Below are 71,593 nucleotides of genomic sequence, written 5' to 3' on the forward strand. Positions count from 1 at the left end.
TTATTCTATATATTTATTTGATTGATTTATGTGCTCTTCAGGGTGGTTGACAGAATAATATGCTTTTCCTTACCTGCACAAGCAGAGAGATCTCCTCAAAGACCTCCTCCTGGGAGCTGGACGGAGGGAAGACCTGGTCAAAGTTGAACTCATAGACAATGTCCTCTTTTCGCTCCCGACCAACGTGGGACTGGCAGAGAATCAAAGAATTGCAGAGTTGGAAGACCCACGAGGCTCATCTAGTCCACCCCCAAGCAAGACTTGAACCCACAACTCTGAGATTATGAGCCTCTACCGACTAAGTGGTGACAGGGGCCGCGTTCCCCCTTGGCCAGCTCTCCCGGGGCCACAATGCTCTCTCTCGCACACACACACATATCCTCCAGCTGGCATTGGGTCTGTTGGCCTTGGGCCGGCCATCAACATTTGGGTTTCTCCTGCTCCTGCAAAGGTCATTGCAGGAACAACACTGGCTTATTTGAAGAAGAAGAAGAGTTTGGATTTGATATCCCGCTTTATCATTACCCAAAGGAGTCTCAAAGTGGCTAACGTTCTCCTTTCCCTTCCTCCCCCACAACAAACACTCTATGAGGTGAGTGGGGCTGAGAGACTTCAAGAAGTGCGACTGGCCCAAGGTCACCCAGCAGCTGCATGTGGAGGAGCGGAGATGCGAACCCGGTTCCCCAGATTACGAGGCCACCGCTCTTAAGCACTACCCCACACTGGCTCTCGGCAGGCTTTGCGGCAGGTGGAGACTTCCTGACGTCCCCTGGCAACTGTGACAGCCCAAGATGCCACCAAGACTTCGACAACCGCCTTGTCCCCCCACCCCCAGACTGACCTCCTCCGCCTTGGATAAGACCAGGCTCTTGCTGTTGTCTGGCGGGAAGCGGAGGTGGCTCACCCCCTGTTTCTGGGCCTCCTTCTCGCTGCTCAGCAGGGGGCGCACGCGGCAGAAGACACGGATGTTGCCCTGGAGGGAGCGGGGAGTCGTCAGCACCCAGCCCCACAAAGGGTCCCCCAGTGCCAGCCCCCCACCACCACCGGCCCACCTTCAGCTCCTGGACGGCGTTGTGCAGGGAGCGCCGCTCCATCTCCGACTCGTGCTGCTTCTGCTCCAGCTGGGCCTTGTGTGCTGCCAGCGCCTCATTCTCCTGCGCCCGCCGGGCCAGGCTCTCCTGCGCCAGGCGCAGTTCCGCCTGCGTCAGAGAAACCCCAGGGCCAGTGAGGGACGGGCCACCTCAAACCCAGAGCCGCCCACCCGCCCTCTCAGCCAGGCAACAATTCAGGGAGGAGGCGGCAAATGCAGGCTTCCTCAGCTGGGAAAGGAAAAGCACCAGCAGGAACAGACACAGCAGAGGTTAGCACTTCCCCCAGACAGATATCTAGGGCCCTCTTGCGATGGATAGAAAAGGGACTTGTGTGAGAAACAGGGTGTGAGGCTGAGGAGAAGGGAAGCGCTTCCAGCGAGAGCCGAGAGGGATACACTTCTCTGTATGGGGGGGATTGAAGATTAAGATATAATTATGATAGAGGGCTAGACACATAAAATTTTGTGTTTTATTGCGATTATTACTATTACTGTTGTGATTTTTATTTATTTTCTTGCTTTTTCTCCTTATCTTCCCACCTTTTATTGCTTTTTTCTGTATTTCTTATTATCTTTTATTAAAAAATTCTTGTTTTCCAAGAGTGTTTGCAACATCTTTCTCTCATCTTATTATCTTTTTTAAAACTAGTTTGGTTTGTATTATATGTTGAAAATATTTAATAATTTTTTTAAAAAAACATTTTTTAAGGTATCTAGCTCTCTTTTCTGGGGCTGAGGACCCTTAACTGTGATCTTGAGTCTGGCATTGTGGAATCAGAAGGGTACCTACGGGACATCTAGTCCAACCCGCTGGAATGCAGGCGTCACAAGCGGATGTTGGCTAGTCCCAAGGATTCCTCGCCTCACCTTGGGATTCCAATCACCATTCAAGGGCGGGTGGAAGGGTCCCCAGCCCCCCCCCTCACCTCTCTGGCCTCCAGCTGGGCAGCCAAATCCTCCTTGGCCTCCCTGGCTTTGCGGCCAGCGGTTTCCAGCTCCTGGATCGTCTGGCTCTGGCTCTTGACGGTCTCCTCCAGCTGCTGCTCCTGCTTCACCAGCTGCTCCACCCTCTGCCGGCTCTCTGTGGCCTGCGCTTGGCAGGTCTGCAGCTCCAAGGCCAGGGCACTGCCAAGAGAGGGTAGGGCAGAGGTCAGGTCCTGCTGCAGGAGGAGCAGACGGAGCCCGCCATGCCCTTCTCAGGCTGCTGCTCGCTCACCTGTTCTGCCCCTCCAGCTGCTGGTTGCGGGCCGTCGCCTGCTTCAGCTCCCCCTCCAGCTGGCTCAGCTGATGCCTCAGGGCCTCATTCTCCCCGGCCAGCCCCTGGGCCTTCTCCTTGTAGGTCCCCCCTTTGGCCCGCAAGTCGCTCACTTGCCCCTTCAAGTCCCAGGGGGCCCGCTTCTTCTCACCCCCGCCAGCAGCGGCAGGAGCAGCGGCTGCCAAGGGGAGAGGGAGAGAGAGAGGACAGTGTGAGGGACCCGGTGGCGGCTCAAGGATGGCACGGGGGGGGGGCACCTCCCTCCCTTCTCTAGGCCTTACCTGGCTTAGGGGCTGCCGCAGCCACCGTCCGACGGGATCCTGCTGGGAAACAAGGAACGAGACATGAAGCAGTGAAAGGATTCCCAAGGGGACCCTGTCTCCCCTCCGTTGCTTCATGAAACATCTCCAAACAATAGTAATACTTCAAAACATAAAATCAGCAAGGAACTCAAGACAGATTAAAGCAACATATGTGGGGGTTCCCTTCCACGGATTGCGCCTAAAGTCAAAATCACGTATAGCTGAAATATGCTGGATTTAATGGTGGGCAGGATTGCCAGAGCATTTTCCCCAGCCCCTCTCCAAACTTTTAATATTGTTTCCTACACTGAATGCACACAAGTTAAAGGGGCACCAGATGCAGGATTACGGGGAACCCACATTCTACACATCTGAATCAGCTTGGAAAAACTAAAATGGCTTCAGCAGGTGCCAAAAAGAGTCCAGCAAAGATAGCTGCCTGGTGTTGTAAGAACATAACTGGATCAGGCCCAAGGGGGCCTGTCTAGCCCAGCATCCTGTTCTCAGTGGCCAAACAGTTTCCTGTGGGAAACCAGAGAGCAGGATTCAAGTCCAAGAGCCCTCTCCCCCTTTGTGGCTTCCAGCAACAGGTATCCAGAAGAATTTCTGCCTCCAGCCATAGAAGCAGAGCACAGACATCACAGCTAGTAGCCACTGATTGCCCTCTCGGATGTGCATCTGTTTAATCCTCTTGTAAAGCCATCCAAGTTAGTAGCTATCACTACCTCCTGTGGGAGGAAGTTCCATAGGTTAGCTATGCAATGCCATTGTTTTTTATACAGAGGTGGCTTGGTTCTCAAACTTCATCCGTTCCTGGAGTCCAAGACTCCAGAAACCATTCGCAAACCAAGGGACGGCTTCCGACTGGCTGCAGGAGCATCCTGCACTCATTCGGAAGCTGTGTCGGATGTTCAGCTTCTAAAAAACGTTCGCAAACTGGAAAGCTTACTTCCAAGTTTCCAGCGTTCAGGAGCCAATTTGTTCAACAACTAAGCCGTTTGAGAAGCAAGGTACCACTGTAATGGAAATCAATACAACAATATTTATAATATTTTTGAAAAATAACACGATGGGTGCTGCTCCTCTAAATGATCAATTCCTTACAGGTACGATATGGCACCCTTAACAGGGACGCTTCTGCAGCCCGCTGCCTACCTGTGGTGGACGGCCCTGCCACACCCGCAGTCGCCTGGGTCCGAGTGCTCGAGCGGCGGCGCCCCCCTGCCAAGAAAGCGGTGTTACAGCAAAGTCCAGAAGGGCTCCCCAGGTTCTGCCCCGCCCCCCCCCCCGACCTGAGCTTACCGGCCTGGCGGTGGCCTCGGAGCGCAGGGGCCGCTGGCGGAGGCTTCGGAACGGAGGGGGCTGCTGTCACAGGTCCTCCCTGCTTGGTAGGCTCCAGGGGAGCCCGAGCCCGTTTCTGGGAGGAAGGAAAGGGCAGCCGCTTGTTATTCTCCAGGGCCAGGCTGGATGCCCCCTCACCGGTCCTATTCCACGTCCCTCTCTGCTGGAAATGGCAACGCCCCATTCGCACCCCCCCCCCATGCTGCAGAAGGGAGGGGCTTGGGAACTCACCCTGGGGGGCTCATTCTCATCGCTGGCCGGGCGCTTGAGGTGCAGCGCAGACACAGGGAGCCGGGAGGGGCCTTTCGGCAGCAGAAAACTTTTCCCCTCAGAGTTCATCGTGGGGAGAGAAAGAGAAGGCCGCTGAGTTCATTTAATGAAGCATCTCAGAAGCAGGGTGGAGGGGGGGGGGAGTCGAAGGCCGAGGCAGGCAAGAGAGAGGCGCCCCCCCCCGGCCCCCGAAAGGGACTCACGGGAGGTGGACCATCCATCAGCTCCAGGCAAGGCCTTCGGGGAGAAGCCAGTGGGAGGCCAGTAAGGAAATGAAGCCCAGCCTGCAAGGTCAAAGGAGGCCCGGCTAGTCCAAATGGCCCCCAGCACCGAGATAGGCTGCCTCTGGGCCGGGAGGCAGCAACCCTTTCCCGCAGGCCCTGGGGGGGCCGGACTACACGGGGAGGGGGGGGAAGAGAGCGAATTCCTCTGCCCCGCAAAGAAGCCAGAGATGCCTTTTCAAGGAAAGGACACCTTCTGCGCATGTCCAAGGGCGCCGATTGCCGGGCCCTCCGCGGGCCGGAGGGAGAAGGCGACGGGGGCCGGATCCGCCCGCGGGCCTCAGGCCGCCTCCCCCCGATCTGCTGGGGCTTGGCTGGTCCCCCCTCCCTCCCGCCCGAGGAAGGGGCCCCTCTGCCCTCTGCCCGCGCCCCGAGGCCTCACCGGCGCCCCTCCGGCTCCTCCGCCTCGCCCTCCGTCTCCCTCTCCGACCCAAACGCCGTCGATTTAAACGGACAGCTCCCGTCCTCCTCCGCGGCGCCGCCCGGCAGCCAATGGCCAGGCGGCGAGAGGAGGAGACCAATCCGCGCCGCCCGTCGCGCGGGCCGGACCCGCCCTCTTCGTCTTACGCCCACGGCTCCGCCCCCAAGTCCCTCCTTGGCGCACGGCCCGAGCGGAGGACGCACTGCGCACGCGCGCCGCGAGCCCGCCTCCGCCGGAAGGAGCGTCGGCGGGAGGGCGAGCGTGAGTGCGCGCGCGCGCGTGCCGCAGGCGGCCCCGCCCCTCCCTGGCAACGGCCGCGGCGCGCAGGGAGCGGGCGGGGGGGCGGGCGGGGGCGGGGCCTGCGCCGGAGGGGCGGGGCCAGGGAGATCTAGGGGGAGAGAGATCAATGTCTAGGGAGATCAATAAACAAACGGGAGGGGCCCCCCCGGGGGAGGCCGGCGGAGCGCGCCTTGGCCACCGGGGCAGCAGCTTCCCCCGTTGAACACCCGCCTGCCCCTCTGCGCAGGTGGGGCGGGGCCTGGAGGGGGGGGACCCCGAGTGACCCTGGCCCCTTTCCCCTCCCCCCCATGAAGGGGGATCGGGGGGGGGCCTGAGGCAGGGGGGGGCACACAGGGACGCTGCAGCGGGGCGATCCCCTTGGAGGGGGGCCGGGGGGTCCTGGCATTGGGGGGACCCCCGGGCGCTGCCACGGTCTTTCCCCCGCTGCCCCCCCCAGCCCGGCGGGGGCGTGGCGGGCCCGGGTGGGGGCGCTGGGGGGGGCTGGGCCGCCCGGCCCTCGGCATCCCCCCTGGCGGCCCCCCGCTCCGGCTGCTGCGTCACTGGCGCTCGGCGGGAGGCTGGAGCCGCCGAGGGTCCCGCTCCGCCGCCCCTGAGACCCCCCCGCCCCCCCCGCGGCGAGAGGGACCCCCAGAGCGGAGCCGGCAAGGGGGCGCCCCCCGCCCCTCCCCCGCCTCGGCCCGCCTGACCCGGACCAGCGCCCGCCTGACCTCGGGGCCCTGGAAGCGGCCGGCGGCCGGCAGCGGAGGGGCGCCCCCCTCGCCCGGCTGGCCCCGCTTCTGGGAGGGCCAGGATGTCCTGGCGCGCTGGACCGACGGCCTCCTCTACCTGGGCACCATCAAGAAGGTCAGTGGCTGCCCCTCCCCTCGGGGGGGGCAGGGGGGTCCGCCCCCGTCCCCCCCCCCGGCTGGGGGTCTCTGCTCACCCCCTCCGCCCCCCCCCCGCAGGTGGACCCCCTCCGGCAGGTGTGCCTGGTGCAGTTTGAGGACGACTCCCAGTTCCTCATGCTCTGGAAGGACATCAACCCAGGTCAGTGGGCAGTGAAGCCCCCCACCCCCACCCCCCCACTTTGGGGTCCCCCCCCAGTCTCCGCCCCCTGCAGGCCTGGCTGCTCCCCACCCCCCCACCCCCCGCCTTGTTCTGTAGGGATGACCCCAGTGCAGAGTTCACCTGTGGAACTCCCTCCCACTGCCGAGATATCAGTGGTTCTGAAGGGCCGGTTCCTGGAAGCCGCTTTTTTGGGGGGGGGGCATTCCCTGGCTCCCCAGGGTGAGGCGGGGGGGCTGGATCAGAGGATCCCATCCAGAAGACACTTCTTATCTCCCGATGGAGCCTCCACCTCCAGAGGCAGTCTATCTTGCTCCTGAGGCTCTTGGGGCAGGAACCCAGCTGCCCTGGGGGGGGGACTGGCCCCTCACGCCCCCCCTGCCTTTTCTCCTAGCGGCTGTGCCTGGGGAGGAGCAGTCCTGCTGCGTGTGCCACTCGGAGGCCGTGAGCCCAGACAACCGGCTGGTGCGGTGTGAGAAATGCAGCCACGGTGAGTCCGCCAAAGGAGCCCCACAAGCTGCCCCTGGTTCCCCGTTCTCCCCCCCACTGCCCCACTGATGACCCTCCTTCCTCTCCCCCCCCCCGCAGCCTACCACCAGGAATGCCACCTGCCCCGGGTGCAGAGCGATGGGGCCTGGACGTGCCGGCAGTGTGTCTTTGCTGTGGCCACCAAGGTAAGTGTGGTCTCCTCTGCCCCCCCCCCCGAGGTCCTCTGTCCCAGCCCCGCGCACTGACTCTGCCCCACGGCTTTCCTCCTTCTGCAGCGGGGCGGCGCCCTCAAGAAGGGGCCCTACGCCAAGGCCATGCTGGGCATGAAACTGGTCCTGCCCTACCAGCTGAAGACCCTGGAGTGGGACGCTGAGCACCTCGCCAACCGCCAGCAGTGCTACTGCTACTGCGGGGGCCCCGGAGAGTGAGTCTGCCCCCCCCCCCGGAAGAGGGGGGCTTGTGGGGAGGAGGGAGGGCGCCTCTGGAACCGGAGGGGGGCGCTCAGCTGACCGGCCCCCTCTCTCCCTCTGCCTCAGGTGGAACCTGAAGATGCTGCAGTGCCGCGGCTGCGCCCAGTGGTTCCACGAGGCCTGCACCCAGTGCCTCAGCAAGCCGCTGCTCTACGGGGACAGGTGAGGGGCAGCCCTGGGTGGGGGGGGGAGGGTGGGGGTCAGAGGGCGAGGGCATCTTGTGACTGACCCCACACACACCCGGCTCCACCCGGCAGGTTCTACGTCTTTGAGTGCTGCGTCTGCACGGGAGGCCCAGAGAGCGTCCGGCGTCTCCCCCTGAGATGGTGAGGGGGCGCTTTGGGGCGGCAGGGGGGCATGAGCACAAGAAAGCAATGCAGCGGCCTGGCCCCAGACTCGGTCACGGGATCGGGGCCCCCGTTGGGCAGGACGTCCCTGCATCTTGGGGGGCTGGACTGGATGACCCTCGGGGTACCTGCCAACTGTGATTCCATATAAAAGCAGCTTAAAGAGAGCCAAAGGAAGGTGGGTCCTTAAAAAAACAACAACCCCACATCTGGAGTGTATCCGGATCCACTTGGGCCCTTTAATTAACAGCTTCCTGCTTCTCACTTGATTTCCTAATACTCCGCTTGGGATAATTGGGACACTTAGAATAAGTCGGTCAGAATTCAGCAGCTGATCTGGAAAGCGAAGAGAGAGCAGAAGGGGGAAGGAGGTTTTGGCGCCAGAGCGAAGGAAGCCGCCACCTCAAGGGCCAGGAGGCACCGGGCGGGAGTGGGGGGCCGGGAGGGTGGGGGGCTGCGCTGGCTGCGCTGAGGGATTCCCGCCTGCCCCCCCCGCAGGGTGGACGTGTCACGGCTGGTCCTGACAGGACGTAGCCCACCTGGTCCTCTACCACCTCAGCATCTGCTGCAAGAAGAAGTACTTTGACTTTGAGCGCGAGATCCTGCCCTTCGCCAGCGAGAACTGGGACAGCCTCCTGCTGGGCGAGGTGAGAGGCCGGTGGGTGGGGGGAGGGATCCTGGGGGCAGGAGGAGAAGAGGGGGGGGGGCGAGACTCCGAATCTCAGGGTTGTGGGTTCGAGTCCCAGGCGGGGCAAAACATTCTTGAATTGCAGGGGATGGGACCCGATAAAAGTCTAGGATCCCTTTAGTGTTGGGGATTGGCCGTGTGTTTTAAAATTCATCTTGTTTGTTTTTGCCCAGTTCTCTAATCTGTCAAGGTCGTTTTGAAGTGTGATCCTGTCCTCTGGGGTGTTAGCCACCCCTCCCAGTTTGGGGTCATCTGCAAATTTGATCAGGATGCCCTTGAGTCCATCATCCAAGTCGTCGATAAAGATGTTGAATAAGACCGGGCCCAAGACAGAACCCTGTGGCACCCCACTAGTCACTCTTCTCCAGGATGAAGAGGAACCATTGATGAGCACCCTTTGGGTTCGGTCAGTCAGCCAGTTACAAATCCACTGAGTGGTAGCATAGTCAAGACCGCATTTTACCAGCTTCTTTACAAGATCATGGGGCACCTTGTCAAATGCCTTGCTGAAATCAAGGTAGGCTACATCCACTGCATTCCCTTCATCTACCAGGCTTGTAATTCTGTCAAAAAACGAGATCAGGTTAGTCTAACATGACTTATTTTTCAGAAATCCATGCTGACTATTGGTGATCACAGCATTCCTTTCTAGGTGCGCACAGACTGTTTGCTTAATGATCTGCTCCAGAATCTTCCCTGGTATTGATGTCAGACTGACTGGGCGATAATTATTTGGGTCCTCTCTTTTCCCCTTTTTGAAAATAGGGACAACATTTGCCCTCCTCCAGTCTGCCGGGACTTCGCCTGTTCTCCAGGAATTCTCAAAGATGACTGCCAGTGGTTCTGAGATCACATCTGCCAGTTCTTTTAATACTCTTGGATGCAGTTCATCTGACCCTGGAGACTTGAATACATCTCGTTTCTCTCTGATCGGGGACAGAGGGTGGCGCTTGGGGGGGAATTGTCATCGCGTCACTCCTTGGTGTGTGGAGTGCCTCAGGGTGCGATTCTCTCCCCGATGCTTTTTAACATCTTTATGCGCCCCCTCGCCCAGCTTGTCCGGAGTTTTGGGCTGGGCTGCCATCAGTATGCTGATGACACCCAACTCTATCTGTCAGGGCTGCCACTCAGTCCCAGCTCACATAGGACCACGTTAGCCAGCGTTCCGGTTAAAAGAGTCTTTATTGGATTACAGGTTCCATTTCCAAACTGCAATGTGCAGCCCTACTTCTTCTAGGTCAGACCGGCGAAGACCCGTCTGAGTCTCCGCCTCTAGCACACCAGCTTAATACCCTAGCCTTGCTCCACCTCCTGCGCCTTTCCTTCCGTCTCTGGGTCCTTCTGCCCCCCGGGGTCTCTTCTTTCCTACTCTCTTCTGACGCGGATCCCCCTGACCCTTCCGCCTCCTTGCGGCGGGCTTTGGGACCTGGCTCACTCTCTGGGCTGCTTACTGCGCCAGCTTCCGCTACATTTGAACTTGGCGCGCGCGCCCAACTCTCTACCTTCCTCTTGATCGTTTCGTCGCTCCCCGAGGTGGGCGTGACTACTCCTGACTCATGCCCTCCCTCCTTCTGAAAGCCTCCGGAACCCGATATCTGGTCCCCTTTCTCCCCGCTGCTCCCGGCTGGGCACGTGGGTCCCGATCTCCAACTGCTGCTCTCTGATCCCTCTCTGGACCCTTCTTCCTGGGGTGTCCCCCTGCTTTCCCCCCTTGCTCTGACCGCTGGCGCTCCCTTCTGGGAATCCTCGGACTCACTGGACAGGCTCGGTGATCTCGGGTCGTCATCCCCACTCATCTTTCCTTCGTATTCCTCCCCCTCGCTCTCTGTCTCCTCCCTTCTCTGCGTCTCTGCTCCTGAACCCCTGACATCCATCCCCCCCTCGAAGCCCCCCCTTCCCCCCCTCCCCGCTTTCAAGGGTGGTTGCTGGGTGCTCCATCATCACAGGAGTGAATGCCGGATACAGTTCGCTCCTCGTCGCTGGCCGCCAACTGAAGACCTCCGAGTCTTCCTCCTCGCGTTCGTCAACGGTGAGCTGCTCCGCCTCCATTTCAGTGCCGCCGTGCTCGAAACCGAGATCCTCCCCGCACACGTCCATGTCAGTCTCTGCGTCGGTCGCTTGACCTGGCATCTCCAGCCACCTCCGGCGCCACTGCTCCTCTGGCCGATCGTCCCACCAATACGAGGTGTCGGACGCCGAACCCTCCGGTGACCCCTCTGGGGAACGTGTGCCCTGTGCGGGCTCCCCGTCCGAGTCGAAGCCATGGAACGTGCTGGAGGAAAGTGTGGGCGTGAACAACCAGTCGTCGAAGAAGCCTGCTGGCATGGGTCTGTGTGGGAAAAGGGCATGAAACTCGTCCTTGAGCAGGGGTTCCTCCAAAGCGTAGTCTGGCACCCAGCTATTAGCACTGGCCCGGGTGCCCTCTCTGGCTAGGAGGTATTCTACTCCGTCTTCCCCCCATCTGGAGTCCAAAATCTCCGTGACTTCGTTGATGGGGTCCTGCTGTGGCAATCTCCCCGCCTCCGTCCGCTCCTGAGACGGACTCGGTGCCGTTCCTGGTTCCTGGAACCTGTGAGGTGTCCTGTAGGGAGTGAGCACCGACCTGTGGAACACCGGATGCATCCTGGAACCCTCCGGTAGCACCAGCCTGAAAGCTACTGGGTTGATCTGCGCTTCGACTTGGTATGGACCGAGTTGCTTGTGCCCCAACTTCTTCTTGGCTAACGATCTGGTCGGCACTGCGTGGGCTGCCAACCAGACCCAGTCTCCCACTCGTATCTCTTCGCCAACCCGCCTGTGCTTGTCAGCTTGCACCTTGTATGCGTGCTTCGCTAGCTCCAGCTGCCGTCGGAGTTGATCGTGGACCTCCTGCAACTCAGACGCGAAAGCGTCCGCCGTCTGCGGTTCCCCTTCCCCCACTCTGTCCAGTCCCGGGAAGGTTCTGGGATTCCTCCCATTGTTGGCGAAGAACGGCGTCACCCCTGTGGACACGTGCTTCGTGTTGTTGTAGGCGAACTCGGCGAGCGGCAGGTAATCCACCCACGTCGCAGGCTGTTGATTGGCATAGCATCTCAGGTACTGCTGCATGATGGCATTGACCCTCTCCGCTTGCCCGTTGGTCTGCGGGTGTCTCGCTGATGTCAGGTTGATCTTGACGTTCAGGAAGCCCATCAGCTTCTGCCAGAAATTCGAGATGAACTGGCGGCCGCGGTCGGACAGTATAGACCGCGGCAGCCCGTGCACTTTGAACACGTGATCTATGAACAGTTTGGCTGTTTGTTCTGCTGTGGCCACCTTCGCACACGGTATGAAATGTGCCATCTTGGTGAACAAGTCCACCACCACTAGTACAGCTGTCTTGCCTCTCGAGCTGGGTAGATCCGTGACAAAGTCCAGGGCCACCCTCTCCCACGGTTCAAACGGCGTTTGCAGCGGTTCCAGCAGTCCCGCCGGTGGTTTGTGCACCGGTTTGGCCCTCTGGCAGGTGTCGCACCTCGCGACGTAGTCCGCGACTTCCCCTCTCAGTCTGGGCCACCAAAAGTCCCTTGCGACTAATTCCACCGTTTTTTCTGTGCCAAAGTGCCCGGCCGTGGGTGCGTCGTGCAACTGCTGCAGTACCTTGGCGCGAAGTTCGTCTCCCGGCACGTAGATGGCCCCTTTACGTAAGAGCAAGCCGTCTCGTATCTGGAACTCGTCGCTCTTCGCCGTGCCCTTGTGCACCTCGGCCATCTTCGCCTGCGCGAATGAGTCGTCCTGCAACGCCCGCCGCACCGCATCCAGGTCTACTGTGGCTGAAGCGCACGCCCACGCTGTTGGCGCGAAGATGTGCATGGCTGCCGCTGGCGTCGCCTCTTCGAGGTATTGCGGTTTTCGGGACAGTGCATCCGCCATGATGTTGGTGTCGCCTGGGACGTACTCTATTCGGAAATCGAAGTCAGCAAAGAACTCCGCCCAACGTATCTGCCTCTGGTTCAGGAACTTCGCCGTGCGCCAGTGCTCCAGATTCTTGTGGTCCGTGCAGACCTGCACCGTGTGCTTGGCGCTGATCAGGAAGTGTCTCCACGCCTTGAAAGCTGCATGAATGGCAAGCAACTCCCTGTCCCAGATGGTGTAGTTCTGCTCCGACTTGCTGAGCTTTCTGGAGTAGAACGCTCCCGGCCTCCAGACCCCCTGTGGGTCCCTCTGCAGCAGGACAGCTCCCGCTGCTCTATCGGACGCGTCTGTCTCTACCCGCATCGGTCTGCTGGGGTCGATATGCAGCAGTTGCTCTTCCGACGCGAAGAGACGCTTGAGTGCCTGAAAGGACTGCTCCGCCTGCTCCGTCCAGATGAATTTCTTTTTCTTGGAGCTTAGCGTGTCCGTAATAGCTGCCGTCTGCATCGCGAACCCCTTGATAAACTTGCGATAGAAGTTGGCGAAGCCGACAAACCGCTGGACCTCCTTCCGGTTGCGCGGGCTCTTCCAATCCAACACCGCGCGAACCTTGGCGCTGTCCATGGCTAGCCCCTTGTCCGACAACTTGTAACCCAAGAAATCCACCTCCTTCGTGTCGAACTGGCACTTCTCCAGTTTGGCGTACAGTCTATGCTGCTGCAACCTCTCCAGCACCTCCCAAACGTCTTGGTCATGCGCTTGCTGCGATTCGGAGAATATCAGGATGTCATCCAGAAAGCAGACGCACTTCTTGTAGAGGAGTCCCGCCAACACATGATGCATGAAAGCTTGAAAACAGTGAGAACCGTTTTGCAATCCAAACGGCATCACTCTGTATTCGTAGGTGCCCAGAGGCGTGAACATGGCTGTCTTCCACTCATCGCCCTCCCTCATGCGGATGAGATTGTACGCCCCTCGCAGGTCCAACTTGGTGAACACGCGTCCCTTGCGCACCGTCGCCAGTAGGTCGTCAATCCTGGGCATGGGGAAATCAGAGGGCTTGGTCATCTTGTTCAAGAGGCGAAAATCCACCACCAGTCTTTTTTGGGGCGTGTCCTTCTTCTTCACGAAGAAAACAGGACTGCCCCCTACTGCCCTGGACTCCCGGATGAAACCGCGCTCCAAATTGTGATCTATGAACTGTTTGAGTTCCTGTAGTTCGTCCTCAGACATGGAATACAGCTTCCCTTTCGGTAGCGTCGCCCCTGGTAGGAGGTCAATCTTGCAGTCATATTGCCTGTGTGGTGGTAGCTTGTCTGCCTCCTTCTCGCAGAAGACCTCCAGAAAGTCTGCGTATTTGTGGGGGACTGCTTGCAACGTTCCCAACTGCAGTTGTGATTCCTCCTCCTCTCCCTCCTGTCTGGGCAGGATGCAGTGTTCTGCGCAGTAAGAGGAGCCGAAGATCAGCTGTCGCTGGTACCAAGCCAGTGTCGGACTGTGCCTGTCCAGCCAACTCATGCCCAACACAATGGGTGTGTCCGACAGTCGGGTGACATTAAAACTGATGACTTCCATGTGGTTACCAAGGCGCATCACCATTGGCGGCGTCTGCTTCACCACCTGCCCCCCCAGCAACTCTCTGCCATCCACTGTGACGACTTGCAGGGGCAGAGTGGCAGGTAATAGCTGTATAGCGTGCTGCTCCACAAAATCCTGCGCTATAAAGTCTGCGTTGCTTCCAGAATCCACAGAAAGCGGCACTTCGATAGTGACGCCATCGGGTAGCTGGAGAGATGCTGTGAGCTGCACTACTGGTTTGGGTGGGAGGGGGTCCGTGGGTTGCAAGATCGCTGGGGACTGCTTCAGTGATGCGTCTGGCTGGGCCCCAGTGCCTCTGTCTCCAGCCAGACATCGTCGTTTCCCTGCTGGGGTTCGCTGTGTTGCGTGGCCGCTTTCACCGTTGCGGAGGCTGCAGTGTGCTTGGAGCTCCTCTGGGGACACTCTTTCGCCAAGTGTTGAGAGCTGTCGCATATGTAACACTTCCGGGTCCCTCTAGGAGGTTTAGTCTTGACTGCCGCCGGTGCAGGGGCTCTGGTAGCTGACTGAGCCCTGGCGCCTCCCACCTCCATAGGTTCCACTCCCCCTCCTGGCGGAGGTGTGGATTGCGCACGCGCAGCTTCCCTGGGAACGAAAGAGAAACTTCTCGCTGCTTCGCGCCCTCCACGTCCTTCGTCTCTGCACCATGGACGTTCTTCCAGCCTCACCCCCACAGTCAGCGCCCTTTGGACCACCTCCTGCGTGCTCCGGGGCCTCTCCCCCCTCGCAATTTCGTCTTTAACAGCACTGCTCAGACCCTCCCAGAATAGGTCTCTGACTGGGGGCGAATCCCGGTCCCATTCCAAGGCACTGACCAGCGCAAAAAAGCGGGCGTGGTACTGCCGTACGCTCGCCCTCCCTTGTTCCAGTCCATGAATCTCCCGTCGGGCAAGATCCACGTCAATGGTAGATAAAAAGCACGCATCCATCGCTTTGATAAAGGCATCTGCACTCTGAAGCGCCGGATCTTTATCCCTCCACAAATTGCGTAGCCACGCTTTAGCATCCCCATGCAAATGGGATAGTATAAACCCCACTTTCTCTTCCTCATCTCTAAAGTCTTTTGCCAGCAGTTGCAGTGCGCACATTACGTCTGCTCGAAAATTGGGGTACTGTTGTAAATTCCCATCGAAGTGAGCCACAAGCCCTCCTGCTCTCCGTGCCAACCCAACCCCCTCCGGTCTGGGTCCTGGCTGCCCATGCTTAACCAATGCTTCAAACCTGGCGTGGAGATCTCTGTAGGCGGCTGCCGCATCCTCCTCCCTTTTCTTGGATGCCTGTACCTCCGCGTTCAATTGGGTCACTGCCTGTTGCAGCGCTGAAATTTTCTCTGCTTCCGTCATCTCTGCCAACCGTTGTGAGCTTGCTCCCAAACACCAATTTCCTCCTCTCGCTACTTCTGCCTCCGCTGCGAGGTATCAGGTGTCCGAAGCTAATGGAGACGGGTCTTACTGTCAGGGCTGCCACTCAGTCCCAGCTCACATAGGACCACGTTAGCCAGCGTTCCGGTTAAAAGAGTCTTTATTGGATTACAGGTTCCATTTCCAAACTGCAATGTGCAGCCCTACTTCTTCTAGGTCAGACCGGCGAAGACCCGTCTGAGTCTCCGCCTCTAGCACACCAGCTTAATACCCTAGCCTTGCTCCACCTCCTGCGCCTTTCCTTCCGTCTCTGGGTCCTTCTGCCCCCCGGGGTCTCTTCTTTCCTACTCTCTTCTGACGCGGATCCCCCTGACCCTTCCGCCTCCTTGCGGCGGGCTTTGGGACCTGGCTCACTCTCTGGGCTGCTTACTGCGCCAGCTTCCGCTACATTTGAACTTGGCGCGCGCGCCCAACTCTCTACCTTCCTCTTGATCGTTTCGTCGCTCCCCGAGGTGGGCGTGACTACTCCTGACTCATGCCCTCCCTCCTTCTGAAAGCCTCCGGAACCCGATATCTGGTCCCCTTTCTCCCCGCTGCTCCCGGCTGGGCACGTGGGTCCCGATCTCCAACTGCTGCTCTCTGATCCCTCTCTGGACCCTTCTTCCTGGGGTGTCCCCCTGCTTTCCCCCCTTGCTCTGTCCGCTGGCGCTCCCTTCTGGGAATCCTCGGACTCACTGGACAGGCTCGGTGATCTCGGGTCGTCATCCCCACTCATCTTTCCTTCGTATTCCTCCCCCTCGCTCTCTGTCTCCTCCCTTCTCTGCGTCTCTGCTCCTGAACCCCTGACACTATCTGTTGATGGATGGCCATCCTGACTCGGCCCCAGACACACTGACCAGATGTCTGGAAGCTGTGGCTGGATGGCTACGTGGGAGCCGGTTGAAGTTAAATCCTTCGAAGACAGAGGTCCTCTGGCTGGGGCGGGACGATATGGGATCGAGGGGGCAACTCCCATCTCTTGCGAGGGTGCAATTAGTGCCAGCACCGTCCGTTAAGAGTTTGGGTGTAATCTTCGATACCTCCCTCTCTATGGAGGCGCAGATTACAGCTATAACAAAGGCGGCATTTTTCCATCTCCGCCAAGCTAAGCAGTTGGCCCCTTATCTCTCTCGCCCTGACCTAGCCACTGTGATCCATGCGACGGTCACCTCCAGACTGGATTATTGTAACTCGCTCTACGTGGGGCTGCCCTTGAGACTGACCCAGAAACTCCAGCGGGTGCAGAATGCCGCGGCGAGACTCCTTATGGGGTCTTCGCTGCGAGATCACATTCATCCGGTACTATACCAGCTGCACTGGCTCCCGGTGGAGTACAGGATCAGGTTTAAGGTGCTGGTTTTAACCTTCAAAGCCCTACACGGCCTAGGACCCTCGTACCTACGGGACCGCCTCTCCCGGTATGCCCCACAGAGGAACCTACGGTCTGCAAATAATAACATCCTCAAGGTCCCAGGCCTCAGAGAGGTTAGGCTGGCTCAACTAGAGCCAGGGCCTTCTCGGCTGCGGCTCCAATCTGGTGGAATGCTCTGCCTCATGAGACCAGGGCCCTGCGGGACCTGACATCTTTCCGCAGGGCCTGCAAGACAGAGTTGTTCCGCCAGGCCTTTGGTCAGGGCGCAGCCTGACTCCCTCCTCTGGCAACCTGCACAGAATTTTGTTTAATCGGTTGCCATCAATTTGATTTTAACTAATTTTTATAATGAAATATTTTTAGAATGTGTTATTATTTGATTGTTTATTTGATTGTTGTTAGCCGCCCTGAGCCCGGCTTGGCTGGGGAGGGCAGGATATAAATAAAATTTTTTATTATTATTATTATTATTATTATTATTATTATTATTATTATTATTATTATTATCTAAACTAGCCAAGTATTCTTGTACTATCTCCTTAGTTATTCTGGGCTGTGTTTCCTTTGCTGAATCATTTGCTCCAAATTCTTCAGGTTGGGCATTCTTTTCTTTATCGGAGAAGACTGAGGCAAAGAAGGCATTGAGGAGTTCAGCCCTTTCTGTGTCCCCTGTTTGCATTTCACCATCTTCTCCTCTGAGTGACCCCACTGTTTCTTTGTTCTTCCTTTTGCTACGAACATACCCTACAAACATACCCATAGTCCTAGTATGCTTGGCTGCTCCTTTCCGCTGTATAGTAAACTTCAGAAGAGCATGATCACTCGCGCCTAATGATCCTTCCACTTCTACCCCACTAACCAGGTCATCAACATTGGTTAGGACCAGATCTAAAATGGCTGTTCCTCTTGTTGTTCCTCCCACTTTCTGGACAATGAAGTTGTCTGCAAGGCCAGTGAGGAATCTGTTTGACCTTATGCTCTTGGCTGAGTTTGACATCCAACAAATATCCGGGTAATTGAAGTCCCCCATTACTACTATCTCCCTTCCTTTTGCATGCTTGGCCATCTGTCCCAGGAAGGCATCATCTATGTCCTCCGTTTGGCTTGGGGATCTATAGTAAACTCCCACAATGAGGTCTCTGTTATTCTTCTCTCCCTTAATTTTGACCCAAATGCTCTCACTTTGGCTTTGAGGTTCTAAATCTTGGATCTCTTCACAGGTATACAGATCCCTGACATATAACGCCACTCCTCCTCCTTTCTTGTCTGGTCTGTTTCTCTGAAATAGATTGTATCCCCCCATTATTACATTCCAATCGTGGGACTTATCCCACCAGGTTTCAGTGATGCCTATTATGTCATATTTAGTTTGCTGTACCAAGAGCTCAAGCTCATCTTGTTTATTTCCCATGCTTTGCACATTAGTGTACAGACATTGAAGTCCATTAATCATTCCCCCGTGTCTCTTATTTAAGGATTTTTTCCTCCCACCACTAGGTCTGCGTGCTGTTTGCTCCATTTGGTCTATGACATTTGGATGATCATCTTCATTAATTGATAGACTCCTACCTTCAGGAGCACTGTCTCCCTCCCCCACATTAGTCAGTTTAAAGCCCTCCTGATGAGGTTTCTGAGATTTTTGGCAAAAACATTTCTCCCAACCATTGTGAGGTGCAGCCCATCGCTTGCCAGAAGTCCATCTTCAAGAAACTGCAGTCCGTGATCTAAGAATCCAAACCGTTCCTGTTTACACCATTTGCGAAGCCAGCTGTTCACTTCCACTATTTTTCCCTCTCTCCCTGGGCCACGTCGTTCAACTGGGAGGACAGATGAGATGACTACTGTGGGCAAGAAACCCATAAAAGAAATGGAGTGGCCCTCATAGTCAAAAAAAGAGTGGCGAAAGCTGTACTGGGATGCAATCTCAAAAATGATAGAATGATCTCGATACGAATCCAAGGCAGACCTTTTAACATCACAGTAATCCAAGTTTATGCACCAACCACTGAACTGAAATTGACCAATTCTATGAAGACTTACAACACCTTATAGAAATGACACCAAAGAAGGATGTTCTTCTCATTATAGGGGATTGGAATGCTAAAGTAGGGAGTCAAGAGATAAAAGGAACAACTGGCAAGTTTGGCCTTGGAGTTCAAAACAAAGCAGGGCAAAGGCTAATAGAGTTCTGCCAAGAGAACAAGCTGGTCACCACAAACACTCTTTCCCAACACACAAGAGACGACTCTACACATGGACATCACCAGATGGGCAGCATCGAAATCAGATTGATTATATTCTCTGCAGCCAAAGATGGAGAAGCTCTATACAGTCAGCAAAAACAAGACCTGGAGCTGACTGTGGCTCAGATCATCAGCTTCTTATAGCAAAATTCAAGCTTAAACTGAAGAAAGTAGGAAAAACCACTGGGCCGGTAAGATGCAATCTAAATCAAATCCCTTATGAATACACAGTGGAAGTGAGGAACAGGTTTAAGGATTTAGATTTGGTGGACAGAGTGCCTGAAGAACTATGGATGGAGGCTCGTAACATTATACAGGAGGCAGCAACGAAAACCATCCCAATGAAAAGGAAATGCAAGAAAGCAAAGTGGCTGTCCAACAAGGCCTTACAAATAGCGGGGGAGAGAAGGCAAGCAAAATGTGAGGGAGATAGTGAAAGATACAGGAAATTGAATGCAGATTTCAAAAAAAAATAGCAAGGAGAGACAAGAAGGCCTTCTTAAACGAGCAATGCAAAGAAATACAGTGGTGCCCCACAAGACGAATGCCTCGCAAGACGGAAAACTCGCTAGACGAAAGAGTTTTCCGTTTTGGAGGTGCTTCGCAAAACGAATCTCTTATGGGCTTGCTTCGCAAGACGACAATGTCTTGCGAGTTCCTGCTGGTTTTTTTCTCCCCCCCCCCCTTTTTCTAAGCCGCTAAGCCGCTTATCAGCTGATCCGATCACCAGATAAGCCGCTAAAAGCCTCTAAAAGCCTCTAATAGCGCTAATAGCGCTAATCCGCTAATCCTTCAATGGGCTTGTTTCGCAAGACGAAAAAAACTGCTAGATGAAGAGAATCACAGAACGGATTCTTTTCATCTTGCGAGGCACCACTGTATAGGAAAACGACAGAATGGGAAGAACCAGAGATCTGTTCAAGAAAACTGGAGATATGAAAGGAACATTTTGTACAAAGATTACCATAATAAAAGACAAAAGTGGAAAGGACCTAACAGAAGCAGAAGACATCAAGAAGAGGTGGCAAGAATACACAGAGGAATTATACCAGAAAGATATGGATGTCTTGTACACCCCAGGTAGTGTGGTTGCTGACCTTGAGCCAGACAGCCTATGGCAAGTTCTTAAAGAACTGGGAGTGCCTCATCTGTCTCCTGAGAAATCTCTATGTGGGACAAGAAGCTACAGTTAGAACTGGATATGGAACAACTGATTGGTTCAAAATTGGGAAAGGAGTACGACAAGGCTATACATGGTCTCCCTGCTTATTTAACTTATATCCATAATTCATCATGCGAAAGGCTGGGCTGGATGAGATTGCCAGAAGAAATATAGAATCATAGAATCATAGAGTTGGAAGAGACCACAAGGGCCATCGAGTCCAACCCCCTGCCAAGCAGGAAACACCATCAGAGCACTCCTGACATATGGTTGTCAAGCCTCTGCTTAAAGACCTCCAAAGTAGGAGACTCCACCACACTCCTTGGCAGCAAATTCCACTGTCAAACAGCTCTTACTGTCAGGAAGTTCTTCCTAATGTTTAGGTGGAATCTTCTTTCTTGTAGTTTGGATCCATTGCTCCGTGTCCGCTTCTCTGGAGCAGCAGAAAACAACCTTTCTCCCTCCTCTATGTGACATCCTTTTATATATTTGAACATGGCTATCATATCACCCCTTAACCTCCTCTTCTCCAGGCTAAACATGCCCAGCTCCCTTAGCCGTTCCTCATAAGGCATCGTTTCCAGGCCTTTGACCATTTTGGTTGCCCTCCTCTGGACACGTTCCAGTTTGTCAGTGTCCTTCTTGAACTGTGGTCCCAGAACTGGACACAGTACTCCAGGTGAGGTCTGACCAGAGCAGAATACAGTGGCACTATTACTTCCCTTGATCTAGATGCTATACTCCTATTGATGCAGCCCAGAATTGCATTGGCTTTTTTAGCTGCCGCGTCACACTGTTAGCTCATGTCAAGTTTGTGGTCCACCAAGACTCCTAGATCCTTTTCACATGTACTGCTCTCAAGCCAGGTGTCACCCATCTTGTATTTGTGCCTCTCATTTTTTTTGCCCAAGTGCAATACTTTACATTTCTCCCTGTTAAAATTCATCTTGTTTGTTTTTGCCCAGTTCTCTAATCTGACAAGGTTGTTTTGAAGTGTGATCCTGTCCTCTGGGGTGTTAGCCACCCCTCCCAGTTTGGTGTCATCTGCAAATTTGATCAGGATGCCCTTGAGTCCATCATCCAAGTCGTTGATAAAGATGTTGAATAAGACCGGGCCCAAGACAGAACCCTGTGGCACCCCACTAGTCACTCTTCTCCAGGATGAAGAGGAACTATTGATGAGCACCCTTTGGGTTCGGTCAGTCAGCCAGTTACAAATCCACTGAGTGGTAGCATAGTCAAGACCACATTTTACCAGCTTCTTTACAAGAATATCATGGGCACCTTGTCAAATGCCTTGCTGAAATCAAGGTAGGCTACATCCACTGCATTCCCTTCATCTACCAGGCTTGTAATTCTGTCAAAAAACGAGATCAGGTTAGTCTGACATGACTTATTTTTCAGAAATCCATGCTGACTATTGGTGATCACAGCAATTGAAGTCCACCATTACTACTATCTCCCTTCCTTTTGCATGCTTGGCCATCTGTTCCAGGAAGGCATCATCTATGTCCTCCATTTGGCTTGGGGAGCTATAGTAAACTCCCACAATGAGGTGACTGTTATTCTTCTCTCCCTTAATTTTGACCCAAATGCTCTCACTTTGGCTTTGAGGTTCTAAATCTTGGATCTCTTCACAGGTATACACATCCCTGACATATAACGCTACTCCTCCTCCTTTCTTGTCTGCTCTGTTTCTCTGAAATAGATTGTATCCCTCCATTATTACATTCCAATCGTGGGACTTATCCCACCAGGTTTCAGTGATGCCTATTATGTCATATTTAGTTTGCTGTACCAAGAGCTCAAGCTCATCTTGTTTATTTCCCATGCTTTGCGCATTAGTGTACAGACATTGAAGTCCATTAATCATTCCCCCGTGTCTCTTATTTAAGGATTTTTTCCTCCCACCACTAGGTCTGCGTGCTGTTTGCTCCATTTGGTCTATGACATTTGGATGATCATCTTCATCAATTGATAGACTCCTACCTTCAGGAGCACTGTCTCCCTCCCCCACATTAGTCAGTTTAAAGCCCTCCTGATGAGGTTTCTGAGATTTTTGGCAAAAACATTTCTCCCAACCGTTGTGAGGTGTAGCCCATCGCTTGCCAGAAGTCCATCTTCAAGAAACTGCAGTCCGTGATCTAAGAATCCAAACCGTTCCTGTTTACACCATTTGCGAAGCCAGCTGTTCACTTCCACTATTTTTCCAGCACGCTTCCCGAGACATCTTGTCAGGCCCACAGATCACTGCTTCTGTTCCCCTCAGTAGGGAATCCCCTATCACCACTACACGCCTCCTCTTAGGTTTGGTCGGGGTTCTTCCGTGAGCTGTCCGTTCCAAGGTCGCCTGCACATTCCCTGAGGACTGACTTTGCTGCTCGTCTTCATATACCTGATTGACTGTAATGAGGGAGAGATCCTCAAATGGAGTCTGCTCTTTGTCTTCCATGCTAGGGGAGAGGACCTCAAAGCGATTGTGTATTTCTAAACAATCAGAGCGAACCCTGGTCCTCCTACTTCTTTGAGTCACGTTTCTCCATATATCTGGCTCCTGTGTTGGTGAACTAGCCTCCTTCTCAGGGGAGTCCCATGTCTCCTCCTTGGTGGAGACGGTGTGCTCTGTTGCTTCCAAGAAGAGCTCCAGCTCTCTAATTCTTTGGAGCGTAGCTACATGTTCCTCCAGTTGCTGGACTTTGTCTTTTAAGAGGGCAATCAACATGCAATTGCTGCAGGTAAAGCTGCCTGCAACCTTTGGCAAGATGGCAAACATTGCGCAGAAACCGCAGGCGACTGCAGCTGTTCCCTCCCCCTCCATCTTGAGAACGTGTCTTTGGGGGTGGCTACAGCGGTCCTCCATCATAAAAAGCGTGAAGACAGGACAAATAACTCCCCCCACAAAAAAACCTAGGTCTCCTCCAACAAACGTTTGAGACTAGCTCCCCTAAATCTAAAAGATGGATCAAACTACCCTGCAAGCTCTGATAAGCTCCTCCAACAGCTAATCACCTGCCTCAACAGAAATCCTGCCCCCTCTGACCTTTGCACAGGGAGAACAGCTAATCAGCCACAAAGAAACACACACACACACACACACACACACACACACACACAAAAAAAACCCACACCCCTTTTTGCTCCTTCTTCAACTGCTGCCCTGCAAGCTCAACTGCTGCCCTCAACAACCTCAGATATCAGGTTACATACGCTTCAGGTCACTGACTCCGCTAACCCAGAAATAGTGCTTCAGGTTAAGAACTTTGCTTCAGGATGAGAACAGAAATTGTGCTTCGGCAGTGCGGCGGCAGCAGGAGGCCCCATTAGCTAAAGTGGTGCTTCAGGTTAAGACCAGTTTCAGGTTAAGAACAGACCTCTGGAACGGATTAAGTACTTAACCCGAGGTACCACTATACAAGGCTGAGATGCTTCCTTTCTCCCAACAGCTTCACGGGCCCAGAGTGTTCCTGATAAGCATCACCAGTCTCCTCCTCAAAATACCCAAACAGAGAGACAGTCTTTAGACAGTCAGGGATTTGAGGTTAGAGTAGGAAAAGGTTTTTGGTTGCTGCACTTCTGCATTGTTACTTGATTTAACTTTTGGCCCAGTATTTAGTTCTGGTTTTTCTGGTATACTGCTGCATTATTTCCTCCTTCTAGTCCCAGCTTTTGCCTTCTCTTTGAGAGAAGATAGAATTTAATGATTTCAAACACCCATCCCTTCATTATTTTGTTGCTCAGTCTAACTTTTGAGCTGCCATCCTGTGTTGGGGATTGGCTTAGGAACAGTTGTATTTCATTTTTTTTCAGTCTCTCTTTTCTCATTACAGAAGTCAGGTTAATTTTGGTTTTTTGATTTCATTTTGTTTCCTTTGTTCTCTGGTGATGCTCAGACAAAACTATTTTCACTTTTAAAGCTATTTTTTACTCTAATGTATTAACTGGATTAATTTTCCCTGGGTTTCCTTTGCTGGATTGATTTAAACTTCTGCTTTGAATAGTTAGCTGTTTTTCTTTTTCTCCCTTTGGAAACCTAATATACTTTTAGGGGGGGTGGGGTGGAGGAGGAAGGCCAGGAGCAGAATTGTCTCAGCAATAACTAATTTTGCCTGCTCTAATCAATGCATGTCACCATATGCTTTAATACAGTTTTATTTCACATTTAATTCACAGGCTAATTATTGTACTCTTCTTTTCTGTGAAGATGCTGTTCCTTAATTTTTCTTACCCCTAAATTTCATTGGGCTGTAGCCAATGTTAGTCCCACTCAGAGTAAACCAATTGAACTTTATGAACATGACTGGTGTACATTAATTTAAATGTGTCTACTCTGAGTAGAGTGAGGTCAAGTGGGCCTTAGAAAGCACTGCAAATAACAAGGCCAGTGGAAGTGATGGTATTCCAGCTGAACTATTTAAAATGTTAAATGATGATGCTGTTACGGTGCTACACTCAATATGCCAGCAAGTTTGGAAAACTCATAAGTGACCAGAGGATTGGAGAAGATCAGTCTACATCTGAATCCCAAAGAAGGGCAGTGCCAAAGAATAATAATAATAATAATATAATAATTTATTATTTATACCCCGCCCATCTGGCTGAGTTTCCCCAGCCACTCTGGGCAGCTCCCAATCAGTGTTAAAAACAGTACAGCGTTACATATTAAAAACTTCCCTGAACAGGGCTGCCTTAAGATGTCTTCTGAATGTCAGGTAATTATTTATCTCTTTGATATCTGATGGGATGCCGTTCCACAGGGCGGGCGCCAGTACCGAGAAGGTCCTCTGTCTGGTTCCCTGTAGCCTCACTTCTCACAATGAGGGAACCGCCAGAAGGCCCTCGGCGCTGGATCTCAGTGTCCGGGCTGAACAATGGGGGTGGAGACGCTCCTTCAGGTATACAGGACCGAGGCCGTTTAGGGCTTTAAAGGTCAGCACCAACACTTTGAATCGTGCTCGGAAATGGACTGGGAGCCAATGTAGGTCTTTCAAGTTCTGTGGTCTGGGCGGCCGCTCCCAGTCACCAGTCTAGCTGCCGCATTCTGGATTAATTGCAGTTTCTGGGTCACCTTCAAAGGTAGCCCCACGTAGAGCGCGTTGCAGTAGTCCAAGCGTGAGATAACTAGAGCATGCACCACTCTGGCGAGACAGTTCGCGGGCAGGTAGGGCCTGCGTACCAGGTGGACACAGAATTAACCTGCGCCTCCATGGACAGCTGTGAGTCCAAAATGACTCCCAGGCTGCGCCCCTGGTCCTTCAGGGGCACAGTTACCCCATTCAGGACCAGGGAGTCCCCCACACCCGCCCGCCCCCCCAAAGACCGTGCTTCTTTCTTGTCAGGATTCAACCTCAATCTGTTAGCCGCCATCCATCCTCCAACCGCCTCCAGGCACTCACACAGGACCTTCACCGCCTTCACTGGTTCTGATTTGGAAGAGAGGTAGAGCTCAGTATCAGTAGAGCTGGGTACTATTTCTGGGTTAGCGGAGTCTGTAACCTGAAGCTTCTGTAACCCGAGGTACCACTGTATTGGGCAAACCAAGTCCTGCCTATTTAAACAGACAGGAATAGCTTCCCTAAGCAGGTCACCATTTGGAGTTTCACCATTTGTCTAGAGGAAAGTAACTCAGTTATAGCGGTTCTGCCAGTCTCTGCTTCCTCTTCCTCCATTTGTAATCTAAGGGGTAGCAAGGTTGGTCTGCAATACAGGGGTATAAGAAGTGCTGGAAAAAATGATAATAATAATAATAAAAAATTTTATTTATATCCCGCCCTCCCCAGCTGAGCCGGGCTCAGGGCGGCTAACAACAATCAAATAAACAATCAAATAATAACACATTCTAAAAATATTTCAATATAAAAATTAGTTAAAATCAAATTGATGGCAACCGATTAAACAAAATTCTGTGCAGGTTGCCAGAGGAGGGAGTCAGGCTGCGCCCTGACCAAAGGCCTGGCGGAACAACTCTGTCTTGCAGGCCCTGCGGAAAGATGTCAAGTCCCGCAGGGCCCTAGTCTCTTGTGACAGAGCATTCCACCAGGTTGGAGCTGCAGCCGAGAAGGCCCTGGCTCTAGTTGAGGCCAGCCTAACCTCTCTGAGGCCTGGGACCTTGAGGGTGTTATTATTTGTAGACCGTAGGTTTCTCTGTGGGGCATACCAGGAGAGGCGGTCCCGTAGGTACGAGGGTCCTAGGCCGTATAGGGCTTTAAAGGTTAAAACCAGCACCTTAAACCTGATCCTGTACTCCACCGGGAGCCAGTGCAGCTGGTATAGCACCGGATGAATGTGATCCCGCAGCGAAGACCCCGTAAGGAGTCTCGCTGCGGCATTCTGCACCCGCTGGAGTTTCTGGGTCAGTCTCAAGGGCAGCCCCACGTAGAGCGAGTTACAATAATCCAGTCTGGAGGTGACCGTCGCATGGATCACAGTGGCTAGGTCAGGGCGAGAGAGATAAGGGGCCAACTGCTTAGCTTGGCGGAGATGGAAAAATGCCGCCTTTGTTATAGCTGTAATCTGCGCCTCCATAGAGAGGGAGGTATCGAAGATTACACCCAAACTCTTAACGGACGGTGCTGGCACTAATTGCACCCCCGCAAGAGATGGGAGTTGCCCCCTCGATCCCATATCGTCCCGCCCCAGCCAGAGGACCTCTGTCTTCGAAGGATTTAACTTCAACCGGCTCCCACGTAACCATCCAGCCACAGCTTCCAGACATCTGGTCAGTGTGTCTGGGGCTGAGTTAGGATGGCCATCCATCAACAGATAGAGTTGGGTGTCATCAGCATACTGATGGCAACCCAGCCCAAAACTCCGGACAAGCTGGGCGAGGGGGCGCATAAAGATGTTAAAAAGCATCGGGGAGAGAATCGCACCCTGAGGCACTCCACACACCAAGGAGTGGCGCGATGACAATTCCCCCCCAAGCGCCACCCTCTGTCCCCGATCAGAGAGAAACGAGCGCAGCCATTGAAGGACTGTGCCCTGGATCCCCACGTCGGCAAGGCGGTGGTCCAGGAGTTCGTGATCGACCATGTCAAAGGCTGCTGACAGATCTAGAAGAATCAGCAGCCCTGACCCGCCTCGATCCAGCTGCCTGCGGAGATCATCTGTTAGGGCGACCAGAGCCGTCTCGGTCCCATGACCAGCACGGAAGCCGGACTGGAATGGATCCAAAGCAGATGTTTCATCCAGAAACCTACCAAGCTGTTCAGCAACCGCTCTCTCAATCACCTTACCCAGGAATGGAAGATTCGAGACCGGGCGGTAATTGGATAGATCTAAGGGATCTAACGATGTTTTCTTTAAGAGCGGACGCACCACCGCCTCCTTCAGTTCCCCTGGGAATATCCCGGTGCCAAGGGACAAATTGATGATATCCCCCAGAGGGGCCCGCACCTCGTCTGGACACGCTCTAATCAGCCATGACGGGCACGGGTCAAGAGGACAGGTGGTGGGCTTTCCAGCTTGGAGGAATCTGTCCACATCGGCTGGAGATATCCGGTCAAAGTGGTCCAATACTGGACCTGAGGACAGTTGAGGGGCCTCCAGTTCCTTTATTGTATCCAAATTGGCAGGGAGGTCATGGCGGAGCAACAGGACCTTCTCCGCAAAAAAGCTCGCAAATGCCTCACAGCTGTGTGTCAGATTGTTATTTAAATTTGGCTGTCCTTCAAGGGACGTTAAAGACCGAATTATACTAAATAATTGCGCCGGGCGAGAGCTAGCGGATGCAATGGAGGCCGAGAAGTAAGACTTCTTAGCGGCCTTCACTGCCATCTCATAGGTTTTCATAAAAACCCTATAAGATGTTCTTGAGGCTCCGTCACGGGCACCCCGCCATACTCGCTCTAGCCATCTGAGGTCCCGCTTCATTTTCCGAAGCTCCTCGGTAAACCAGGGAGCCCGATTTCTGCGGGGTCGCAGAGGGCGCTTAGGTGCGATCTCATCGATGGCTGCCAGGAGCTGGGTATTCCAGCCCTCAACAAGCTCAGTCAATGAGTCGCCAGGGGGAGCAAGGTCCCGCAATGCTTGACGGAATCTATCAGGGTCCATCAGCCTCTGCGGGCGAGCCCAAATCGGCTCGCCACCTAAGCAGGGTGGGGGTGGAAAGTCAATCCTGGCTTTCAGAGCGTAGTGATCAGACCATGGCACCTTCATCGAAGGAGACATGATCACATCTATACCGGCGCCAAAGATCAAATCCAGCGTGTGGCCTGCTTGATGTGTGGGGCCCGAAACAAACTGGGAGAGCCCTAGTGTCGCCATGGAAGACACCAGGTCCAGAGCCTGTGAGGAGGGAGTGGCATCAGCGTGGAAGTTGAAGTCTCCCAATACCAATAGGTTAGGGAACTCCAAGGCCCAGCCGGCCACCGCCTCCAGCAGGCCTGACAGGGTGGCTGCTGGTGTGCTAGGTGGCCGGTACACCAGCCAGACAGCCAAGCTCTCCTCGGAGCCCCACACTAGGCCAACACATTCAATGCCGGGGATCGATGGCGATGGTAGAGCCCTGAAAGAACAATCTTCCCGGATTAATACTGCCACCCCTCCCCCCCGGCCCACAGTCCGTGACTGGTGGAGGACGGAGAAACCCGGGGGCGCCATCTCTCGTAAGGTAACAGTTACCCCTTCGCGCACCCAGGTCTCCGTCACACAAGCCAGGTCGACCCCCTGCGAGGTAAAGAAATCTCGCAGGGTAGCGGTTTTGTTGCCTATAGACCTGGCATTGCACAACACCAGTGAAGGAGGTGAGTAATCCTTGCTCACCCTACCCTCGTCCCTCGGGATGGGGCGCAGATTGGAAGGGGTACGAGCATATCCGTATCTCGATCCCCTTCGCCTATAATATCTGCCCCCACCGCCATACCTCCCTCGCCCCTCCACGGTAGCAATCCCAGGCCTCATACAAGCCTCCATTTATAAAATAGAAAACAAAACTACCAAAAACAATTGTGCCCAAACAAAACCAATCCCCACCCCACTCAATGACCGACCCCAAAACAAAACAAAACAAAACAAAATACATGGATAAAAACCACCGTTCACGGTGGTACAACAAAATAAACAATAAAAACACCTTTAAAACACCTTAAAATATATATAAACATGTTTAACATATGCTGCAGCAGCACCAGTGTCCTTAAAGCTATTACGGGGGTGAGCCTGGGCCCCGCCCCCTAGGCCAGATGGAAGGTGAGCCTGAGGGGGGAGAGGCCTTCTCCGACACTCACGATGCAGCAGCAGCGATGTCCCAGACCCCAATGAGGCCTCTTAAAGCTGTGGCGAAGGTGAGTCTGGGCCCCGCCCCCTAGGCCAGATGGAAGGTGAGCCTGAGGGGGGAGAGGCCTTCTCCAGCACTCACGATGCAGATGACTTTTTAAAAATCCCACAACCAGTTCTAACAATTGTAGGCGACATGTGCCCTCATAAAATATGCATTTAGTTCTGTGTGTGAGAAGGGCGGGGGGAAGCATCTTTCAAAAACAATTAATTGGCAGGATTAATAGAGGACACCAGGATTAACAGAAGACATCAGTGATCACTTGTATTTACACAGACCAGAGCTGCTGCTTTTGGGACAAAACACTAATAATAAAAAGGTAGTGGATCAAAACAAAGAAAGCCCCCTTCCCCAAATGCCTGACCATGTGATTCATTTTGCAAACAAAACAAAGCGAAGCTAAACACACTCCTTTCTGAACTTCATGAAAAGGCGAGTCAGGTATCTCCCTTAAGACGCTTTATAGGATAAAACCATCTGCATAGTGACTGTTCCTGTTCTATGATTCTTTGAGGATGACTTTCATCTTATGCAGGGATCATTTGCCTTCATATTATGGTGGTTCCAACAGCCCTAACATTTGGCGTTCTCTTTTTTAAATTGTTAGGTGAGCTGTGTGTGGAGGCTCTTTGTAAAATGGAGGAAATCAACTGCTCCTACCAGGTGGCTGGGAAACACCCTGGGATCTATCTGCTCATGGTACATCCTAATGAAGTGGTGAGCTGCTTTAATTTCCTTTTTCCGGTTATTCTTTTCTTCCTTTTCAGTTTTGCTACGTAGGATTAAGCTGTCCTAAACAGATGACAGATGAAATAGATCCTCCTTGACACAGTGCACAGTTAAACTATGGAACTTGCTCCCACACAGTGGCATGTGGTCAATGGACATGGGGGACTAGGCTAGTCCCCTAAATCAGAGGTTTTCTGGCTGGACACTCTGAGAAGAGGTTATAACAACAACAACAAATTTATTATTATTATTATTATTATTATTATTATTATTATTATTATTATTATTATTATTATTATTATTACCCTGCCCATCTGGCTGGGTTTCCCCAGCCACTCGGGACGGGTCCCAACAGAATATTGAAAACACGATAAAACATCAAACATTAAAAACTTCCCTAAACAGGGGTGCCTTCAGATGTCTTCTAAAAGTCAGATAGTTGTTTATTTCCTTGACATTTGATGGGAGGGCATTCCACAGGGTGGGCACCACCACTGAGAAGGCCCTCTGCCTGGTTCCCTGTAACCTCACTTCTCGCAAGGAGGGAACCGCCAGAAGGCCCTCGGAGCTGGACCTCAGTGTCCGGGCTGAAAGATGGGGGTGAAGACGCTCCTTCAGGTATACTGGACCAAGGCCGTTTAGGGCTTTAAAGGTCAGCACCAACTCTTCGAATTGTGCTCCGGAACATTCTGGGAGCCAATGTAGGTCTTTCAGGACCAGTGTTATTTGGTCTCGGCGGCCACTCCCAGTCACCAGTCTAGCTGCTGCATTCTGGATTTGTTGTAGTTTCCGGGTCACCATCAAAGGTAGCCCCACATAGAGCATATTGCAGTAGTCCAAGCAGGAGATAACTAGAGCATGCATCACTCTTGCAAGAGAGTCCACGGGCAGGGAGGGTCTCAGCCTGCATACCAGATGGAGCTGGTAGGCAGCTGCCCTGGACACAGAAATGACCTGCGCCTCCATGGACAGCTGTGAGTCCAAAATGACTCCCAGGCTGTGCCCCTGGTCCTGCAGGGGCCCAGTTGCCCCATTCAGGACCAGGGAATCTTCCACACCTGCCTGCCTCCTGTCCCCCCAAAACAGTACTTCTGTCTTGTCAGGATTCAACCTCAATCTGTTAGCCGCCACCCATCCTGCAACCGCCTCCAGACACTCACACAGGACCTTCACTGCCTTCACTGGTTCTGATTTGGAAGAGAGGTAGAGCTAGGTAACATTTGCATACTGATGAACACATAGCCCAAACCCCCTGATGATTTCTCCCAGAGGCGTCATATAGATGTTAAAAAACATGGGGGGGAGGACAGAGCCCTGAGGCACCCCACAAGTGAGAGCCCAGGTTTCTGAACACTTATCCCCCAACACCACTTTCTGAACACGGGCCAGGAGGAAGGAGCAGAACCACTGTATAACAGTGCCCCCAGCTCCCAGCCCCTCTAGACGGCCCAGAAGGATGTCTTGGTTGATGGTATCAAAGTTTGCCCTGCGCCTTTGGGGGAAGCAGCCAGCGCCTGCCCGCCCACCCTGAACCCATCCCAGGGTGGTAGATTACTGCCAGTTTTTTATATTGGATCGTAGCTCACAGCCTACTTGAAGATAGACATGCCTGCCCTAGGATAACCAAACTAGGTGTCTCCAGGAGAACATCTGCTACGACTTGAAGCAGCTTGGGCAGGGAATCCTTGGTGCAGCGGGGAAGTTGGTACACCAAAAGAAATCCTGTACTGCCCCTATTGCCCAACTTCCAGAACATGCACTCAGTAAACTGGGTCTTCCCAATAGGACGCCCGGTGTACGCTAATGACTTCCTAAAAATCACTGCAACCCCCCCCCCACCCATATGACCTGGGTGGCTGTGGGTAAGAGAAACCTGGTGGACAAGCAGCGGCAAGGACAGGCCCATCTGCTTCATCCAACCAAGTCAGGTTACACATGCCAGGTCAAGTCCTCCATACTGGAGTAGATAGATGGGCCTGTTAGAACACGCTTCCTGCAAAAGGATGGTTGCTTCAAGATTGCATTACTACAATGCACTCTATGTGTGACATTCCTTGCGCTTGATCCAGAAGCTGCAGTTAGTGCAGAATGGTGCATCATGGTTGCTGACAGGAATGAGACCGTGTCAGCATATAACACCTATGCTCACATACCTGCACTGGTTGCCCATTTGATATATAAAACACTGAACAACTTGCAACCAGTTTACTTGAGAGATGGCCTTACCCCATGTATGCCCATTTGACTGCTTCAGTCTGCAGAACTGACACCGATACAGGTGTCACATAATACTCGTTCTGCCGTTGAAGGAAATCAATCTTTTAGCATGGCAGCACCTACACTTTGGGGCTCCCTGCCTACTAACAATACTCTACTCTTTTCAGCACCTGCTAAAAGCCAAGAAGAACACCATTCCAAAAATGAGTTTGACGATTCCCTTGCCTTTGATGAAAAGAGACACTTTTTAGCCCTCCCTTACCAGTCACAGGAAGAAATCATTAGCAGAATGACTTCCTTACAATACACCCTTATTCACTTTCGGCCTCCAGAGAAAGCTAATACAATCACGGATCAAATTATGGAAATAATGTCTAACCAACACAGAGGTAAACAAAGGGAAGAGGTGGAGAACCCCCCCCCCCAATAAACAAAGATAATCAAATTGATAAGGAACACCCTCCTATCAGAGAGTATAACTATGCTGTCCCTTCAAGTTATTCTATAACCTCTGTTGAATGGCTCCAAAGAAGATTTCTTAATCTGGAAGAATTAGCTCTCCCTGACCTGAAATCAACAACCCAAATTCTAACTACTAAAAAGGAGTTCTCTAACCCTTTGATAGGAGGCGGGTCTGTGTTTGTGGACAAAGTTGGGGAATCAAATCAAATTGTAGAACTGGATTGATATAATGATTCTTGTAATGAACAGTTCAATAGAGTTTTCAGCACCCAGTGCCACACAAACCTAGGGGGGGGGCACATGAAGTTCAAGCCTTGTCTGACTATGAAGTTATAACTCCAATAAGGAATTCAGCAGGCCAGCCGCACAATCAACCTGTCCTCAACAATACATGCAAGGTCTTATCATGGAATGTGGCAGGATGATCCCCCAAGTTAAAAGATATGAATTTTAAAGAATACTACATAAATTTTAATATTCTCTGCCTACAAGAAACTTAATAAAAACATTCCTTCCAGTAGCACCTTAGAGACTAACTAAGTTAGTTACTGGTATGAGCTTTCGTGTGCATGCACACTTCTTCAGAACATTATCTGTTGCTGGAATTCAGAAGCTGACAAAGACTTGACCAGCAATGAACTTTTTATTGCTTCACACACAGAGATAGCCAGGCACACTCCACATTAGTAAGTTGCAGGATTGAGTTTCCGACTTCTCCTTCCCTCTTTTAAGCCTCCCTCCCGGCAGCCTTCTGTGACTCAGCTCTAAATTGCTTTGCCCTTTTCTCTGCTCTACCCTCTCAAGCTCTGAAGGGGAGAGGGAAAGGGGCTGGAACAGAACTGTCTTGCAGAGCAGGAGACGTAGCCCTGTCAGAGTCTGTGCCCACACTGAGCCAATGTCAGGAACTGGCTAGATAAGTAGTGCTGGCAGCCAGTTAACCAGGAGGGACCAGGGAGTGACACTGGGGAAGAAGAGGATTTTGAGCCTGGTTCAGACTGGTGGGACATGGAAGAGCAACCCACGGAGGGAACTAGCAAGGAAGCATCAGAGCTGGAGAGTTTTGGGGAGGGGGGTCCTCTGATTTCCAGCAACAGACGGTGGCCAACGCCTTCGCCAAAGACAATTTGGCTGCGCCGAGGGAGTGAAGCACCAGGATGGAGCTTTTTTCAGAGAAAGATGGCCAAGTTCTACGTCAGTGCCACGACAGCTCGCTTCGGACAGCATAAAACCTTGTATCACTTGATGTGGCAGGTTTTGGTTTTTCAAAAAATCATTTTTATTGGTTTTCCAATAAAAACAGCCAATCAACATATCCGGATCATAATCCAATTAAAAATAATAAACTAATTTTTTTTAAAATGACAGAGCTTGCAGGGCAGCAGCTGAAGAAGGAGCAAAAGAGTTTTCTTGTGTGTGTGTTTCTTTGTGGCTGATTAGCTGCTCTCCCTGTACAAAGGTCAGAGGGGGCAGGGTTTCTGTTGAGTCAGGTGATTAGCTGTGGGAGGAGCTTATCAGAGCTTGCAGGGCAGCTTGATCCATATTTTAGATTTAGGGGAACTAGTCTCAAACGTTTCTTGGGGGAGACCTAGGTTTTTTGGGGGGGGGTTATTTGTCCTGTCTTCACGCTTTTTAAGATGGAGGACCACTGTAGCCACCCCCAATGACACGTTTTCAAGATGGAGGGTGAAGGAACAGCTGCAGTCGCCTGCGGTTCCTGCGCAATGTTTGCCATCTTGCCAAAGGTTGCAGGCAGCTTTACCTGCAGCAATAGTATGTTTATTGCCCTCTTAGAAGACAAAGTCCAGCAACTGGAGGAACGTGTAGCTACGCTCCAAAGAATTAGAGAGCTGGAGCTCTTCTTGGAAGCAACAGAGCACACCGTCTCCACCAAGGAGGAGACAGGGGGCACCCCTGAGAAGGAGGCTAGTTCACCAACACAGGTGCCAGATATATGGAGAAACGTGACTCAAAGAAGTAGGAGGCCCAGGGTTCGCTCTGATTGTTTAGAAATACACAATCGCTTTGAAGTCCTTTCCCCTAGCATGGAAGACGAAGAACAGACTCCATTTGAGGATCTCTCCCTCATTACAGTTGATCAGGTATATGAAGACGAGCAGCAAAGTCAGTCCTCAGGGAATGTTCAGGCAACCTTGGAACGGACAGCTCACGGAAGAACCCCGACCAAACCTAAGAGGAGGCGTATAGTGGTGGTAGGGGATTCCCTACTGAGGGGAACAGAAGCAGTGATCTGTGGGCCTGACAAGAGGTCTCGGGAAGTGTGCTGTCTCCCCGGGGCTAAGATCCAAGATGTAACTGAACGACTGCAAGAAATCATAAAACCCACTGACAAATACCCCTACATCTTGGCTCATGTGGGAACCAATGACACTGCAAGCAATAGCCTCCAGAAGATCAAAAGAGACTAGGAGGCTCTGGGCAGGAAATTGAAGCAACTAAATGCACAAATTGTCATCTCATCTGTCCTCCCAGTTGAACGACGTGGCCCAGGGAGAGAGGGGAAAAGAGTGGAAGTGAACAGCTGGCTTCGCAGATGGTGTAAACAGGAACGGTTTGGATTCTTAGATCACGGACTGCAGTTTCTTGAAGATGGACTTCTGGCAAGCGATGGGCTGCACCTCACAACGGTTGGGAGAAATGTTTTTGTCAAAAATTTCAGAAACCTCATCAGGAGGGCTTTAAACTGACTAATGTGGGGGAGGGAGACAGTGCTCCTGAAGGTAGGAGTCTATCAGTTGATGAAGATGATCATCCAAATGTCATAGACCAAATGGAGCAAACAGCACGCAGACCTATTGGTGGGAGGAAAAAATCCTCAAATAAGAGACACGGGGGAATGATTAATGGACTTCAATGTCTGTACACTAATGCCCAAAGCATGGGAATTAAACAAGATGAGCTTGAGCTCTTGGTACAGCAAACTAAATATGACATAATAGGCATCACTGAAACCTGGTGGGATAAGTCCCACGATTGGAATGTAATAATGGGGGGGGGATACAATCTATTTCAGAGAAACAGACCAGACAAGAAAGGAGGAGGAGTGGCGTTATATGTCAGGGATGTGTATACCTGTGAAGAGATCCAAGATTTAGAACCTCAAAGCGAAAGTGAGAGCATTTGGGTCAAAATTAAGGGAGAGAAGAATAACAGTCACCTCATTGTGGGAGTTTACTATAGCTCCCCAAGCCAAACGGAGGACATAGATGATGCCTTCCTGGAACAGATGGCCAAGCATGCAAAAGGAAGGGAGATAGTAGTAATGGGGGACTTCAATTACCCGGATATTTGTTGGATGTCAAACTCAGCCAAGAGCATAAGGTCAAACAGATTCCTCACTGGCCTTGCAGACAACTTCATTGTCCAGAAAGTGGGAGAAGCAACAAGAGGAACAGCCATTTTAGATCTGGTCCTAACCAATGTTGATGACCTGGTTAGTGGGGTAGAAGTGGAAGGATCAATAGGCGCGAGTGATTATGCTCTTCTGAAGTTTACTATACAGCGGAAAGGAGCAGCCAAGCATACTAGGGCTCAATTTCTTGACTTTAAGAAAGCCGACTTCATAAAACTTAGGGAAGTGCTGGGTGAGATCCCATGGACAGTAATACTAAAAGGAAAGGGAGTTCATGATGGCTGGGAGTTTGTGAAGAGGGAGATAGTAAAAGCACAACGTCAGGCAATACCAATGAGACGGAAACATGGAAGGTGCCTAAAGAAGCCAGGGTGGCTATCTAAAGAACTTTTAACTGAGTTAAGATTAAAAAAGGATGTGTACAAAAAATGGAAAAGGGGGGAAACCACCAAAGAGGAATTCAAACAAATAGCCAGCACATGTAGACACAAAGTCAGAAAAGCTAAAGCACAGAATGAACTCAGGCTTGCTAGAGAGGTTAAAAGCAACAAAAAAGGCTTTTATGGGTATGTTCGTAGCAAAAGGAAGAACAAAGAAACAGTGGGGTCACTCAGAGGAGAAGATGGGGAAATGCAAACAGGGGACACAGAAAGGGCTGAACTCCTCAATGCCTTCTTTGCCTCAGTCTTCTCCGATAAAGAAAACAATGCCCGACCTGAAGAATTTGGAGCAAATGATTCAGCAAAGGAAACACAGCCCAGAATAACTAAGGAGATAGTACAAGAATACTTGGCTAGTTTAGATGTATTCAAGTCTCCAGGGCCAGATGAACTGCATCCAAGAGTATTAAAAGAACTGGCAGATGTGATCTCAGAACCACTGGCAGTCATCTTTGAGAATTCCTGGAGAACAGGCGAAGTCCCGGCAGACTGGAGGAGGGCAAATGTTGTCCCTATTTTCAAAAAGGGGGAAAGAGAGGACCCAAATAATTACCGCCCAGTCAGTCTGACATCAATACCAGGGAAGATTCTGGAGCAGATCATCAAGCAAACAGTCTGTGAGCACCTAGAAAGGAATGCTGTGATCACCAATAGTCAGCATGGATTTCTGAAAAATAAGTCATGTCAGACTAACCTGATCTCGTTTTTTGACAGAATTACAAGCCTGGTAGATGAAGGGAACGCAGTGGATGTAGCCTACCTTGATTTCAGCAAGGCATTTGACAAGGTGACCCATGACATTCTTGTAAAGAAGCTGGTAAAATGCAGTCTTGACTATGCTACCACTCAGTGGATTTGTAACTGGCTGACTGACCGAACCCAAAGGGTGCTCATCAATAGTTCCTCTTCATCCTGGAGAAGAGTGACTAGTGGGGTGCCACAGGGTTCTGTCTTGGGCCCGGTCTTATTCAACATCTTTATCAACGACTTGGATGATGGACTCAAGGGCATCCTGATCAAATTTGCAGATGACACCAAACTGGGAGGGGTGGCTAACACCCCAGAGGACAGGATCACACTTCAAAACGACCTTGACAGATTAGAGAACTGGGCCAAAACAAACAAGATGAATTTTAACAGGGAGAAATGTAAAGTATTGCACTTGGGCAAAAAAAATGAGAGGCACAAATACAAGATGGGTGACACCTGGCTTGAGAGCAGTACATGTGAAAAGGATCTAGGAGTCTTGGTTGACCACAAACTTGACATGAGCCAACAGTGTGACGCGGCAGCTAAAAAAGCCAATGCAATTCTGGGCTGCATCAATAGGAGTATAGCATCTAGATCAAGGGAAGTAATAGTGCCACTGTATTCTGCTCTGGTCAGACCTCACCTGGAGTACTGTGTCCAGTTCTGGGCACCACAGTTCAAGAAGGACACTGACAAACTGGAACGTGTCCAGAGGAGGGCAACCAAAATGGTCAAAGGCCTGGAAACGATGCCTTATGAGGAACGGCTAAGGGAGCTGGGCATGTTTAGCCTGGAGAAGAGGAGGTTAAGGGGTGATATGATAGCCATGTTCAAATATATAAAAGGATGTCACATAGAGGAGGGAGAAAGGTTGTTTTCTGCTGCTCCAGAGAAGCGGACACGGAGCAATGGATCCAAACTACAAGAAAGAAGATTCCACCTAAACATTAGGAAGAACTTCCTGACAGTAAGAGCTGTTTGACAGTGGAATTTGCTGCCAAGGAGTGTGGTGGAGTCTCCTACTTTGGAGGTCTTTAAGCAGAGGCTTGACAACCATATGTCAGGAGTGCTCTGATGGTGTTTCCTGCTTGGCAGGGGGTTGGACTCGATGGCCCTTGTGGTCTCTTCCAACTCTATGATTCTATGATTCTATGATTCTAGGTCAAGAGCCACCAAGGGTCTTATCCTTGAAGTGAGAAGGTGAGTGAGAAACCTTTTCAGCTTGTTCATGCTGATGTGTGTGGTCCTTTTAAACTCAGCAGGGGTAATTCCCAGTATGTGCTAACTATAATTGATGATGCCACAAGGTTTAGTTGGGTTTATCCCATGAAGCACAAGGCAGAGGTTTTCCTCTAAGTTTAAAGACTGGGTGGCATATGTTGAGAGGCAATTCCCACACAAATTTTAAAAGTTTCAATCTGACCGTGGAGGCGAATTTCTGTCAGGTGCATTCCAATCATGGTTACAAAGGAATGGAATTGGGCACAGAAAGACAAACCCTCATAGTCCAGAGAAGAATGGAGAGGCAGAGAGAAAGAAAAGGTCTCTGCAAGAAATGATGGACTCAATGCTAGAGGATTCTGGCTTGTCCAAACGCTATTGATGGGAGGCGATCTTGACAGCCAATTATGTTCAGAACTGCTTGGTCCACAGCACGATTGGAACAACACCCTATTTTATGCTGTTCAGAAAAAAGCCCAAAGCTGATCATTTGTGCACATTCAGTATGAAGGCATGGGTTCATGTGCCACGATCACAGTGCAGAAAGGGTGACCCCAAAGCACAGCAGCTTATGTTTGTTGGTTACCAGGATTTGGGCAAAGGGTGGAGCTTTGTGGTTGGAAATAGTGGGCTACATGCTAATTCAGAGGTTTGGTTCCAGGCATCAAAGGGTGGTTCCTCACATTTGAGTGTTAAAAGGGAACCAGGCAATGTAAACACTGAAGAGAAAGGTGACAGGGCTGTAAAATCTGCATCTCCTGAGGCTAGTGAACAGAATGCCAGTCATTTTTCACCAACATCAAAGGATGAGTCTTACTCTCCTCTAAGGGGGCGAAAATCTGAGGGGGATGATAGTGAAGATGAGGCCAGTTTTACTCCAAGAAGATCAGAGAGGAAGAACATAGGAATTCCGCCAGATCGTTTTATGCCTGGTACAGCTCACATGTTCCATGTAGCTATAGAGCCTCAAAGCTACAAACCAGTAATGGATTTACCTAAGGAGCAAATTTTTGCTCTGGAAGGGTGCCATGGAAGAGGAGATGAACTCTCTCCGTGAGCATGGAGTGTTTACATCTACGTCACCGCCAAAGAGTGCCATGGTGGTGGGATGTAGATGGATTTAAAAAATAAAGCCTCTGGCTACTGGTGGTTATAAATATAAGGTGCATTTAGTGGCACAAAGTTTTTCCCAGAGACCAGGACTGGATTTTGATGAAGTGTTTGCACCCACAGCTAGAAGTGAGAGCATGCGTTTGTTGCTTGCAATTGCAGCAAAGCGCAATCTTAAAGTTAATCATTTTGACATCCAGATGGCTTATCTGAATGCCAGTCCTTATGAAGAACTTTATTTATCAGAGCCACCAGGTTTTGAAACAGGATAAGGAAAAGTGTACAGATTACACAAAGCCCTATATGGTTTGCGTCAATCAGCACACAAGTGGAACACATGCTTAGATGAGACTCTTGTTTCTCTAGGTTTCGAACGCAGTGTTGCTGATAACTGTTGGTACATGCGTGGCACTGGTAACAAGCAAGAATTTTATTTGGTATTTGTGGATGATTTGCTATATGTGGCCAAAGAGGCTAGGCAAATCAAGGAGTTTTCCACGCAATTGCCCAAAAAGTTCAAAGTAAAAGATCTGGGCTACGTACAAAACTATTTGGGTGTGGAAGTGTCCCAGGCCAGTGATGGTAGTTTTCTGCTCAGTCAGAAAAACAAAATTAAGCAACTGCTGGCAACGTTTTAACATGCAAGATTGTAATGGGGCAAGTACACCCATGGAAGTAGGTTTTGTTAAAGGAATGCAATCAGATAAAAGCTCTGAGTTTGAGCATCCAGATCTCTACCAATCAGCCATTGGGAGCCTAATGTACATATCACAGTGGAGTAGACCCGATATCTGCTATGCAGTGAGGATTTTAAGCAGACAGGTATCCAAACCCACTGTGAGTAAAAAGGATACTGAGGTACTTAAAGCAAACTGCTCTGAAATTGAGCTCAGCAGGAGAAGAAATGCTTGAGTGCTACTCAGATAGCGACTGGGAAAATCTGCCAGACAGAAAGTCTGTAACTGGGCTGGTGATCATGTTCGGTGGATCACTGATTGGATGGAAATCCAGGAAACAAAGCATAGTTAGTGTGTCTTCCACGGAAGCGGAATACGCTGCTTTGAGCGAGCTCTGCAATGAGCTAATATTTTTTAAGCAGTTACTGTTGGATTTTGGCACTGAATGAGATTTTCCAGGAAAAGATTTTGTGGACAACCAAGCCTGTATAACACTAAGTAAAACTGAGCAGTTCAAGGGGAAATCAAAACACGTGGAAGTAAAATACTAGAATGTCAGAACTAATGTACACAGGACTGTCATTGCATGTGAATATGTTGAAAGTGCCAAGAATGTCAGATATAATGACAAAGCCATTGTCATTTGTGAAAAACAAAATGCTGTGTGAATGCATGGGTTTGCAAAACAAAGTTGGTGAAAATACTTTGTATGTGCTCAGAAACTAATTGCACTATGCAAGCTGTGAGGGGGTGCTGGAATTCATGGTTTGCTTGCAGCTTTGCAAGTTAGCAATTAGTGTCTCCACAGCCTGGGAAGACAGAGCATGAAAGGAATCTGCCTAGAGATAAGAAGACCCAGCAACAGCTCAGTGATTGGCTGAGGTCCCTCATATAGGCAGCATGACCTATGACACTAGTGTTGAGGAGTAAGTGGTTTGGTTAGTGCTGAGGCGTTGCTGAGAGTGAAGAAGTCATGTTGTAAATAGTAACTTGTAGATAGCTTGTATGTTTACTGCTGTATATGATAAACTACAAGAATATGAAGAAGAATATGAAGAAGATCTGTGGAAGGGACATGGAAGAGACTTAAGGGCCTCGGACATAAGGTTACCAGGTTAATGAACTAGATGGATGGGATAGAAAGGACTGACAAAACCCGAGACCAGGAGGAAGAGACGTTGGATGAAGATTGGAAGAAAGTTTTAAAAAATTCTATTTAGGAATGTTTTCTAAAATTAATGAGTATTAGAAAAATGTTGGAACGAAATTATTTGGCTTTAGCAGAAATGTTAAAAAGAACTATGTAAGAATATGCTATGGTTATGAGAAATTGGTATAAATAACATTTACGCCCCAAATACAAACAAATCTGAGTTTTTCAAGAAATTAGAACAGGTATTATTAGATTTAGACGATAACAAGACGATATTACTGGGAGACTTCAACGCGGTGCCGTCACCAGAAAGGGATAGACAAGCGGAAAACAGAAAACGAAACCAAGGAAAGTTACCGAGATCATTCCATGATTTAGAAGAAAACCTAGACTTAACAGATATATGGAGATATAAACACCCAACAGGAAAGCAGTTCACCTTCTTCTCCGAAGTACATAAAAGCTGGGGCAGGATAGATCAGATCTGGACCTCGAGAGCACTTACTCTAAGAACAACAAGTTGTGAAATTCACCCAAGAACACTTTCGGATCATAACATGATAACCCTGGAAATCAAAGGGATAACACAGGGAGGCTTTAGATGGAGACTAAATGAATATCTACTAGAAAAAGACGATGTTATTGAAATGGCCAAAACTACCCTAAAAGAATACTTTAACTTAAATTTAAATACAGAAACAAGCATAGAAGTGGTCTGGGACGCCAGTAAGGCGGTAATAAGAGGTCTATTCATTCAGCAAAACAACTATAGGAAGAAGATAAGACAGCAGAAGAAAGAAGAAATACTTAAGCAGCTAAGAGATTATGAGAAAAAATTAACAGACCACCCGAAGGATGAACAAAGTATCCGAGCAATAAAAATGTTACAAACACAATATTCGATGCTGACGAGTCAAGAAATTGAATGGAAAATCAAACTAATGAAGCAAAGATACTTTGAGTCAGCGAACAAAACAGGGAAATTTTTGGCCTGGCAACTGAGGAAAAGACAGAAACAGAATATGATAAACAAAATAAAAATAGAGGAAGACTTGATAGTAGACCCAATTAAAATACAAAAAAAGTTTCTGGAATTTTATGAAGAACTATATAAGAAGGGGGAAGAGGACCCAATGCAAATAGAAAGATATTTAAAGAGATATAAAGGGAAGACTATCACGGAGGAAGAAAGATCTCAACTCAACAAGCCCATTAACATAGAAGAGGTCCAAAATGCTATAAAAAAAATGAAAATAGGAAAAGCTCCAGGCCCAGATGGTCTTTCGGCCAAATACTACAAAGTTCTAGGAAACCAACTATCACCGGTGCTCTGTGACACAATGAACAACATCTTGAGAAGAGGGAAAATACCTGAGTCGTGGAGGGAAGCTTTCATAACATTAATTCCAAAACCGGATGTAGATAAAATGTGTATTAAAAACTACAGGCCAATATCCCTATTGAACAACGATTACAAAATATACGCTGATATTATGGCAAACAGATTAAAAAAGTGTCTGCCAAACTTAATCCACAAAGACCAAGCAGGCTTTTTACCAAATAGATTCCTGAAGGATAATGTGAGACATACTATAAACTTAATCGAATATCTGGAAATTAACAATAACATACCAGCGGCCTTGATCTTCATAGATGCCGAAAAGGCGTTTGATAATGTCTCTTGGTCGTTCTTATTAAAGACTATGGAAGAAGCGGGGATAAAGGGGGAATTTCTGAGAGGAATACAGGCAATATATTCAAATCAATCTGCCAAACTGGTGATTAATAACAATCTTACAAACATGTTTCAAATTGAAAAAGGAACCAGGCAAGGTTGCCCCCTCTCCCCGCTCCTATTCATTATGGTTTTAGAAGTTTTGGCAAATAAAATAAGATTAACACCTGAGATTAAAGGGATCAAAATAGGATCAAAGGAGTTTAAATTAAAAGCCTACGCGGATGACTTGATGTTATCATTAGAAGAGCCGCAAGAGAGTATGGAAAAGGCGTTGGAGATATTAGAAGAATATGGCAGACTGGCAGGATTCAAATTGAATAGATCAAAGACCAAAATATTAACAAAGAATTTGAGAAATGATATAAAAGAAAAATTAGAGAGCCAACATGGAATTAAAGTGACTAAAAAAGTAAAATATTTAGGGATTTGGCTTACACCGAAAAACATAAATTTAATTGAAGATAACTACACATCGACCTGGAATAAAATCAAAAAAGATCTGGATGTCTGGAGCAGAGTTAACCTTTCGTGGCTCGGTAGGATGGAGGCAATAAAAATGAATACTCTTCCCAAGATGCTATTCCTTTTTCAGAATATCCCGGTTATTAGAGGGACCAAAATTTTCAAAGATTGGCAGAAAGTCCTCTCAAGATTCATATGGCAGGGGAAAAGGCCAAGGATCAGATACAAACTACTTACAGATCGAAAGGAGAGAGGGGGAATGGCGGTACCCAACTTAAAATTATATTATGAAGCGGCCTGCTTATGCTGGGTGAAAGAGTGGATAACTTTGGAGAACACGGATCTATTAGAACTTGAAGGTGTAGATAACAGGTGGGGCTGGCACGCCTACCTTTGGTTAAATAAAGGAAGAACACATAAGGGCTTCTTGAATCACATCATTAGAGGCCCACTATATGAAGTTTGGGAAAGAAATAAAAAATTGTTGGAACCAAGAACACCCTGGTGGCTGTCCCCAATAGATATTTTATCATTTAAAAAATCAAACTTGGAAGAGAAAAACCTAACATATGAAGACTTACTGATAAGCTACCGTGAAAACTGGAAACTAAGACCATACGAGGAACTGAAAGGAAAGCTGAAGGGTTGGCTACAGTACCATCAGATCAATGCAAGATGGACGGAAGACAAAAAAGTAGGAATGAGCGAAAAGAAATCAAAATTCCAAATTGAAATAATTGAAAGTAAATCTAAATTATTATCCAAATTGTATAATATCTTATTGGAAGAGGATACTAAAGATGTAGAAATTAAAGAGGTTATGGTAAAGTGGGCAAGAGATTTGGGGCACAACATAGAATATGAGAAATGGTCGAAATTATGGAATCAGGGAATAAAATTTACAGCAAGTGTAGCAATTAGAGAAAACCTAGAAAAGATGATATACAGATGGTATTTAACACCAGAAAAACTAAATAGGATGTACAAGACCGGTAACAAGGCTTGCTGGAGATGTAAAACAAATGAAGGGAATTTTATACATATGTGGTGGACATGTGAGGGAATAAAAAAATTTTGGAATCAAATATATGATGAACTAAAAAAAATATTTAGACTCACATTTCCCAAAAAACCAGAGGCCTTTTTATTAGGGATGGTAGGAAAAGAAATACCGGAAAAAGACAAAACCCTGTTCCAATACGCAACAGCTGCGGCTAGAATGTTAATTGCCCAGAATTGGAAAAACCCAACTACACCAACGGTGAAGGACTGGCAACTGAAGTTATATGATTTTATAGAATTGGCAAGAATGACGCAAAGAATCAGAAATCAAAAAAATACAAAGTTAAAAGAGGATTGGAATAAATTTATGGTATATATTGAAGGCGATTCTGGTAACCTAACAACTGTAGTAGGTCTGATCTAACTCTTCCGATGTTATAAACACTAAAAACTAACACCAGCTGTAAGACGAATCTATCGAAAGTAGAAACCCGAAATCAAGAGGGAAGGAAGTCGATATAAATATGTGGTACGTGTTTTTCTTTTTTCTTTTTTTTCTTTTTTCTTTTTCTACTTAATGTCCTTTTAATGTTTAATGTCTAACTTTTAATGTCTCTTTTTGGCTGTGCCTTTTTGGATGTGTGTGATGAAGGAAATACAATAAAAAGCATTTATCAGTAACTTACCCTAAGACCATAATGCAAAGATTTAGTTGCCAGCGCCAGAAATGTAATGTGCGGATATATATAAAGAATTAAAACAGGTCCAGGCCTAGGACACACTACCCTGTCAGAGTAGCCCTGAGTTTCAGAGCCTGCACTATGAAGATTGCCACCCCACGTGAAATTTGGGGATTTGCGTCCACAAGAAGCGATTTCAAACAGTCTTCCTTAGACGTAATAGTGGACGGGATCAAGAGGAGGAGCTTAGATCTTATTGGCTCATAAATAGGGCAGTAGAAAAAGAAATGTATAAAGTCCTCTACTTCATTCATTGTGCATGAACATAGACGCTGAGTAATAGGGGTCTTAGAGTAAATCCCCTGAAGGAAGGCCGTGGGTATAGAATGGAAACGGGCCATAGTAAACGCTCTTCTCAAATTGGGCTCCGTTAGTTCTATCAAGTAGTTGGCAAGTGATCTTACCACTTTCACTTTAGGGAGCCACATGGAGAGACGGGCTGTGGAGGACTGTGCCCGGTCCATGGCCTCGTCTCTTGTAAGAATCCAGGCCCGGATTTTATGTTGGTGCCAAGATGACAGCGTGTCTAGATCTGGGAGGGAGTAGCGTGCAGTAATAGTCTCCATGGCCTTGGACCATTTGTTGCTATGAGAACAAGTTAAAAAGGCTTGCCTGGCTAGTAGGGAACCTGGGGCATTGATTAATTTACAATAAAAACTAATAATTCTAATGTGGGCTCTCGCAACAATGGAGGGGAGGCCCAGTTCTGTTCTTAACTGTGCAGCAACCGAGCCCTTGGGGAGACCCAGCATCTTTCGTGCAAAAGAGTTTTGCAGAATCTCCAGCCGTTGTAGTGTTTTTAAATTCCACCCCCAGATTTCAACCCCATACAGTAACATCGGGAGGACTTTACTGATAAATGCTTTTCTGACTGGTGGAACCAACTGGCCGCCTTTTGCATAGAAGAATTTCTCCAAGGCTTTGATGGTTCTACGGGCAGCCAGGATGGTCGTATTTAGGTGAGCTGACCAGCTAAGCCCATGCTGAAAAGTGATTCCCAAATACTTGAATGCTGAACAATATTCAATTCAAGTTTTCGTACCAAAAGTAAGAATTTTGGTTTTGGCGAAATTGATTTTGAGGGAGTTGGTATCACAATATGTCATGAGCCCTCTGAGCATGTTGTTTAAGCCCTGCTTGGTTAATGACAATATCACCATGTCGTCCGCATAGAGTAATATGGGGATCTTAAGCTGTTGTAAAGAGGGGGCAGATTGATTTAGGGCCTTCATAGTTGTAACGATGTCGTTGATATAGAAATTGAATAGAAAAGGGGCCAAGAGGCAGCCCTGTTTGACCCCTTTATTCAGAGGGAAAGAATCAGAAAGAGCTCCCAGAGGGCCGAATTTTACTCTGGCCGATATGTCATTATGAATTTCCATAAGAAGGAGGAGGAGTCTCTTATCTATGTTGGTGTAACTAAGCTTCTGCCATAGCCTATCTCTGGGAATGGAGTCAAAAGCGGAGGTCAGGTCCACAAAAGTCGCGTGTAGCTTGCAGTTGAACCTGTTTAGGTATTTATCAATCAGGGTAGATAGAACGAGACATTGGCTGGATGTGCTGTGACCTTTACGGAAGCCAGCCTGTTCCGGGTGGAATAGCTTTGTTTCTTCTGCCCACTCGAATAATTTCTCTAGCAAGAATCTAGAGTAAACCTTGTATGGTATGTCCAGCAGGCTGATAGGTCGATAGTTACGCGGAACTTGTGGATCCCCCTTTTTATGTATTGGGATGACTATGCTCTGTTTCCAGTTAGGTGGAATCTTAAGGGTGGCATTAATAGTGGTAAAGAGAGATGCTAAAATAGGGGCCCACCACGTCTGGTTCGATAAGAATACCTCAGGAGGAATCATATCCTCCCCCGGGGATTTATCCCCTGATAGCATGCTAATTAGTTGTATACATCTCTCTGGGGAGACTGGCTCCCAGGTGGGCAAGGCAGATGCTGGGAGAGTGGGGACTACGTTTACGTCGGAATCTGGGGCGGAATACAACTGAGCAAAGTGAGAGTGCCAACTGGCTGCTGAGATGTTATTAACGATGAATGAGGGGGGGTCTTAAACCTGCATTAATTAAATTCCAGAATTTTTTGTCGTCACGGGTTTTAATGGCCACTGACAGTGCCGTCCAGCGATCTTTCACAAAGAGCAATTTCTTATGTTGGAGCAGCTTCTTGTAGTATGAACGGAATTGAGCTAACTCCCTGGTTTTGCTCTGGGTGCTGTCTGATTTCATATCAGACTGAAGAAATCTAAGCCTACTTCTGCACTGTTTGCATTCTTGGTCGAACCAAGTTTGATTCTTCCAGGTTAGAATCGCACGGGAAGGTTTTGTAAGTGAAGGGAGCAAGTAGGCCAGAATTTGCTGGAAACTTGAGAAATGATTCACATTCATTGTTAACAGCTGAGCTTTCAGGGCTAGGATCTCTGGGGAATTTAGAAGGACTTTTATTTCTTGCTCCAAATAGATATCCCACTTCTTACGTCCGGGGGCTAAGATCAGTGAATCCTGGAGGTGGGGTGAGCTGGGAAGCCCCAGCAGTGAGTGGTGGAAGGAGATGGCGATTGGAAGGTGGTCGCTTTCGGTTCTGTTGAACACATTGAAACAATATACCTTATCATTAAATGCCGAGGAGGACCAGATGTAATCTATAACGCTTGCCCCTCTAGATCCTAGAAAAGTAAAGTATCCCCCGGACCAGTCTTTGGGTGTGCCATGCAAGCTATGCAGCCCGCAGTTTATGGTAAGCTCCAGCAGTATGATGCCAGCCCTATTAATGATTTTGTCATGTGAATTCCACGTAGGAAACCACTCCTCTTCTATGAATAATTGCGACTTATCGGTAAATGAGCTTATATCTGCTCCGATTCTGGCATTAAAGTCCCCCATTATAAGAATCTCTGACTTTGGAAATTCAGCCACAGATTTATCAAGGATAAATCTTAAATCCTCCCAAAACTGATTTGAATGAGAAGAGGGATAGACAGATGGATTGTACAAGTTTACACATATGAAGTCCCCAGCCGAGCTATTAGTGATGTGAAGAGTTTGAATGCAATTACTCTCTAACCAAAAGAGAGGAGAGGTATTAAGATGTAGCTCCTGCGAAACAAATGTTACCAGGCCTCCCCTAGGGCGCCCATACAAATGTGTTTTGGTCGCAGGAATCACAAAGGCGTCATAGCCCAGTAGGGATGGGGGGGATGAAGAGTCTAAGCACCAGGTCTCTTGTATGCCCATGATCTGGAATTTCGCTAAAAAATCTTTCATTATTTTTGCTTTCTGATTTTGATGTGCTATGTGTTTTGTTTTTGCTTTTTGCTTTTGACTTTTATCGATTTGTATTGTTTAATTGTTATTTGTTTTTTTTTCTTGTTCTTCCCCCTCTTTTTTTCTTTGTTTTTTTTTGTAATTTTAAAATTCTCAATAAACATCATAAAAAAAGTTCAGATGGCTTTCAAAAGTTTTAACAACAGTTCCCCTCCATGGCTGACCCTCCACGTCCTTCTTCTTCTGCTAGTATGAATGCTACACTTTGCTTTTCATGCTCATTTCATGATCCCTATTTGTGAATAGCAAGATAGGATGCAATTAAGCCATTAGCAGCTAAACAAACAAACATGCTAATTACGTTCTTTACAAGGCTTATTTTTTTTAATAGAGAAGCTGGAATTTACCCTTCATTAATCTGACTTAATTGCAATACCATATGCTAAAAAGTCAACATAAATTAGGGGCTGTGAACGATTCCCCCAATATTAAAGATGAGCTGGTGAATTCCTCTCCTCTGAAAATCCCTCCACCCCCGGATAACAAATGGCAGCTTCTTAATAAGGAAGTGTAATAGCAAACAACTGTGCCAAAATGAAAAGGGGACTGTTTTGCTACCGTCAATTGCATTTATGATGTAATTACCTCAGTGTAATAAAGAGGTGCTGGAGGAGACTCTTGAGAGTCCCATGGACTGCAAGAAGATCAAACGTATCCATTCTTAAGGAAATCAGCCCTGAGTGCTCACTGGAAGGACAGATCGTGAAGCTGAGGCTCCAAGACTTTGGCCACCTCATGAGAAGAGAAGACTCCCTGGAAAAGACCCTGATGTTGGGAAAGATGGAGGGCACAAGGAGAAGGGGACGACAGAGGACGAGATGGTTGGACACTGTTCTCGAAGCTACAAACATGAGTCTGACCAAACTGCAGGAGGCAGTGGAAGACAGGAGTGCCTGGCGTGCTCTGGTCCATGGGGTCACGAAGAGTCGGACACGACTAAACGACTAAACAACAACAACAACAAATAAAGAGGTAAGCATCTTAAAAACCTACAAATCAATTCAGTTAGCAGCAGGATATGAAGGATGCCCAACTTTTGTCACTGCATCAGTTGGATCCATGATACTCCAGAATCCAATAAAGCCCAAAATTATCAATGCTCTGTGGAGTGCCAGAAATGCCTTCAGGGTATGGATGGGGAGTTTCCAGTGCTACACTCTTCAAGAAAAGCATATCCAGGACCAGATGTTAACTGCTCTGCTGCCACTCAACGTTACATCCCCGGTGAGGCCTCATGGAACATTTGTTCCATGATTTTGTTCTGGGTGTATGTAAGGGAACTAAAGGGCTTTGGTTAGAGTAGATTGTACATCATAGTTGTGTCATGTGGTAGAGCACAGGCTCCACATGCAGAAGTTCCCAGGTTCAATCCTTGGTATCTCTAGGAAGGGCTGGGAGAGAGTCCCTGCCTGAAATCTTGGAGAGTCACAGCTAGTCAGTGTCAGCAAGACTGAGCTAGCTGGAACGAAGACAGCTTTCTAAGTTCCAGATACTCTTTAGTGGAGACAGTAGTTGGAAATGACTCAAACACCAAGATTTTTTTTATTTATTTTTTTGCATTTTAAAATTTTATTGGTTTCCAACCAATTATACATTTTATCCATGTTACAACGTTCTTGTCCATTTTTGACTTCCTTCAACGTTACTGACAATCATTCGTAGTTATCCTTTCTTACACATTCCATTCTTACATATTGCCATTTTTCCTCCCTTCTTTCATTATTTCTAATAGACAATACTTATTGAATCTTTACAGTGCCTCTTTAAAACCCATTAGCGTTGTATTTACATCACAGTTATTTTCCAGATAACCCACAAATTTCCCCCAGTCTTGAATAAACTTTTGGTCTTTAGTATATCTAATTTTCCCTGTTAACCTGTCAAGTTCTACATATTCTGTCAATTTTTCTCTCCACTCTTCCACGGTTGGGATTTCCTCCTGCTTCCATCTCTGAGCTAACACAATTCTAGCAGCCGTTACCGCATACTGGAAAAGCTTGTGATCTTTTCTTTCAATATCCTTTCTTACAATACCCAATAGGAAGATTTCTGGTTTTTTAGCGAAGGTGTATCTCAGCATCTTTTTCATTTCGTTGTAAATCTCCTCCCAAAACCTTTTATTTTTTTTACATTCCCACCATTGATGGTAGAATGTCCCTTCTTTCTGTCTACACTTCCAACATTTATTGTCTACCTTATACATCTTTGCCAGCTTCACTGGTGTCATATACCACCTGTAAAGCATCTTCATCATGTTTTCTTTCAATAGGGTACACGCCGTAAATTTTATATTCACCTTCCATAACCTATCCCAGTCTTCCAATTGGATACTGTATCCAAAGTCCCTCGCCCACTGAACCATCACTGATTTCACTTCTTCGTCCTTCGTATTCCATTCCAGCAGTATTTTATACATTTTTGACAGATTTTTATGTTCATTGTTTATTATCTCTTTTTGGTATCTAGATTCTTTTTCCTCATAACCCCTTTCCTTCACCTCTTTTTTAAACATTTCATTAATCTGAAAATAGTGCAGCCAATCGTATGTAAAAACTTTGACTTGGTCATATGATTTTATTTTCCACTTTCCTCCTTCGTTGGTCACCATTTCTTCGTATTTTCCCCACTTTCCTCTCATATTGATTTTCTTTACCCCCATTATCTCTAACGGGGATAGCCAGTGGGGGGTTTTTGGTTCTAGTATGTTTTTATATCTATCCCAGACCTCTATTAACGCGCCTCTGAAAACATGGTCACCAAACCCCTTGTGGACCCTCTTTTTGTCGCACCATAGGTACGCGTGCCACCCAAATCTGTTATTATATCCTTCCAAATCTAGAAGTTCTTTGTTTTCCAGCTTTACCCACTCTTTTAACCAGCACAAACATGCTGCCTCGTAATACAGTCTCATGTCTGGTAGGGAGAAGCCACCTCTTTCTTTTATTTCTGTCAATAATTTTAATTTAATTCTGGGCTTCTTCCCTTCCCAGACATATCTTGAGATCACCTTTTGCCAGTCTCTAAAATCTTTTGTACCTTTTATTATGGGTATAGTTTGAAACAAAAATAACAACTTAGGAAGCACCATCATCTTAACCATTGATATTCGTCCCCAGAATGATAATTTCATTCTGGCCCAGGTCTCCAAATCTTTTTTTATTCTATTCCAAACTGGGGTGTAGTTGTTTTGATATAAATCAATATTCTTTACAGAAAGCCATATTCCCAAGTACTTAACCTTTCTAACTACCTCAATCCCTGTTCTTTGCTGCAATAATTCAATCTTATCCTGATCCAAATTTTTAACAATCATTTTTGTTTTCCCTTTGTTCAATTTAAATCCTGCTATATTACCAAATTTCCCCATCTCGTCCAAAATCTCCTTTGTACTTTCTATCGGCTCTTCCACCGTCAGGACCACATCATCTGCATAAGCTTTGACTTTATATTCATTGGCACCTAATGTCACCCCTTTAATTTGTTTGTTTTGTCTTATTGCATTTAATAGGGTTTCCAGAATCACTATAAATAACAGTGGCGAAAGCGGGCACCCCTGTCTTGTTCCCTTAGCTATTTTGATATCTTCAGATATAACATTATTGACTATCAGTCTTGCTTTTTGTTCTGTGTAGATTGCCCTTATGCCATTCAAAAATTCCTGGCCCACCTCCATAACCTCTAAGTTTTTCATCATAAAATCCCAGACCACATTATCGAACGCTTTTTCCGCGTCTACAAAAATTAGACATGCTGGTTTGTCGCACCTACTGGATAGGAATTCGATGATATTAACTATATTTCTTGTGTTATCACTTATTTGTCTTCCCGGCAGAAAACCAGCTTGGTCTTTATGTATGATTTTTGATAGTATCTTTTTTATTCTTTTAGCTAAAACACCAGCAAAGATCTTATAATCCGTATTTAATAAAGAAATGGGTCTGTAGTTCTTAATTTGAGTTGGGTCCGAGTCTTGTTTTGGGATTATTGTAATAAATGCCTCTTTCCATGTATCTGGAATATCCCTCTCTTTTAATATGTTATTCATTACTTCAATCAGCGGGGCTATCAACGTATCTTTCATTTCTTTGTAATAACTTGATGTAAACCCATCAGGGCCCGGTGCCTTCCCTCTTTTTAATTCTTTTATCACTTCTTCTACCTCTTCTCTACATATTAAGGCATTTAACTGTTCTTTTTGATCTATCGGAATCTTCCTCAACATCTTTCCTTCCAGATATCTTTCTATTTTTTCTTTGTTGTTCCTTTCACTTTTCCTGTATAGTTGTTTATAGTAGTCCACAAACCCTTTCCTGATTTCTTTCGGGTCGGTAATTTCTTCTCCATTTAATTCAATTTTGTTAATCAGTTTTTGTTCTTTTCTTCTTTTTACCTGCCAGGCAAGCCATTTTCCAGATTTATTTGCAAACTCGAAATTTTTTTGTCTTAACATTTTTATATTCCATTCGACCTCTTTATTTATTAACATAGCAAATTGGGTTTGTAGAGCCTTTATTTCCTGCTTTATCTTCTCATTATTGGGTTTTTTAATCAGCTTTTGTTCGTTATCCGTAATCTGTCTCAAAATCTCTCTTGTCTTTTTTTCTTTATTCTTTCTTTTCCATGCGTTTTGTTGGATACATAGGCCCCTCACCACTGCCTTACTTGCATCCCATACAGTACTCAGTTTTGTCCCTTTATCTAAGTTATCCTGAAAGTATTCTACCAGTTTTTTCTGTATTTTTTCAGCAAATTTTTGGTCGGCCCATAAGTTATCGTTCAATCTCCATCTGAAAGTTCGCTCTTCAAATCCTTTTAACTCCATCTTGATCGGGTTGTGGTCTGAGATAACTTTAGCCTGTATTTCAATTTTTTGGATTCTTGGTATGAGTTCACTCGAGACCCATATTTGGTCTATTCTTGACATTGATTGGTTTGGTTCCGAGTGATACGTAAATTGTTTTTCTAGAGGGTGCCTGAATCTCCAGATATCAATTAGGTTACAGTTCTTGATCATCGTAAAAAAAGTCTTAGGCAGCTTCCCTTCTTTACTCTTTGCTTTCCTTTTTTTTATATATAAAATTTTTTATTGCATTTCTTTTCATAGGTTCACAGATTCAGTTACAAAGCAAGAAACAAGAAACAGTTTTTTTAAAAAAAATAAAGAAAAAGAAAAAAGAAAAAAACAAGTTAATTATGTTTCAGATCATCCTTCTATAAGTTACTTTCCACTGGACCTCCTCACATCCTCCCAACATTGCGTTCTTTAAACTAACAATATCAGCAATTTATCATCTTATTTCACCGCTTACTGTACCTTTCAATTTATTATGTTGCCAATTTCAAAAACTTGTAATTCAATTTGATACCTTTAAAATAAACATAATATATTTGTTTCAAGTTTGTCTCCTTTTTTTTTCATAACTTACTTTGTCATTTACCTAATCAAGTTGCGGAAGCATAACGTTTCTTAGTCGTGCACCATCTTAACATTCAAACAACTTATAATATTTTTGCAAATAGTCCTTGAATTTTTTCCAGTCCTCCTCAATTGTTTCTTCGCTCAGATCTCGAATTCTGCCAGTCATTTCTGCCAATTCCATGTAGTCCATCATCTGCGTCTGCCAGTCCTCCAGTGTGGGTAAATCTTGTGTCTTCCAGTACTTTGCGATAAGAATTCTTGCTGCTGTGGTTGCATACATAAACAAAGTTCTGTCTTTCTTTAACACCTTCCGGTCCACCATGCCCAGAAGGAAGGCCTCCGGTTTCTTGGGGAAGGTATATTTAAATACCTTTTTCAATTCATTATATATCATTTCCCAGAAGGCCTTCACTTTCGGGCAGGTCCACCAGAGGTGAAAGAATGTCCCTTCTGCCTCCTTACATTTCCAACATTTGTTATCAGACAGGTGGTATATCTTAGCTAGCTTGACTGGGGTCATGTACCACCGGTATACCATTTTCATAATGTTCTCTTTCAAGGCACTACATGCCGTAAACTTCATACCGGTGTTCCACAACCTTTCCCAGTCCTCAGACATAATGTTATGTCCAACATCCTGTGCCCATTTTATCATAGCAGATTTAACTGTCTCGTCCTGTGTATTCCATTTAAGCAGCAAGTTATACATTCTCGAAAGTACCTTAGTTTTTGGTTCTAATAGTTCCGTCTCCAGTTTCGATTTTTCCACCTGGAAACCAACTTTTTTATCCATTTTAAAAACCTCTTGAATTTGAGCATAATGTAACCAATCTCGCACCTTACTTTTTAGTTTCTCCTGGCTCTGTAGCTTCCAGTTGTCTCCAGTTCTTTCAATTAATTCCCAATATTTCGGCCAGTAGGCCTCCATATTGGGCCTTTTTTTGAGAACCTTGGCCTCCATCGGTGATAGCCACCTCGGGGTCTTACCTTCTAATAAATCCTTGTACTTCATCCAGACGGCAAAAATTGATTTTCTGACAATATGGTTTTTAAACAATTTATGAACTTTCGCCTTGTCATACCACAAATATGCATGCCTACTCTTTGCTTTCCTTAATCTATCCATTTCTGTTGATACCACACCGTTCATGTCTCCCATTATTATAATTTTTTTATCCAAGTATTCAAATAGTTTTTCTTCCAGTAGTCTAAAAAATTCTGTCTTATTCCCATTTGGAGCATAAATTCTGATAATTATCAATTCTTCGCCTTGCCATTTAATTTGGGCCGCTATTATTCTTCCTTCTTCATCTTTAAATAATTGACGGGACTCAATTTTGTTTTTAATATATAGGACAACGCCTCTTTTTTTCTTTTTGTCCGAAGATATAAATTCATTCCCTAACCTTTTATTAATAAGGATTTTCCTATGTTTTTTGGCCACGTGCGTTTCTTGAAGGCATATGATGTCCAGATTCTTCTTCTTTAGAATATGTTCAATTCCGTTCCGTTTCTTCTTATCGTTCATTCCATTGATGTTCCAGTTCCATAATTTTAGCGTCATTCTCCTTACCACTATCTAGATTTAAAGATTTAGACTTAAAACCTTTCTGTCTCTTCTCCTTCTTCTTCTTCTCCCTCCTCTTCCGACTCTCTTTCAGTCTGCTCTTCTTCTTCACCTAATTCAAATTCTTCCCTCCTTCTTGTTCCTCCTTCTGCTCCTTTGCTCTCTTCCTCCCCTTGTTGTAATTCTTTATATCTTCTTGTGAATTTTCCAATTTCCTCAGGACTTAGCAATCTTCTTTTTACTCCTTTGTAGAAGAATGAGACACCTTCCGGAAATTCCCATCTGAAATCAATCTTGTTTTTCTTGAGTAATTGTACCAGTGGCTTGTAGGCTTCTCTTCGTTTCAACAACCTTATTGGAATATCTTTAAATATAATTATGTAATTCCCATCAATGTAAAGTCTCTTCTCTCTGTTCCTTTGCAAAATCAAGTTTCTCATCTCTCTATCTTTAAAGGTAATTAGACAATCACCTGGGAATTTCTTTACCCTACTTGATCTGATTTTGATTCTGTATGCATTATGTATTGTCTTTGCCAATTCTTCTTCCGATATCTCCATCCACTGCGCAATTTCCTTTATTAGTCTTTCTCTTATATTCTTGTTTTGCATTTCCGGTACTTGCCTCAACCTTAAATTAACTTCTCTCTGTTTCAGTTCGTTCATTGCGATAGAGTCTTTTATTTCCTCTTGTATTTTATTTAAATCTGCAATCTCATTTCTCATTTTCTCCTCTTCTCGCTTCATCTCTTTCATTTCCTGCTTTGTCTTCTTAAATCCCTCATCCACTCTCCTAGAAACCTCCTTAATCTGTCCTTTCAGTTCACTGACTGTCTCCTCGATCTTTTTATCCATTTTCCCTATTTTATTGTCTACCTGTTCTAACTTTGTCTCCAGATTCTTTTCACTTTGTTTTATTTCTGCAAACATCTTCAATATTTCTATTCTAAATTCTGTTTCCTGCTTTGAGGCTCTCCTGTCTGTTGGTGTCCCCCCTTCTGTCCCTTTTTTCTGTGTATGCGACATGTTCCTCTGTATCTCAATATCCAATATATACTGTGTATACACTATGTAGTTTTGTATTTGCGTCACTATTAAGTACTCTCAAACGCTATTAGGTTAACCACCCAAAAACAGAAGATATCTCCTATATAAGAGGGGGGGGGGGAAGGTATAGCAAGAAAAAGAACAAATTACAAAAACACAATTTCCTTAAGCTTTCCTCTCAGTGTCCTAAATATTGTCGCTTCCCCTACCCATATGGGGGGGGGTAGTTATTAATCCGCGTTCTTCTTGCCCCTATCTGGGCTAATCCAGTTCAAGCTGGTCAAGATACTCTTCTTGCCACTATTCGGGCTAAATCCCACCAAAGCGTTAGACAGGTAGAACTGTACTTTATATTTCTGAGTAGTCCAAAAGGCGATGTCTAGATTTGAGGAGTAGGTCAGCTTAAATCTTCCAATGTAGTTTTTAAGTTGATATTAATACTAGTCCCAAAAGTGTAGTTCAGTAGTGGAGGGGGTGTCTCACTTGCGTAGTTGTCACCTAAGTATTTCGCCAAACCTAAGTCACCGCCACCTAATTTTCAAATTTGTGTTTGGCTTGAACCAAACCAAACTGAGAGGGTAATTCTTCCAACCTAAATCACAAAGAGAGTGGTTCTTCCACCTTAGGGAAAGAGAGTCTTTAAATAAACTTCCACACTGCCTATTTCCAGCTGTTCATTTTAGTTTGTTTTTTAAATTCAGTTCACACTGATTGAACGTTCCTTAGCAGAGTTTTAAGCAAGGGGGGAGTCCGGGGGGCCTCCAAATAGTTTCCTTTTTATTTAAAGATGTTTTAGAGTGGTCTGGAATGGCGTCGGAAGTCCTTCTAATCCTCCAGTTAATATGGCGTCGGAGTTTCTTTCTAGCTTAATAGCTTCTTCACTGAGGTGTGACCAATAGTCCTCTCTATTCTCCTATAGCCTCAATTACAGTTATTACTGGGTCTCTCTTACTCACGAAGCTTCTCTGTTCCCCCTTTAATTTCTTCTTTTCTCCTCTTTCTTTACCGAAAGTTACTTTTTAACTTAGTTAAACTCAAGTCCAAAAAGTCTCGGGGGAAACAGAAACAGTAACCGCTAGCGGCAACTTACTTTCTCTTTTGGCTCTGCAGACAGTGCTGCGTCTTTTTCGATGATGTCAGACGAGCCGCTGAACTCGGATTCTTCTCTTTTTTAGCCGGGAGCTTTCTTATTATTTGTCACTAACTCTCAAAGTTCTTGGTAGCAAATCCGGCTTTCTTCGTGTCGAGAGCGGAGCGCTATTCTCTGCAGGCTCGGGGCTTCGCTAGTTAGCCGCCGCAATGGCTGCCCGATTGTCCGCTGCTCGTTCCGTCGCTCTCTTCGCCTCCTTTCAGGGGTTACCTGGCGAACCGGACGAGCGGCTTTGACACCGCCGGGAACCTAGACCTCTAGACACCCTCCAGAGGTTTATTGGGGGGTCTTGGAGAGTCACAGCTAGTCAGTGTCAGCAAGACTGAGCTAGCTGGAACGAAGACAGCTTTCTAAGTTCCAGATACTCTTTAGTGGAGACAGTAGTTGGAAATGACTCAAACGCCAAGATTTTTAAGCATCTGGCAATTACTATTCCTATTAGAAAGCACACTGTGATATTTTCCCATTTCCCCACAAGAACTTTCTGCAAACAGGGCTGAATCAAGGCTGTAAAGCTATTTCCTGGTAGTTGAGGGATAGTGTAGAGGCCTCCGGCTAACCTCCTTCTGTCTTGAGAGGTGAGGTCAAACTGCTGCATTGGCAACAACGAAGAGACCTTCCTGAGGTGCAAGCCTGGGCAGTGTGTATGGTGGTCCTGAGATGCCCAGATGACAAGATCCCCCGCTCAGCCTCGCTGGTGTGGTCCAAAGGAAAGCAGAGCAATATGTTTTGCACCAGCTTGGCTGCAGGAGTTGCTCAAAATTAGCATACAGGAGCCGCACAGCCATTAGCAGAGAGCGCTGACTTTTTCCTGTGGACAATTGGACTTAAAACAAGTACCCGTGAGTAGAAACGGAAAATTGGATCAAGAAATTGTTTTAATTTGGTATCGAAGCGGGAAGGTGCAAACAGGAAGTCCGCCTTCCGCTTTTTTGTATATAGACTAAAGCAAAAATTTTGCAAGCTAAAGCCGGGAAGCTGTTAAAAAAGACTAAATTGCCTACATTTAGAACCACTGAAACCCCCCTTGGAAGGAGGAGAAAAGGGGGGGAACTCTGTTTAACCCCAGCAGGAGAGGGAGTGAAGAAGGATAAGTTTCCACCGTCTCTAACCTGGGAACGGGGTGTCAGAGACAGAAACTGTTGGAGAGGTTCATTGACTGTGAACGTAACACTATGACAGACAGCTAATGAAGAGAAACAAGTTGATTCTAATGTTGCCTTTTACATTTTAAAGAAACAAAATACTTGAAAAACATCTGAAACATCTGAAAAATGAAAGTAACTTTCCATTGTCTTAAAAAAAAAAAATGGATACAAGTAGATTGTCTCCTCTAGAGGGAGCTTGCTAAATTGTTGTTGCAGCATATTTGAGACCCAACATCTGTGAGATTAAGACTGTGGGAACAGTCTTTTCTGACCTTGAACAAAGATGAGCTGGGAGAAAGACTGGGTGCTTGCTTTATGCAAGACAAATGCTTTGCTGGAACAGATGCATGAGAAAATGGACTTGATGAATGAGAAAATGGATTTGACTGTTGTTCTATTGATATAGAAATCATACAAGAACCAATCTATCAATCTGTACTGACTGGGCAGGTGCAGATGACAATGGAGGAGGATGCGGCTGCACCTCAAATAGTACAAATGGAGAGACCCGAGGCCCTACAGGAGCATAAACCGCTGTTATTGAAGATTGAAGTTGGAGTGGGCCAAGGGGAATCTGGAGATGAGGAGGTTCTTAGCTTTGGAGAGACCATGAAATTTGATTTTAAATACATTTTGGATTATATCGAGGACTGTGGGGAGTGGGACTGTGGGGAATGGGCGAGCTGGATGAAGGGTGATGGAGATAATTTTGGACTGGAATTCCCCAGAGACCTACCCCCCAATTAGAAAGGAAAGAAATTAAGACAGAGACCAACAAAAGACAAGGAAAGAGGCAAGCACAAACAAGATGAAGAAGAACTGCAGAAGGGACATGGAAGAGATTTAAGGGCCTCGGATATAAGGCTTCCAGGTTGATGGACTAGATGGAATGGACAATAAGGACTGACATGACCCGAGACCAGGAAGAAGAGACGCTGGATGATGATTAGAAGAGAATTTATAATGGAATTTTTTTATTTTAGAATTAGCTAATGAATATCAGGGAAAATGTGGGAATGAAACTATACGACTCTAGTAGAAATGATATCAAGAGCTATGTATATTTGAAAACTAAGATTTAAGTTCTAAGGTACTTAGGGGTAAAGTAAGGTTAAATGAATTAAGGTAATCTCAATAACAGAATATGGGGAAAGATGGTAAGGATCTGTTGAGTTAAATATTAGGTTAAATTGTTAAGATAAATTTTATAACAAAAATTGAGAAAGATGGAAAGAATGTGCTGAAATAATTACTAAACTAGAACACAAAAACGGAGGTGTGAGGAGGTCAATGAAACAAGCAAATGGAAATTATGGATATGCAATTTGGGATTTGTGTTTTTTTTCCTTTTTCCTTTTTCCTTTTTACTGTCTTTTGCTGTATTGTTGTATTTTGTGTTTTTCTCTCTTTTTATTGTTTTCTTTTTTTGTATTGTAGTGTTGTTTTTTGTTTTTTATTTTTTTTGTAATTCTGAAATTATCAATAAATATTATTTTTAAAAAACAAAACAAAACAAAATTAGCATACAGGATGCCATCCAACAAACTCCATTCCGGATTTGTGTAGAGTTTACTCCTTAGTCTTTTCTTCTCCTCAAGAAATCCCACAAGGTTTAGGATCAGGGTTTTCCTTCTCCTAGATAAGCAACCTTCCCAGGTTGACAAGCCTCACCTGCCCCTCATGTACAGAATGTGCAGAAACCACCATTTTGACCAATGGGCCCCCTATTGGTCTTGTCTGCTTAATTTGGTAGAGCCTGTCTTTGCACGCAAGGAAGTCCTTAACTCATTGAGGGTTTGAGACCCATCAACTACTCTCACCTGGTTTAACCAACCAGTCGAAGCCATTCCCGGGGTGTGGCTGCTGCCACACGCCAACAGCTTCTAGGAGCCAAAGGGAAGAACTGAGTACAGGGTGGGAACCAAAGGTGGATCTTGTTGTTTAGTCGTTTAGTCGTGTCCAACTCTTCCATGACCCCATGGACCAGAGCACGCCAGGCACTCCTGTCTTCCACTGCCTCCCGCAGTTTGGTCAAACTCATGCTCGGCTTCTGTCGTCCCCTTCTCTTTGTGCCCTCCATCTTTCCCAGCATCAGGGTCTTTTCCAGGGAGTCTTCTCTTCTCATGAGGTGCTAAAGTCTTGGAGCCTCAGCTTCACGATCTGTCCTTCCAGTGAGCACTCAGGGCTGATTTCCTTAAGAATGGATGCGTTTGATCTTCTTGCAGTCCATGGGACTCTCAAGAGTCTCCTCCAGCACCATAGAAATGGCCACTTTAGGAATCCCCTTACCTGGTTTCCATGAGTTAAATATGGGCAACAATTTTTTTAAAATGTGAACAAAACTGTCAAAAATTTACAGAATTCTGGAATAGTGAACAAGGAACAGTAAATGGGGTCATCTGGAGCTTTGAGGTACATTGCCAGCTGTATGTTGATGACACACAGCTCTACTTCTTTGCACTTGCGAGTATGGCAGTGGATGTGCTGGTCTTGCCTCCACAATGGACTGGACGAGAGTCAGTAAACTAAAGCTCAATCCAAATAAGGCTGAGGCACTGTTAGTGGGTGGTTCCCTAGACCAGATGGATGAGAGGTAGCCTGCTCTTGATGAGGTTACACCCCCTTCTGAAGGAGCAGGTGTGTAGCTTACAGGTACTTCTGGCTCCATTGCTGTTGCTTGAGGCTCTGGTGGCCCAGCGGTGCCCCTATCTGGACAGGGATGTTGGTTTCTGCTTTCTTCACTGTGCAGCGACGTGCTTGTCACGGGACAATGTTTTGCATTCCACAGTCAGAGTACTGTTGGGTTTCCCACGGGAATGGGAGACTGGATGTGACGTACACTGGTTTCCTGTTTTTCACTCCTCTCTTGGTGTTCTTTGTTCCGAGGAGAAGGACGGTTGCTTCTCTGCTTTCGCAGAGGCAAGATGCATGTTTGTAATCTCTCAACATTGAAGTGAAAATAAAGCAAAGTTAAGCATGTGGCACGTACTGCTCATCCTTCCGCTGTGTACAGGACTCTGCAAAAACAACATTTTTGGTTATGGGCCCAGAAAAACGCAGTCAAACTGAAGGATGGACTCCAAGAAGCCGAGTCGGAATGCCGGCAGAGGGACAGAGAAACGGGTCGGCGTTATCTGCTCTGCGCGTCAAGTTGATTGATGAGAGGTATGTGCTCATGCTCCGGGCAGCCTGCCAGCTTCTAGTTTATGGCTTTATGGCTGGACTTTGAACTTTTAAAGCCGTTTTGCCGCGATACAGGCAAAGGCTCTAAGGCACAAGCTCACAGGCTTGGGAGGCTTGAAAACCGAAAGTACCTTTGAAAGTGCTTTTGGAATGAGGTTTGAAAGCAGCAGTGACGCAGCTTGATTAAACGCCGCGAAGATGGCAGATGCAAAGCTGGCTGATGCTTTTGGGATTCCTAAGCTCAATAAGAAAAACTACGCGGACTGGGTTCTCTATGCAGAGGCTATTCTGCGGAAAGAAGGTCTGTACAAAGTTATTACAGACAACCCCCCAGCTCCAGTTACAGACGAATGGAAAGCTAAGGATTCCAAAGTGATGGGAACTCTTACATTGATAGTATCCCCAGAAGAGCTCTGTCTGTTGCGTGATAAGACCACAGCCAGAGAAATTTGGGACACTTTAAGAGAGGCTCACTTAAGGACAGAAGCTGGTTCCTCAATGTACTACTATGCCAAGCTGCAAGGTATGGCTCTTGCTGAAGGTGGAGATGTGCGAAAACATCTGATGGAGATGCAGAATCTGAGACATGAGCTGCAACAGAGAGGACTCACCTTTCCAGAGGCTGTGTATTCCTTCATGATACTACATTCTTTGGGTCCAAGTTGGGAGTCCGTTGCCACTCAGATTGCTGTTCAGCCAACTGCTCAGCTCACAGTAGCCTATGTTACTGCCGTGATACTGAATGAAGCAGACCGCCGGGGTGCTAGCTGCATGGGTAAGGGGGAGTCTTCACAGACGTCATCCCAGAGTGCAGTGGAACCACCAGATGGCGCCAAAGCTTTGAAGGCAGTGAAATGCTACTCGTGTGGACGTCTAGGCCATATGAAGAGGGAATGCAGATATCCCAAGGCCAAGACAGAGCAGCGCAGCGGAAGTTCAGCGCGTGGAAAAGGCCAAAGCAAAGGCAAAGGTCCAGTGTCCAGGACAACGCAGCACAAGGCAATGGTCTCACGCTTCACTCCAAACGTCGCAAAGGTCCAGAAGACGTCTAGATCTTTCTTCGTTGTTGATTCAGCAGCTACCCACCACATGTGCAACGATAAGCAACTGTTCGTGTCTTTTACACCGCAGGAAGGTGCGATTCACCAGGCGGATGACCACACGATCCCCAGTCAAGGCTACGGAACTGTTGTTCTTCACAGTTTGGACTTATCGATACAAGATGTGCTTTACGTACCAGATGCCACACACAATCTACTCAGCGTTATGCAACTGAATGAACGGAACATTGACGTTTCCTTCAAGAACAAGAAATGCACCATCACAAAGAAAGACGATTATGTATTGCATGCTGAATGTGTTGATCATTTGTTTGTTCTGTATTATGATGATGTTGTGCAGAATGATACTTGTTGCATTGCAGGTTCTAACAAAAGTTTGCATGCAGGATGTATTCACGATTTTCACAGGAAATTTGGTCATTTGCATTTTGAGGCAGTATCTAAAATGCCTGCCTTGGTTGAAGGTATGACTATTAAACCCTGCAGGTACCACATGAAGTGCAAGGCATGCGCAGCAAACAAAGTGAAAATGTCTGCGAAAGGTAAGGTGTCTAGTAGGCAAGCCACAGAACCATACCAGGTTGTTCATGCTGATTTAGTTGGTCCACTATCACTCTCTTTGGGTGGAAATAGGTACTTCATGGTTCTCATTGATGCATTTTCCAGGTATATTTACGTGTACAATCTCAAGCAGAAATCAGAGGCTTTTCCAAGGTTCAAGGAATTCTGTGCTTGGTTGAAGATAAAGACTCTTTTCACTGATCGCGGGGGAGAATTCACTTCTCAGCAGTTTGAAGCTTTTCTGACTGAGAAAGGAATTCAGCATGATTTGTCCAGTCCTCGCTCGCCATGGCAGAATGGACTTTGCGAAAGGGCAAATCAGACATTGCTTCAAGGGTTAAAAACCTTGCTGCATGATGCCAATCTTCCAGAGAGTTATTGGGCCGAATCTCTCTCATGTTTTGTTTACAGTTACAATCGCAGGTTATCTTCAGCGATTGGTTGCACCCCCTATGAGAAGATGTTTGGCAAGAAACCGTACATCAAACACATGAAAATTTTTGGTTCTGACATGTGGGTTCACACACCACAAAGCTCCAAGTTAGGCAAGCGTGGATTGCATGGTATCTTTCTAGGTTATCAGAAAGGTTCTTACAGAATAATGATGACTGACACTAAGACAATTAAGCTCACAAGAAGTGTTGAGTACAATGCCAAGTGGGGGGAGAATGTGGGAATTTTTCAATGTTATCCTGATGACAGTGATGAGACTGAGGATAAGCAACAGCAAAAGCAGCCGCAACAACCCACACCCACTGATGAAGGTTCTGATTCTGAGTCTGAAACTGAATCGGATGATTCAGAGGATTTCAAGAGTGCGAAAGCCTCTATGCGACCCTCTGAAAGCTCTGATCAAGAATTGGAAGAACCATTGTTTACAATAGGCCACTTTTCTCCTAAGAAGGAAGAGGAAAGTGTTGAGGACTTAAGGATAATTCGCAGGTCACAAAGAGCCACAAAAGGCAGACATCCAAAGAGATTTGCTGATGAATTTGCTAAGACAGCAGTAGCAGCTGTTAAAAGCTCCAAGAAGGTATTTGAACCTTCAAGTTTCCAAGAAATCCAGGATTTGGATTCTAAGGAAGCTGAGCCATGGTTAAATGCCATGAAGGCTGAGCTTGATTCCTTGGAAAGGAACAAAACATGGGAGCTAGTTCCAGTAGTTCCAGGAATGAAACTGCTTGGAAGCAAATGGGTCTTCAAAGCGAAGACAGATCAAAATGGCAAGATAGTCAGACACAAAGCCAGATTGGTAGCCAGAGGTTTTGCACAGGTACCAGGTGAAGACTATCACGAGACCTACTCACCCACAGTGAGATATGAGAGCATTAGGCTTATGTATGCTCAAGCTAGCTGCAGAGGAGAATCTACACGTTAGTCACCACGATGTAAATACAGCATTTTTGTACGGATCTCTAGGTGAATCACTTTACATGCTTCCACCTGATGGCGTACAGGTAAAACAGGGATTTGTTTGTGCTCTAAAGAAGTCCCTTTATGGTCTCAAACAAAGTGCACGGTGTTGGCACACAAAACTCACTGAGACATTGTTTTCTCTAGGTTTTCAGCAAGGGAAAGCTGATCCATGTGTATTTGTCAAAGAGGAGGGGCAAAAGCTGTATTGTTTGTTTTATGTTGATGATATTTTATTCTTTTGGAAAGATGTCACAATGTACAATAACACCCTAGCTCAACTGAAAGAGCACTTTGACATGAAAGATCTTGGTGAGGTAAACAACTACTTATCTCTGGAAATAGAGAGAGATCAAAGTGGTAACATTCTAGTACACCAGTCACGGAAAATTGCTGATGTGTTAAGCAAACTGAACCTGATGGATGCTAACCCTGTAGACACACCGATGACAACAGGTTATCAGGTAGAAGACACTGAAGAAGCATTTTCTGACACTACACTGTACAGAAGTGTGCTAGGCAAGCTAAACTTCATTGCCAGATGTTCAAGACCTGACATTGCTGTTAGCTGTAATTTGCTAAGCAGACAAGTTAACAATCCCACTGTTAAGGATTGGAAAGCTCTAAAACGCATAGCACGCTATTTGAAAGGCACTATGCATTACAGACTGAGATTTAACAATCAGAAGTCTGGTGGTCTTGAGATATTTGCAGATGCAAGTTTTGGAAGTGACACTACAGACAGGAAAAGTACGTCTGGAGTTTGCTACATGTACAGTCAGGGTCTATTTGATTGGTCATGCAAGAAGCAAACAACAATTAGCTTAAGTACTTGTGAAGCTGAACTGAATGCACTGTCTTATTCACTTAAGGATTGTGAATGGTTGTTACAATTGTGCAGAGACATGAAAATTCCTGTCAAATGTCCAATCCAGGTTTACCAGGAAAACAAAGCATGTTTGGCTTTGCTGAATTCGGAAGGTTGTAAGCAAAGCACGAAGCACTTGCAATTGAAGTTGCAACATGCTAAGGAACATATTCAGAAGGGACTCATAACGGTGTCCTATATGCCAGGTAATGAAATTCCTGCTGATGTATTGTCCAAGATTGTGTCAAGGGATCAACACTGTACCTATGTACAGAAATTGGGTTTGTACTGATATTGTACGAACACGCTGCCCAGTGATGTTCACAGAAAGGGGGAGGATGTTGGTTTCTGCTTTCTTCACTGTGCAGCGAAGTGCTTGTCACGGGACAATGTTTTGCATTCCACAGTCAGAGTACTGTTGGGTTTCCCACGGGAATGGGAGACTGGATGTGACGCACACTGGTTTCCTGTTTTTCACTCCTCTCTTGGTGTTCTTTGTTCCGAGGAGAAGGACGGTTGCTTCTCTGCTTTCGCAGAGGCAAGATGCATGTTTGTAATCTCTCAACATTGAAGTGAAAATAAAGCAAAGTTAAGCATGTGGCACGTACTGCTCATACTTCCGCTGTGTACAGGACTCTGCAAAAACAACAAGGGATAGCCTAACGTCTGTTGTCTAATCTCTGGCAACCTCTAGGTTAGATTACTGTAATATGTTATATGTAGGGCTGCTTCTGAAGATGGTTCGGATACTTCAGCTGGTGCAGAATTCAGCGGCCAAGTTGCTCACTGGGGCAAGACAGTTTGAGCATATAATACAATCCTGACATTGGTGCTAGTTTCAACTTATAAAGCCTTAAACAGCTCATGATTGCAATACCTCAAGGACCACCTCTTCCTATAAGACCTAACTTGGACTTGGATCATCATGTGAGCCCTTTCTTTGTGTGCCTTCTCCACAAGAGCCCCAAAGGGTGGAACACCAGAACGGGCCTTTTCTGCAGTGGCTCCCTGCTTGTGGGATGCTCTCTCCAGGGAGGCTCACCTGATGCCTTTGTTGTATATCTTTAGGTGCCAGGTGAAAATGTTTCTCTATAACTAAGACTTTGGCTGATCAAACATTCTATGGCCTTTCAAATGTTTTTGTGGGGACTTCCGCTTTGCTGCTGATTGCTTCCGGACGCTCATCTCGGGAGTTCCAAGGGGTGAGCACTCACCGAAGGGGTGAAAGAGGGGGGTTGCTAGGCTTCACAACTCCCAAAAGATCCAGGAGGGCTTCCTGCATCTAAAAGGACACGCTGAGGCGTTGGAGGGGTCTTCAGAGTTGAAGGAGACCACAGACGCCCACAACAGCGTTCCCTCCCCACGGAGAGAAAGCCTGACTTCGGGAGTGATCCTGCAGCATAAGCTCCAAAGAAAAGAGGCGTCTGGTATCCGCAAGCACGGTTGGTCCCCCGGAAAAAGCTATCAAAACATAGGTAATTAAGCATAAATCTTACGGCAGCTAGAGGCTTCTTTGAACTGGAAGCTGTACAAAGGACTGGGAGTTCAACCGAAGTGAATGGAAAGATAGCTGAGATTAACCAGACGCTTAATTAATGCAAGAGAAAGAGGAGGTCAAACCCATTGCATTTTGAAATACAATCCAGGAAAAAACAAGGTGGAGAAGAGAATTACAATTATATTGTTTTACAACAGCTTGCATGGACTGCTGTAATATCAAATCAAGAAAGAAATAAGGGGGAAAAGACTAAAAGGTGAACTATCCCTTTAATATATTGGACAACATCTCTTGGAGTTTTATGAAGAAAAATCTACATGGGATGGGGGTATGCCAAGGTTTTGAAAATGGTATAGGTGCAATATATTCTGAACAAAAAGCTAAATTAATTGTAAATAATGTGGTGACGGCAGAATTTAAGATAGAAAAAGGGACACGACAGGGATGCCCAATCTCCCCATTGCTTTTTATATCGGTCCTGGAGGTTCTGCTAAATATGATCAGAAGGGATCGGTTGGTTAAAGGTATACAGGTCGGAGCCAAACAGTACAAACTGAGAGCATTTGCAGATGACTTAGTATTGACGCTACAGGAGCCAGAATCTAGTACTAAAAGAGTTTTAGAACTGATTCAAGAATTTGGTCAAGTGGCAGGTTTTAAATTGAACAAGTTAAAAACTGAGAAAAATTTAACACCGATTGAAAGAGATAGGTTTCAGAATGAGACAGGATTGACTGTGGTAAAGAAAGTGAAATATTTGGGGATTAACATGACAGCCAAAAATGGGAACTTATTTAAAGACAACTATGAAAAATGCTGGGTCGAAGTGAAAAAAGATTTAGAAATCTGGTCAAACTTGAAGCTTTCATTGCTGGGTCGTATTGCTGTGATAAAGATGAATGTATTGCCAAGAATGTTGTTTCTGTTTCAAACATTGCAAATTGTGGACAAAATGGATTGCTTCAAGAAGTGGCAGAGAGATATCTCTAGATTTGTCTGGCAGGGCAAGAAGCCCAGAATAAAATGTAAGATATTAACAGATGCAAAGGAAAGGGGTGGATTTGCCCTGCCAGACCTTAAACTTTACTATGAATCAGCAGCCTTTTGCTGGCTGAAAGAATGGCTACTTCTTGAAAACACAGACACTTTAGACTTAGAAGGTTTTAACAATGTATTTGGATGGCATGCATATTTATGGTATGATAAGGTCAAAGCACATAAAGCATTCAAAAACCATATTGTCAGTAAAGCATTGTTTAATGTCTGGGTAAGATATAAAGACTTATTGGAAAATAAAACCCCAAGGTGGTTGTCACCAATGGAAGCAAAAGCTCAGAAAAGGCTCAATATGGAGGCCAAATGGCAGATATATTGGGAAATTTTGGAACAAGAAGGAGGCAAATTGAAACTGCAGAGTTTCGAAAAATTAAAAAACAAAGTGAGAGATTGGCTTCATTATTATCAGATAATGGAGGCATATAATTTGGACAAGAAAATCGGCTTCCAGGTGGAAAAGTCAAAATTAGAAACAGAACTGTTAGAACCCAAAACTAAGAATCTGTCAAGAATGTATAACTTGCTGTTGAAATGGAATACTCAGGATGAAACGGTGAAATCTGCTATGATTAAATGGGCACAAGATGTTGGACATAATATTATGTTTGCTGACTGGGAACAGTTATGGACCACAGGTATGAAGTTTACGGCATGCAATGCCTTAAGACAGAATATTATGAAAATGATATACAGGTGGTACATGACCCCAGTCAAGCTTGCCCGATAACGAATGTTGGAAATGTAAAGAAGTGGAAGGTACATTCTTTCACCTTTGGTGGACGTGCCCAAAGATTAAGGCTTTCTGGGAAATGATATATAATGAACTGAAAAAGGTATTTAAATATACCTTCCTGAAGAAACCAGAGGCCTTTCTCCTGGGCATTGTCGGCCAATTGGCGCCAAAGAAGGACAGAACTTTTTTTATGTATGCTACAACAGCAGCAAGAATACTCATTGCAAAGTATTGGAAGACACAAGATTTACCCACTCTGGAAGAATGGCAGATGAAGGTGATCGACTACGTGGAATTGGCAGAAATGACTGGCAGAATCTGAGACCAGGGAGAAGAGTCGGTGAAAGAAGACTGGAAGAAATTTAAAGACTATCTACAGAAATATTGTAAAATTAATGAATGTTAGAATGATGTTGGATAGAAATTAAGGGGTTTCCAGCTGTAATGCTTTAGGAGATACGAAAAAAAAGGTTTATAAATGGGTAAAAGCTTAATGGTAAGGATTTGCTGAACTAACAAATTGAAGTGGAATACAAAGAAGGGAGGTATGAGGAGGTCTGTAAGGAAGATATGTTGTGGGAAATTATTTGTTTTTTTAACTGTTTTTATGTTGTATTTTGTATTTTGTTTCTTTTTAATTTTTTTCATTGTTATATTTTAAAAACTTTAATAAATATCTTTTTTAAAAAAAATATTGGAGAACGTCTGAGGCAATTATGGACGATATGGAGGAAAGGAATGAATGGGCCTGAAGACTTAAAGACCTACCCAAACCCCAGTGCTAAATTAATGGAGTGATTAAAAATGTTTTGCTGAGAGTTTATGTGTGAGAGACATTCGATATACAGGCTCCGGCTTTTACATAGCAGAAAGCCTTTCTCCCTTTCGTTAAAAAATTCCTGACAGTTATTTGAATTGATGGTCGAAATGATGGAAAGAGATGAACAGATCTGAGGTCCTATAGATCATCCCAAATCCTAGTGCTGCACCCCACAGAGCAAGTAAAGATTCTTGGTGAAGGAAAGAGCAAAAGGTGCTTTGGACTTCTGGACTTGAGATTCTTATTGAGCCAGCTCTTTCTTAGATGAATGAGAGAGACAATAGACATTCAAGCTCCGGTTTTTGTGTAGTATGGAGGCCTGACTTCTTTGTGTTAAAATTTGCAGAAGTTGCACCAGTTTTGCTGATTTACTTCACACTATTCTTGACTGTTGAAGGGGGTGCAGGGGAAAAAGTTTTTGTGGTGAGAAGAGCCTGGGGAAGCCAAGAGAAGATTTTAAAGAACTGTTAAGAAAATAAGCCCCTCCCGACAGGGTGGGGGGGTTACTGGGCTCCCCTCTATTGGTGGCAAGAGGAAATTACTCTGCAAGTAACAGGAAAGTTATATAAAGGCTGGTTAAATGTGTAGGGAAATGGACAAGGGGATTTCGGACAACTAGTGGACAAAACTGGTAACTGAGTAAAAATTTATTTATTTATTTATTCTCCTTTTCCTTGTTAAATGTTATTATTATTATGTTATTATCATCATTGATGGGACAGTGTGCATTAGAGGTGTTGTCAGGGGTTCAGGAGCAGAGGCAAGGGCAAGGGAGGAAACAGAGAGCGAGGGGGAGGAGGCAGAAGAAAAGATGAGTGATGACGACGACCCGAGATCTCCGAGTCTTTCCAGTGAATCAGAAGATTCACAGAAAGGAGCACCAGTGGCCAGGGCAAGGGGGGAGCCTAGGGGGAAACCCCAGGAAGATAGAGCCAGAGGGGACTCAGAGGAGAGCAGTTGGAAATCGGGACCAGCGTCACCGCCGGAGAGCAGGGAAGAGGAAGGGAGCCAGGGATCAAGCGCTGGCAGCTCACAACAGGGGGGAGGGCATGAGTCAGGAGTGGCCACACCTCCATCGGGGAGCGAAGAAACGGTCAGACGGAAAGTGGAAGGTTGGGCGCGCGCGCCAAGTTCAAATGCACAGGAAAGTGACGCAGTAGGCCGCCCTGAAAGAGAGCCAGGTCCTAAAGCCCGGCGCAAGGAGACAGGAGGGTCCGGGGGGTCGGCATCAGAAGAATCCAGGAAGGAAGAGACCCCGGGGGGCAGAGGGACCCAGAGGAGAACAGTCAGGCGGAAAAGGTGGAGCAGGGCTAGGATATTAAGTTGGTGCACAAGGGGCGGAGACTCAGACGGAGCTTCGCCGATCTAGCCACTAGACGTAGAGTTGCACGCAGCAGCTTGAGAATGGAAACTGTAATTCAATAAAGACTTTTACTTAATGATCGCTGGCT

General features: G+C 47.0%; 2 protein-coding genes across 2 annotated transcripts in view; one reads left to right on the plus strand and one right to left on the minus strand.

Moving 5' to 3' along the window:
* The window catches only part of LOC308578121 (carboxy-terminal kinesin 2-like), a gene marked incomplete at both ends in the record, with an annotated part of 6,270 nt that extends 3,520 nt beyond the window's left edge, over nt 1-2,750 (minus strand). Inside the window, 6 exons of the mRNA XM_081178385.1 lie at nt 74-190; nt 842-973; nt 1,053-1,199; nt 2,017-2,215; nt 2,307-2,523; nt 2,627-2,750. Of these exons, the coding sequence (XP_081034511.1) occupies nt 74-190; nt 842-973; nt 1,053-1,199; nt 2,017-2,215; nt 2,307-2,523; nt 2,627-2,750 (936 nt within the window). The remainder of the gene's footprint in view (nt 1-73; nt 191-841; nt 974-1,052; nt 1,200-2,016; nt 2,216-2,306; nt 2,524-2,626) is intronic.
* Nucleotides 2,751-5,031: 2,281 nt separating this feature from the next.
* Nucleotides 5,032-38,959, plus strand: LOC308578122 (PHD finger protein 1-like; the record flags this gene model as incomplete). The annotated part of the gene is made up of 10 exons (XM_081178386.1): nt 5,032-5,221; nt 5,697-6,103; nt 6,205-6,286; nt 6,699-6,794; nt 6,893-6,978; nt 7,069-7,217; nt 7,330-7,425; nt 7,521-7,589; nt 8,170-8,257; nt 38,912-38,959. The coding sequence occupies 10 exons, from the start codon at nt 5,032-5,034 to the stop codon at nt 38,957-38,959; spliced, it is 1,311 nt and encodes a 436-aa protein (XP_081034512.1).
* Between the last annotated feature and the right edge of the window lie 32,634 nt (nt 38,960-71,593).

Source organism: Podarcis bocagei (genome assembly GCF_964188305.1).
Source record: "Podarcis bocagei genome assembly, chromosome: W".
NCBI lineage: Eukaryota > Metazoa > Chordata > Lepidosauria > Squamata > Lacertidae > Podarcis > Podarcis bocagei.